Genomic DNA, 72089 nt, shown 5'->3' on the forward strand with positions numbered 1-72089 from the left:
CATTGAGCCACCGACTATTGCTCGGACATTCAAAGAGTGGTGGATGAAACAGAGGGAGAAGTTCTTGGGGAAGATCTTGCGTGGGTTCAACTCCTTCATTATCAAAACTGCGAGGTCACTTTGGAAGCAAAGGAATGCCAGAGGATTTCAACAAACCACAGCAACAAAGAACGCTCCTGCAACTGATGGACTTGGTGCTGGATGAGATTAAAGAGTGAAAGCTTGCAGGGTTCGGAGTAGGTGGTTTAGATCCTTTTGTGATTGAGTAAGCTGGGTGCGTGTGTCGGTGTTGGTGTGCCGTCTTGGATGTTTGCCATTAACGACTTCTTGTAACCATAACTCTCTATCTTTTATAAAAATATGATATGCGTTTTGCGTACTCTTGAAAAGAAAACAACAAATATTTTGAACCTTACAGAAACTGAAATTAGGAGCAAACGAAAGCAAGAGAATATAAAAATGTCTGAATTTTGAGAAAACATATGCGCAAAACAGAGGAGCAAATGAAACATGAACAAAAAGGTTCTATGAAATGGTATCTCCTGAATTTCCATTAGGCGAAGGTCAAAGTTCACTATAAAGTAGCCGCCACAGCGCCACATAAAACATCATCCAAGTTCCATCAGAGCAGTGTTAGTCATTCAGATAGAACAAAGAGCAATGCACCAAACTCACCTTGTAAACGATATTTCAATTATCTGAGGAATAAGGCCGTAGCGCTTTCCAAAAACAGAAGATGAATGCGCCCAACTCAACTAGATAGGAAAGTTGAAGAAATGGCGTGCGACACACGCGGGCAAGTCGATTATGTCTCCGACTTGTAGGCGGCGAGCCTCCTCGCGTTCTGGCCGGGCTTCCTTCTCCGGCGAGGATCCACGCGTAGGTCGGCGCTGCTCAACTATGAGGAGCGGATCGTTGACAGCCAGGGATGTTGCGTGGAGGACCGCTTCGAGGAGGGAGCTGGTCCGTTTTCTATGTTACCTGGTGCATACACGCGAGAGTGTGTGCTGGGGTGTATAGGAGCCGAAGCGGCTCCATGAGAGACATGTGGGTGCCTGGGTGGTGTTGAAAATATGCCCTAAAGAAAATAATAAAGTTATTAATTTATTTCAAAGAACATTATTTTATATATGCCCTAGAGACCGAGGTGTTGGAAATATCTCTTACAGGCAAGAATAAAATTATTATTTCATTTTCATATTTGTAATTAAATTTATATTTATGTGGTATATTACAATGATTCTTGAATATAAGATTTGAAGGAAAACTCAGTTGTATGCCTGAAAACATAAACATCAAAAAGATCTCCATTCTAAGCTAGAGGACTCACAACGAGGAAAGCACATCTTGCCGAGTGTCGGAATGTTTGCCGAGTGTTTTTTTACGGGGTACTTGGCAAACAAGGCATTTGTCGAATACCTAGACACGAAACACTCATCACAAAATGGGTAATCTGGAAACAGAAAACTCTCGGCAAAAGCAGGGTCTTTGCCGAGTGTCATTCATAAGACCCATGGCAAACATGTATTTGCCAAGTGTTTTCATAAGACCCTCGGCAAACAATTAAAAATCACTAAAATGCATGTGTTCATTTGTATTTTCAAGACCAAACTTCATTCAAATGTTCTTTAAAACATTGTGTACACTTAAAATACACCACTAGGTGATCTATGTCAAAATTTGGCGGCTTTCGTAGACGGTATGCTATATTTAAGTCATTAAATGCATTTCTAGGTATTTAGTTATTGAAATAACATTTTGAGTTGTTAGTGCATGAATTTTTTTGACAAAATTGTGTTGAAAATTCATATTTTTGTTCTGGAGTCCATGTTTAGGGCTTATCCAAGAAATCGAAATGAATTTCAATCATGAGGGTACACGACCCCGAATATTAAGTTTGTTGGTTTTTTAATTGCAAAAAATGCAAACAAAGTGCAAAAATCATGAAGCTTGGCATGGTGCCCACATATGATGCCTAGGAAGTTGTGTTAAAATTTTGGGACGGTTTTGCAAAATTTGTGGCGTACACTACTTAGAAACCGGATCATCTCCAAGGAAGAATCATGTTTTCGAGAGGGAACGGGTAAGGTTTGAAGGTGATGTGATCGTTGCTTCATTCATTGGCCTTGATTTTTTTTTCTGCACTTGAGATACATCGTAAAATGATCCATGTCAAAAAAATTCATCTTTCAATGTCAGTTTGCCATATTTAAGCCATTAAGTGCATTTATAAGCATTTGGTGAATATAATTCTAATACTACAAGTGCATGAAAAAGTTGAGAAAAATATGTGGGAAAATCATATTTATGTTCTTGAGTCCATGTTTAGAAATTTCCAATAAAACGGAAAGAATTTCAAACATGAGGATTCAAGACACAACCCCAAACATTGAGTTTGTTGGTTTTTAATTTAAAAATGCAAACAAAGTTCAAAAATCGTAAAGTTTATGGTAAAATTTTGAGAAAGTTTCACAAAAAATTATGATTTACAGTTCTTGCAAACTCGACCATCTTCGAGGAAGAATCATGGTTTCGAGAGCGGTTGGGTCAGGTTTAAAGGCGATGCGACCTCTATTTCATTAATTGGCCTTGAAATCTTTCATACACTCAATTCATCATTACATGATCCTCGTCAAAAATTGGCATCTTTCAGGCACGGTTTGCTATATTTATTAATTAGGTGCATTTATAAGCATTAATGAATATTATTCAAATTTGTACGCCAAGTGCATAAAAAAGTTTGCAACTTTATGTTGAGAAGTCATATCTGTTTAGGCATTATCCAAGAAGTCCAAAAAGCATGAAACTTGACAATGGTTCCTTCAAATGACATTAGAGGTTGTGGTCAAAATTTGAGAAAGTTTTACAAAAATTGGGACACGCACACCTTAGAAACGAGAAAATCTATCGGGAAGAATCATGGTTTTCATAGAGAATGGGTCATCTTTAAAGATGATGCGACTGCTGCTGCATCGGTTTGCCTCTTCTACACGTATGATACACCATTACATGATCCATGTAAGAAATTGGCATCTTTCTGTGTCTGTTTGCTATAATTAAGTCATTGAATGCATTTAGCGGATATAATTAAGATATAAACTGCAAGTGCATTAAAAAGTTGGCAAAATTGTGTTGAAAAATCTTATTTGTGTTCTTGAGTCCATTTATAGGCCTTATCCAAGAAAAAATAAAGAATTTCAAATGTGAGAATGCCAAGACACGACCCCGAACATGAAGTTTGGTGGAGTTTTTTTTAATTCTAAAGCATGCAAATGAAAAGCATGAAACTTGGCATGGTGTCCTCATATGGCATGTATAGGTTGTGGTAAAAATTTAAGAATGTTTCACAAAAGTTTTGACATACACTGCTTAGAAACCAGGTCATCGCCGTTGTAAATTGATAATGTTTCACAAAAGTTTTGACGTACACTGCGTAAAAACCAGGCCATCGCCGTTGTAAATTGAAATGTTTCACAAAAGTTTTGACGTACACTGCTTAAAAACCAGGCCATCGCCGAGGAAGAATCATGGTTTCGAGAGGGAATGGGTATTATTTTCTGCATATTGTTCATCAAGCTATAGTTTCACTTAACACGGGATTTGAACAATACGATGTGTATAAAAAATGAATTTTGTTTTTGCTTACTTCACGTATGCTATGATTCTTTGGATGTCAATAGTTTGTTGGCGGCTTGTGTTAATCTTGAAGATGCACTTAAGAGTGGAGAACATAAACTATTGATGCAGTTGAATTGTGTTGCGAGCTACTTTCTTCGTTTCATAATATAACATATTTTTTCGTACTAAACAACCTTGCAAAACGTCTTATAGTATTTCTTTTCCTCCATGACTCACTACAGACTATTTTAGTACTTAGACATGGGATCGATGTAGGCCGCATGATCGTTTTATTTAATACTACGGGTAGAGTCTTGAACTCAAGACCTCACTCTGATGCTATACTGAATTGATGCTCCAGCTAAATCATTCAAAAGTCTGAACTAATGGAAGGAGGCGGCAGGGACCACTTGACATTCTGACTTTTTTGAAGAAATGCCATTTTATCCACCCTGATGTTGTTATCGTATACAGAATTTTGCTAACCATTCCTATCACGGTTGCATGTGCGGAACCGAGCTTTTCTAAACTCAAAGTTTTGGACAGGACAGGACCGACCTCCCGAGGTGGCGCACCGCATTGACTGCACCGCACCGCTTGGCATAGAACAGAGGAGCACAGCAGAACAGAGGAGCAGACCGCCCGCAGCACCGATCCATCCATCGGCATCACGCACCAACCCCAACGCCTCCCCTTCTCCTCCTCCCTCCCTCCCTCCACTCTCTCTCCCTCTCTCTATCTCTTCGTACACACGAACGGAACGGTGCTGATATCCGCGCCGCCGCGCTTTGCAGACGCAAGAAAAGGAGGCAAGGAAAAGGCGCTTTCCGAGCAGCAAAAAGATCTGGCCGCTTTACGCTTCTCCTCCCCGGGATTTTGATTCCCCCCACGCCATCATCCACCAATCATCGTCCTTGCCAGGTACGTGCCGCCGTTCCTCGTCCCGAGGTTCCGTCGGTCGTCTTCTCCTTCGTCGGCGGGCCTCGTCGAGATTTGCTTTCGGTTTTTTACTCTGGCCAGCGAGACGCGGCGTGCATGTCGCCAGCGGACGACGCGGCTATAACCGAGTCGTCGCTGATCCGTTGTTTCAGGCGGGCGGCGTGCTAGGACCACGAGCAGGCGCGGGCTAAAGGGCGCCGGTCACAGAAGTCAACGCCGGCGGCGGGCCGCGCGCCGGGTGATTCCGCGCGCAGATCCGAGCAAGTTTGAACAGCGGCGGTGATGGGGTCGTTCAAGGGGCACGTGCTGCCGGGGACGCTGTTCCTGGCGGTGGGCGCGTGGCACGTCTGGGCGGCCGTGGCGCGCTTCGCCATGGACCCGGCCGGGTTCCGCCTCCGCGTCTGGAACCCGGTGGGCGCGGGCGGCGGGGCGCTGCGGCACCTGGAGCTCTACGTCATCGCCGGGGGCGCCTTCCTGGACATGTGCGTGGAGGTGCTCTACTCCACCCACCTCCACATATTCGCGCCCGGCGGCGGGGTCAACCCGGCGCACCTCAACGACCTCGAGCACGGCGGCATGCTGCTCATGTTCTTCCTCGTCGGCGCCCTCGCCCTCCTCTCCGAAAACACCAGGTCAGCTCACCATCCACCCATCCATCCATTATCCCGTTCACATGATCCCAGATTCATCCATCCAGTTTTCCTCGGAATTTTATTCATCTCCTTCTCTTTTCACTCGACCGTCTGAAGCAAGAGGATCACAATTTAAAAAAAAAAAAAATCATTCTCGAATGTGGTTTTCGGAAAGAAGATCAATCGATCGATCGGTTTCTTATTAATTTGCGGATCTGGAAAAGGATAAGAGGTGAGATGGTTGTTGGGTTAGTTGGTTGATGTTTTGACTTCCTTGGTGTCGCATCTTGAATGTTCCAAGGACAGGACAGGACGGACCAGAGGGAGAAGGATTGGCTACTCTGGTCCAGGCTAGGCCATGTGGTCACGAGCTAGTGTCCAAGTTGGCTAGCGCAGCTGGTATGTTAGTAGATTCATTTGGCAAAATTTTGCTTGCAAAATTCAGGGGTGTTCATAGGCTTTGTTTACTTCTGTATAATCTAGGCTCACCTGTTCTAGAAAGCATGACCCCGGTGGAGGAGTCAGCAGAAGCTTACCACGAATATTCAAATGGAGGTTCTTCTTGTGAGCTGTGAGTGCTCTTTTTTTATTTGAAACGGAAGATTCTTCTTCCCGTGAGTGGCCATTGCTTTCAGGACAAAGTCCAAATCAGCATACGTAGCTAAAGCTTATCAACTCAATTAGCTCATCATGCTTTAGCTTGACAGAAAGAAAGATGAATCATATTCCATGGAGAAGTTTCGTGTCTGTACTTCTACTAATTTCCTAGGAGTCGGGGGTGGGGGCCAGAGGCCATCTCTGTCATTTTGTGATCATTCTCAGTGGAGTTTCTGTGCAAACCTTTTGCCTTGCAATCATATTGCCGTTGTGTTTCACCTTGCCCATGCAGCCATCTCTTGCTATAACAAAAATAGATGTACTATATCTCATTGGAAAAGTACACAGCACAGTGAGCTAACTTGGGCTTTCAATGGCACGCAGGTACCTGCCCCTGACGGAGGGTGCGCTGTGCCTGCTGGCGGCGACGGCCTACACGGCAGAGCTGCTGCTCTTCTACTTCCACTCGACCACGCACCAGGGGCTGGAGGGGTACTACCACTACCTCCTGGTGGTGCTCGTCGGGCTCTGCGTCGCCTCCGCCGTCCTCGGCGCGCTCCTCCCGGCGAGCTTCCCCGCCGACCTCGCCAGCGGCCTGCTCATCACCCTGCAGGGCCTGTGGTTCTACCAGACGGCGTTCACGCTCTACGGGCCGATGCTCCCCGAGGGGTGCCACCGCGACGCCGGCGGGGACATCGATTGCCACGGGCACGCCGCCGGGGAGCGCGCGGAGCAGCTCGCCGACTTCCAGCTCTTCGCCTACGTCTTCCTCGTGTTCGCCTACGCCCTCGGCTGCTACGCCGTCGCCGCCGCCAGGTACGGCCACCCGGACCTGAGGGCCGTCGAGATGGAGGAGCACCGGGAAAATGGTGGATTCGTTGGCAGCTCGGCGCTGGCTAGTGGCATATGATCATGATGATATGACATCTGCTCTGTTTTTGCCATTGTCGTCTTGTTCGATTTGGTAGAGTACACGCGACAGGCACATCATTGAGGGGCGGACCTGAACCTGAGGTCATTCGGTACAAGAATAGAGAGGGGCTGTACATTGTGGTTAGTTAATTACACAGCAAAATCACGGATCAACGTTCCTTTAGTTTTACTGTGAACATTTTTACATGAGAGGATTAGCATAAGACTGTAAGAGAGTCCATCACAGAGGGTTTTTTACAAGCAGAAATTTGGTTTTGTACACCAGGTGTGGATTACCTGAGCAATCTGTTTCTGTCTGCCTTCAAGTATATCAGCTGTTCATGCGAACCTTGAGAGTTCTCCAACGAACTTGTCACACATAATGGGTGTGCTTAGCCTATGGTGTATGGTGCTGGTATACGGCAACCGAGCTGATTGGCTGGGACCTCGGAGGTTTTCCAGCTAATATAAGCCGTTAGATTGTTAAGATCCAGTGGCTAATATTCCTATTACTACCTCATATACGAGTACCAAGAGAAGCATCGCCGTAGATTTTATCAGCATGTTCGAGTATAAGCCATGGCGCTCCCAGTACTGTTCTAAAAACAGAGACTACAAAACTGCTTACATAAAGGTCAAAATGCTTACTTGCTCTGCGTGAATAATGTCACGCAAACTGTGATGTCTATTTTGCGGCTATGATTTTTTTCTAACCTTGCATTACTACATCTATATATATATACCTACCTACTAATAAAGTAAGGTGTGTTCCTTTGAGTAATATAAATCACCTCTCAGCCACCCGCCGCCTCCAAGATCTAGGGTTCTCTGCCTCCCGCCGGCGCTGGCGCCGGTCCGTCCCGTCTCCGGTGGCCTTAGGCCATGGAGACGGAGTGGATCTCGGCCCTTGCCGGTGGGAGGGCTCCGTTTTTAGATCTTTTTTGAGATTTGTTAGGGTTTGTGTCCTACTCAGAATGGCGAGACGGCGGCGGCTCTCTGAAGATGGAATAAAGGTCTCTCCGCCTAGCCCCCGTTCCGGTGATGCGTCTATCATCATCGGTGGACGTGTGGAGGTGTGTCTCCGGCGGATCTGTCTTTGGTGGATTTGCTCGGATCTGTTGGTTGTTCGTCTTCGTTCTTGTGTCTTTAAGTTGGATCCTTTTTATCTACACTCTTCATCTGCGGCGGTTGTTGTTCTGGTGCTTTGATTCTATGGGACCTTAGCACGACGACTTTCCGACTGTCTACTACAATAACATTTGCCCGGCTCCGACGAGGGAGGGGGCGATGACAGCAGAGCGCCTTCGGCTCACTTCAGTGCTTGTAGTCGTCGCTAGGTGGTCTACGGATCTGGATGTAATTTTTATTATTTCTAATGTTCGTTGTACTACCATGGTTGAAGATGAATAGATTGAAAGTTTTTCTTGCAAAAAAAAAAGGTGAGTTCCTTTGATTTTTTAAATCCGCTCACCGTAGAATTTCTTTTATCAACGTGGTATTAATTTTTTATTCGTCTGTTTGCTAGAAAAGAAAAATTACGAAATCACTAATTGAGAAGTACTCCTTCCAAAGATCACCTCACCCTCCCCAAGTTGCGACAAGTGGTGCGCTGCATGTGCGCCACTTATCGCAACCTGCGAGTTTTCCCTTAATTTATAGATTCGTTCATTCAAAACGGTTTATCTCTTAAACCGTGCGTCCAAATCTCAAACCGTTTTCACCCTTGAAATACTCACGTCGAGATCTTCAAAACTAGAATCCATGTTGATAGGTTTTGACGAACTTTTTTTCATGAAAAAAACAGAATAAAAATCAGACCAAAAAATCATGTCTGTCGCGAAAGAAAAAAACGTTTTTTTTTCGTTTTCGAGAGGCACGAGAATCAAAACCGTGCCTCTTGTCTTGTGGAAGCAAAACTGCGCATCTCACTGAAGGAAAAAAATAAAAGAAAACGCGTATTTTTCGTCAGAGAATCACGATCGTGCCTCTAGCGGAAGCAAAATCATGCCTCTCGCGGAAGGAAAAGCGTGCCTCTCGCGGAAGCAAAAAAGAACGTGTTTTTTCCTTTCCGAGAGGCACAGTCGTGCCTCGCGCGAAAGCAAAACCATGCCTCTCATGGAAAAGAAAGGAAAACACATTTTTTTCCATTTCGGAGAGGCGCCTCTCGCGAAAGCAAAACCGTGCTTCTTGCGCAAGCAAAAGAAAGACAAGAGTTTTTTCTCGCAAAATAATGAAAAAAAATTGTCCAAAAGCTAAAAAAGACAAGTGGAAAACCAAAAAGCAGAAAAAATCCAAAAAAATCGTCTAAAAAACCGAAAACGCGTGAGAAAAAAAAAACACAAAATCCGAAGGAAAGCCCAAAAGGCGACACGTGGCGGGGGCTGGGAATGCGCCAAGTGGCGCGCTCTTAGCCCATCCCAAGTGGGACGTTCCCCCAAGTGATCATTGGGAGGCTCCCGAAGGAGTGATTGTTAACTAGTTGCTTCAGGAAAATTACTTTGTCCAGAATTTCAACGTGAGCTGCGCACGATGTGACCCAACGAAGCCAGTCCCCCTAATTTCCAGCCCGCGCACTAGGAACACCCTATTTTCCGCATGAAGCGGCAAATAGTCGGAGCTTCACACAGGGCGCCCAGAATGTCCCGGCCCATTTTAGTTTCTTCGTGTGTTCTGTTTCTATTTTTCTTTCTCTATCCACTTCTCTTAATATTTCTCGTTTGTTTTTAATTTTTTGAATTTCAATACTATTTTTCTTTTATATTTTTATTAAATTAAAAAATGTTCATACTTTCATTTTTTTATAATTTTGGCAAAATCTTAAGAATTCCAAAATTGTTGGTGTTTTGAAAAAAATATTCGGAAGTTCAAAAAATTACCATTTTTTCAAAAAAATTGCGTTTTCCAAAATTGTTCAAGATTTTTAGATAGATAATTACATTTTAAAAGTGCTCAAAATTTGTGAAATATTCTTGTTTTAGTGAAATGTCCACAATTCAAATAATGTGCGTGTTTAAAAAAATGTCAACAGTCTTTTCAAAATTCCGTGCATTTTTTTGAAAAACACAAACACAATTTTAAACGGAACATTTGTAAAAATTCACTAACATCACTTGAAAACATGACCATTTTAACAAAATTTGAACAATTTTTGAAATTTTAAAAGTGCTCAAAATTTGTGAAATATTCTTGTTTTAGTGAAATGTCCACAATTCAAATAATGTGCGTGTTTAAAAAATACACATTTCTGAAATTGTGCTGAATCATGAAAACATGTTCTCATTTCAAAAATTGTTCAAATTTTTTTAAAATGGTCATGTTTTCAAGTGATGTTTGTGAATTTTTACAAATGTTCCGTTTCAAATTGTGTTTGTGTTTTTCAAAAAAATGCACGGAATTTTGAAAAGACTGTTGACATTTTTTTAAACTGTTTGGGTTTTCAAAAATTGTTCATGTTTCCAAGAATATTTGGCAATTCGTTTTTTTTTTGAAAAGATAAAAAAAGGTCTCGAATATGATGCTGCAATATGTACTTAAATATTTGTGATGGCCATTGGTTAAGACATGTTTGTCCAAGTGGGCAGCAACACTTCTTTTTTAGGAAGTCGATCGGGGTCTTTGAGGTCATGAGTTCAATCATTTAACCTGGTTTTTTTCTTGGAATTTTACTCGCGCCTTACAAACACATGTCGTTTCGGTACCTGGGCCTTTCACAGCCCACACAACTTAGCTGGCCCAACTGCCTAGGAAATAAGAAAAAAATATTTAAAATAGTCTCACATTGCTCCTGCACATACAGTCATACCAATTTACATACGTGTGCAAAACTAAACGTAGTAAGCTGAATGAAGGAAGGATGAATTAAGCTGGATGAAGAATGGATGGATTGGTACGTGTGTCAGCTAGAAAAAGACCATGAATTTCTTTAAAGAAAAAGAATTAACTCCATTACATGAGCTAGATGGATGAATTGCTACGTGAACTAGCTACAAAACGATCCTAAATTTCTCTAGGATTGCTACCCGGGGAAAAGAGAAGAGAAGACCTGACTATGTGAGCTAGATGCATGCAAAAGAGCAGACCCATCTTACTCCCATTTTATGAAACTTCGCACCTTAAATCCCCTCGGTCAATGAACAAAAAAATAGCAGAGTAGAATTAACTCAGTTGTACTATAGTGGCTTGTACATGGAAAAAAAGAAGACCCGCCTCACTTCCATATTATGGAGCTCCATACCTTAAAATCCCCTCGAATGAATGAAAAATAGATTGAATAATTAGTGGACCTTCTCTGGCGTGCGATGACCTAACAAAACCATTTAGTCCCCTTGATCAATGAACAGAGAAATAACGGGTTGATTACTTCACACGCAGCAAAACCCAAAACCTAAATGTTCCTTCTCGGTGTGCATACCGGGTCTTGCTTGCACATCTAATTCACACTATTTTTTTCTGCTGCAACGCACGGACATATATGTTGTAAGTGAAAAACCAGCTATCAGTAGATAGCAAGCAACACCGACACTAGGATGGCCAACAGTTAGAATCTATCTAGGGCACTGGACATAAAAATGATTATATACCCTATGAATTACATGATTAAAGTTGGAGCAATTTCTCTAATGCGACGATACGCATACTTATGTGTATTCTGAAAAAAGAAAATTGAGCAAACAGTTCAAATCTACTCCTATCTAGCAACTTAGGATGAATTTGGTATCAAACCAACATTAGTTCATACTACGATTAAATCAGTGCGCATGTATCGTCCAGCAAAAAACATGTAAATGTAAAACATCTGAGTCTACAGAAGCAGAAATTGTAAACTGTCAGAAATTTGGACATACACAGCAAACCATTCTGCAGTAGCGCCCAGTATCAGGTTATCAGGATATGAGAAGGCCAACAAGGAACAAAGCCTACATTTGGTAGTAAAATGCTCGACCATTCAACTGCACAACCAAATTCAGAAAGGTGGAAAAATCTGAGACTACAGTAATACAGTTGCAACTAGAAACTAAACTAATCTTACAGAGAACCGCATATATTCAATGAATCATTTGGTAGCACCATACTACATTAGTATATAAGTAATACTGCATAAGGGAAGAACAAGTGCACACATACACATGATAGCATCAGGCAAAACAGATGGAGCATTGGGTTCATGTCAGGTCTAAGTTAAGCCCACGAACTGTAGTGCCACCACAGGTAATCTAACCAAGAGTCAAACCGGTTTCTTAGCAAGAATAGAGAGAATGTACGAATAGTGTCAAAACATCAACTACTAGGATAGCAACCTATCTATCTAGGATGAATGGTACTCCCTCCGTACCTCCGTACAGAAATATAAGAGCATTTAGATCACTAATATAGTGATTTAAACGCTCTTATATTTTCTTTACGGAGGGAGTACTAGTTAGCCATGACTAACCTGGCCCATTGCCATCCCTATTCGATCGGAACCAACATTATTCATAGTGTGATCCAATCAGTACACGCTTATCCTCCGAAACAGTACACAATATATATGTGAAACTGCACTACATGCATGGCAGAAGCATGTACTGAATCTACAAAACCCCTCTAGAAGCAGCAATCACAAGGAATTTGCATATCCACTGCACATCTTAACATAATGTTGAGCTGCAATCAGATATGAGAAATCCAACAAGAAACAAAACATTCGGAGAACAACCTGGTACGACAAGTGTTCAACGGTTCAACTACAAAACCAGATTCAGAAAGGAGCGAAAAACAGAGCCTGCATTCACTATCAAAAATCGTCTTACATTATGGGACGGAGGGATTACTAAAAAATGAACAAATCCTGCAGAGAACCACATATATTCAACGATTCAGTTGCAGGCTAAATTCAGAAACAGGAAACAGGTCTGAACCGACTTTTGCTTAGCACCAGACTGCATTGCAAAGTGAAACAATGGAAGAACAAGTGCACACAAACAGTGATAGCACCAGGCAAAACAGATGGAGAATTGGGTTCATCTCAGGTCCTAATTAATTAAGCCCACATATTCCATCCACCACAGGTGATCTAATGTTACTAAGAACCGCATATATTCAATGACTCATTTGCTAGCACCATGCTACATTAGTAAGTGATATAAGGGAAGAACAAGTGCACATATACACATGATAGCATCAGGCAAAACAGATGGAGCATTGGGTTCATATCATGTCTTAATTAAGTCCACGAACAGTTGTGCCACCACAGGTAATCTAACCAAGAGTCAAACGGGTTTCTTAGCAAGACCAGAGAATGTACGAATAGTGTCGAAACGCCAAATACTAGGATAGCAACATCTCTATCTAGGATGAATGATAGTATTAGTTAGCCATGAATATCCAGGCCCGTTGCCATCCCTATTACGAACCAACATTATTCATACTATGATACAATCAGTACACATGCCTGGCAAAAACATGTAAAACATCTGAATCTACAATACCCCTCTAGAAGCAGCAATCACAAGAAATTTGCATGTGGAATGCACATCTTAACATCATGTTGAGTTGCAATCAGATATGAGAAATCCAACAAGAAACAAAACCTTGGGAGAACAACCAGCTAGGCGACAAATGTTCAACTGCTCATCTCAGGAACCAGATTCAGAAAGGAGCATAAAAACAGAGCCTACATTTGCTACTGAAAAATAAACAAATCCTGCAGAGAACTGCATATATTCAACGGTTCAGTTGCAAGGCTAAATTCAGAAACAGGAAAAATGTCGAACCGACTTTTGCTATTACCAGACTGCATTGCGAAGCCAAACAATGGAAGAACAAGTGCACAAAAACAGAGACAGCATCAGGCAAAGTAGATGGAGCATTGGGTTCATATCAGGTCCTAGTTAAGCCCACAAAATAGTACTCCCTCCGATCCACACTAAATCAGCGACAATTAATATGAATCTGAGGGAGTAGTTCCTTCCTTCCACCACAGGTAATCTAACCTAGAGTGAGCCAAAATTAACAGAAAGAAGACTAGAGAGAAAATTAAAACCCTTTTTTGTCAAAGTTGTCGGCGTCTTCTTTCAACGGCAGCTGAGAATCCCGGGCGTTGATGGTGTAGTTGCAGAGAAGCTGGATGACAGTGAAAGGGCGGTCGGCGACGAGGACGAACAGCTTGTGCGGCTTCACGAAATCGACGGCACCACCCGAAACCCTCTCCTCTTTCTCGTCCCTGAGGCTGTACATGCAGATGTGGGCTGACAAACCCCGTCGATCAATGTAGTAGATGCAGTCTGCCTCGACGGACGGGAACCTGTCGGCGTCCACGGCGAGGCACCTATGGTGACCGACGAAGATGGCATGCCTGCCGACGCTCTCCACGGGCACGGGCTCGGCGTCGTCGTACTTGAAAACCTTGACGCGCCCCCGCAGCCTGACGACGATCAGCACCTGTCCACCAAGCTCAACCAGGAAACGCCAGACATCTTCTTGATGAGGATTGACATGAATCAGATCGCAGATCTTGGGGAACCAGCCCTCTGATTTTGCAACGAATCCAGTTGTGCCGTCGTTGGTGTAGAGACCACCTGCGACCGCCATCCGTGCGGAATTGTAGTTAGGGTACTCCTTGGCCTTGTACCCCCCGTAGAAGAAACTTTCATCGTCGGGACCAGCCACGCACGGCCTGCGAGATGAGGCGCAGAGCAAGCCGAGCAGGGGCCAGAAGCCGGAGCTGTCACTTTTGACGAAGGCGGACAGCTCCTTCTCGGCGGGCACAGGCGCCGCGAACCGGACCAGCACGCCGGTGAGCGGGTTGAAGACGCGGGCGGCGTGGGAAGGGTTCCTGTCCGCCAGGACGAAGAGGCCGCCCAGGGTGGTGGCCACGACGTAGTAGCGGCGGAGCAGCGGGAGCCTCTTGCGGATGAAGCGCCCCGTGGCGGCATTCAGCAGGAGCAGCAGCTCGCCGCCGCCGTCAACGCCGTCGGCGTCGCTCTGGAGCTGGAAGCCCTCGTCGAGCAGGATGACCCAACGCCGCGGGCGGAAGCGGGGGTCGGACGGGTCGCTCCTGGGGTCGTCGGTGGCGTCGCGCCAGCCGGAGCAGACGGCGCGGAAGTCCATGTAGCAGTCGAGGTCGTTGGTGGCGAGAAGGCAGTCGGCGACGCGGCGGACGAGGTCCGGCGGGAGGGCGGACCAGCCCGCGGCCGGAAGGACCGGCAACGCTCGGAGACGACTTGGCGGGCCCTTCTTCTTCCTCTTGGCGGGCGGAGCGACAGTGGCAGCCGACGGCGCACGAGGTCTAGCGGGCGCAGCCGCCATTGCCGCGCGCTTCGGTTCTTGGGACATGAACACGCTCCTTCGCTCGACCCTGCAAAGGAAAAGGGATGCGGCTTGTGAGCGAGGAGCAGCGGCGTGGATGGATGGAACAGAGTGGATCAAGAAATGGCTGCCGAGAAATGGAGAAAGAGGGGGAGGATTTGCACACCAGAGGAGCAAACGAGCAAAAACGAGAGTGGCAGGCAGCACAAGGTACCGCAGGAAGGGGATGACGGAAGAGGAAAAGGAAATGGAGGGAGAGGGTCAAATATCTTTGAAGCACTGACACACGGCAAGCCGGTCCGGGATTCGCTCGTCCCGTGAAGATGAACTCGTGCTGCCATCATGCACACCGAGCAGCCTGCCTAGGACTGGGTGCTACCAAAACCTCACAAAATTGAAATTTTGAAGTTTCAAAAATAATAATTTCGAAAGGCATTGTGGTTGTTCACAAGATAATTGTGTACAACCCCTAAAACTTTTAGCGTAAACATAAATCCCGAACGTTTGGATTTTACCCATGGCAAATGGAACGTTTTTATGGTAAATTCAGTTGACCCGGGCCCCCTCCCCTCCCCTCGCGTCGTCCTCCCCGGGGCGACCCGAGGGCCCCTAGGGTTTCCCTAGGCGCCGCTCCCTCCACCCCTCCTCCCCTGCCGTCACCCGAGGGAGTCGTCGGGCTTCGCCTGGGCGACTGCTGATGACGGTGGCGGCGGGGCTTCGGCGCTTCGCTCGCTTGCGTTGGACCCCGGAAGCCGGGCGGCGGCCCGGTTGGTGAGGCGGCGTCGTCCTTCGGCTGGCGGCGCGCGCGGGAGGTGCGGGCCGGATCCCTCGGCTGCTCGGGCAGCGAGGTCCTGGTGGGCAGTGGTCGCGGCGCGGCGAGGTTCTCCCTCCTCTGCTCCAGATCTGAAGGACATGTTCTCCCTCTCTCTGCTCTCCCTTGCTGGATTCGCCTGATTCTGGGCCTCTGATCCCCGGATCCGGTGCCGGCGGGGTGCTCCCTGAGCTGGTGGTGCTGGACGAGCCCGGGGAAACCCCTGTTGGTATTCCCAACACGGCGGCGGCGGCGCCCCTTTTGCGTCGGTCTGCTCGTTGGAGTCGCAGCCGTGGGCTCCCATCCACACCCCCGCCATGCCTCCCGGGCGAAAGCTCAAATCCCGACGTGGGATGGGCGGCGGCGACGCTTGGTGCGTCGTGTCCTCCTTGGAGGCGCCGTCTGGGGAAGGTTGGTGCTTTGGGGGCGTGTAGCAGCTGCAGGTGGGCGTCTGGCGTCTGTAGAGTCGATGGCGTATATATTCGGTGCAGGTTTCAGATCCAGCCACAAGTTGCTCAGCGGCGGTGTTTTGCAATGCCCCGGCGGGTCGGCGCCCTCGAGTCAGGGCGGAAGGGGATCGGGTTCCCCTTCCTGGCAGCAGCAGCGCCGTTGGTGCCGATTTGGCTGGTTCTTGAGTTCCTCGGACCTAATCTTCGCCATGTGGCTTGGCAGCTTCTTCCTTTCGGCGACTCTCCCGGCGGCTTACCCTCTTCCATCGGTTCCCTACGGCGTTTGCGTCGCAGCCTCCATGTGTGTGCTCCGGCGTGATGTTGGTTGTGATCCATGGCTGGCCCGGACTTGAGGCCAACCTTGCTTTAGCTCTCGGGTGAGCGTCTCTACACTTTGACGGTTCGGCGCCTTCGAGCCTAGGCAAGGGGAAGGGTTCCCCTTCGGTGTTAGAGAAAGCATGTGTTATGTCATCTCCAGTTCCTGGTTTCAGTCATGTGCCCGACCTATTCTAGCGGCTGCAGATCCTCGTGGCTTCTTCCGTAGTCGTTTCAGGGCCTTTGTGTAGTGGGCTTATCCTCAATTAGCTGCACTTCAATGTAATTTTCCGTTTGCTGGTTGTAGGTGTAGCGTTGTAAGTTGTTCTGCTTTCTCCCTTGTATCCTTTAGCCGTTGCTTTGTTCGTGGTCTGCTCTTGTACTCCTGGCCGCTTGATGGCTTTGTTAATTCAAAGTCGGGCTCCTCTGGAGCCTCCGTTCCAAAAAAAATTCAGTTGACCCGAGGATGAGAAAATTAGTAGACACGCATGACAATTTTCTGGATAATTGGACTTGTCATCATCGCGTCGACCAAAGTTGCCATAAAAAACATTTGATTTGCTATGGGCAAAATCCGTTATCAGGGTCTAACTTTTAACTCCAGACTCAAGATTCACATGGAGATAATAAAAGACAATTCCAACATGAATGTTGTCACAAGAAGACAAAAAACTAAAATGGTATTATTCATGTCTGGGTTTGTCTTCTTTTTTTTTCTTCGTCTTTATGCATATCTGAAATTTGGAGTTGAAAGTTTTCCGGGCTGCACACATTTATCTTGTGAACATCCACACACAAAAAAAGAATTTTTTGAAATTTTATAGTATGGCTTTTGTGAGATTGAAGTCTCATACTAACATCTAAGCCATGGGAGCACTAGATATTCACCCGTGTGTTTGGTTATGTTGTGTTAGGCCACAACTGCTACAACTCTACCAGAGTTGCCATTTCTTTGGTCTTCATATGGGATATAGAGCACTTCATACATATGGAGGCCACATCCACTATGATCAAATACGGATTGGTCAAAAAGGCAGCCTTCATATTTTTCTTACATGTGTGTGTCATTTATCATTGACTACAATAGTTTTTCCCAAAAATATTCCAAATTTTAGAACAATTTGATTCGGATTTCAATTCAATTTCATTCCCACCCACAACAATGTGAGTTATTTAGTACATGATTAAACATTGATTTCAACTAGGATTTCAACATGGATTTGCAAAAGTGAATTTCAAGAATGATTACAAAGGTTCTCCGCTAAACTATGGGCTCTTCCTCCTCTTGGGAGTGACCTCACATGCAGGGGGGGGGGGGGGGCTTCGACTGCTGCTACTTCCGCGACTATGCGGTCGATGAACACATGTGCGTCCTAGATGCGGGATAAGGCCACAGTCTTGATTCTTGAAGATCGGCGTGAGCTCGACGACCATTTCTGTGGCGGTGGCCATCAAAATGCGGTCAAAGTACTCCCGGGTGGCAAGGAGGTGGATGCGGCCGATGGTTGATTTAGCCTTAAGGTATGCATCGTGCTTGACCCACTCCGAGTACTCACATGGCCTCTTCGATAATTCCCTCTCGGCGCGGTCCACTTTGGTCTTGCTGTGGAAAGGTCCGCAAGGAGGGCACAACAACGACATGGTCAATGGGGGTGGTAGTTGTTGGGAAGGGAGGGATAGGGAGCGGGGTGGCGACTGGCCATGGCGGCACATAGGTTGGGTGTGGTGGCACCGTTGATGGGTGCCATGGGTGCGAACTCATGTGTGTCTTGGATGCGGGATAATGCAACAATATTGAAGGCGAGTGTGAGATCAACTGCCATTCTATGGCGGCAACCATCGAAATGCAGTCAAACTACTCTAGGGCGGAGGGGAGGCGAACACGGCCGATGGTTGATTCAGCCTTAAGGCATCGTCCTCGCGCTCACTTCGAGTACTCCTATGCCCTCTTCAAGAAGTCTCTCGATGTGGTCCTCTTTGGTCTCGTCGGGGAAAGATTACGCGAGGAGGGCGCAACCACGACATGGTCGATGGGGGTGGCGGCGCTGGGGAAAGGGAAAGATAGTGGGTGGGGTAGTGGTCTAGATGGGGGTAGATAGGCCAAGTGTGGTGGCGTCGGCGATGGGGAAGATGTGGGTTATATATACCCGCGAATGGGTGTGCTCCGACGGGAAAGGGGGATTTCACGCGTGTGGGTGGAAAGCAGGTGCAAAACACTATGGCGGCCAATAATTGGTGCTCTTCCCGATGAATAATCACTTGCGGCATTGACAGGGGAGGTAGTGGGAGCCATATAGATGGTTGCACCATTGACAGGTTGCGCACGGAAGGAAGAGGCTAGGCTGAGACTTACCTCCCACGCGAGCAGTTGCAGATAGAGGCCACGCCATATCAATGCCTCAAGCCTTCAAATATGGAGGCTCATAGGTTGGATATGGAGTGCACTCCATAAATTATGTAGGTTGAGGGACGGGTGGCAACTTTGGTAGAGTGGCCTTTTCGGTCAAAATCACCATTCTAGGGGTTCTTATGTCGGCTAGGTTGTTATGATAATTCTGCTAGATTTGCTCTTACATGCAAATAGGAATCCATAAAGAAATATGTTTACCTTACCTATATAACTTAAACAAATAGGTTTTAATGTATCTTTACCAAATTGTCGTTGCTTCTTTTCTTTTGTCAGGACACAACATGGTAAAAAAAGTTAAAAGGTGAAGCTCTTCTCATCTACTTTGTTAGGGCATGGTAATATCTATTTCATCGTATTTCTCAAGAATACCAGAGTAATCGGTGCCCTATAAACATCTGAACAACTCAGCATCTTCTACTTGTTTTGCAGACGGAGAATATGATGAATGTAGCATGACAACGAAGGATAGGCTAAAAACATTCAGTTCATAAGCCTAATTGGCAGCTGCATTGTAATTGTTGGATGTAAAGCACGTCCATATAATTTTCAAGTGATATGTTTAAGTGACTTGTAGTAATAGAATTTTTGGAAGGCAGGCTTAAACCTGTTAAAACCTCCATTATAGAATTATATAAAAAGGGTGTCCCATAAATTATATCAAACACATATGGATTATTTCTTACCGTAGTTGAAAATAATACAACTACTAAAATGCCATAAACTCCCTTCAACGATGTCAGGTAGCCTCACTCGTGTATAACTAAACAAGTGTCACCGCAACTATGTCCACGACGGGGAGTTATTGTGTCATATTGTTTCTTTTTTTACTATGTCAAATCACCAAGTCACCATGCATGGGCAAAGACACACCTTAACATAATAACATGTAGCATGCATGGTACTCATATTCAATATATATTCTACAAGTATACACGAATAAAATTGAATGAATTTATATTATTTTAGTTTTACCCATATTGTTAATCCAAATACTACTGTTTTGTACAACCAAATCCTATTGAAATAATTGCAACCAATCCCCACAACAAACGTCTGGGGTATCATCTCTAGTACCATATAATATGTAAGCTTTAAGAAGATAATGAGTAGTGATCTGAAGGTCCCACAAGCTAGCATTACTATCACAAAATTGTTACAATACCAAATGAATAACCTCAAAGAGAGTAAGGTTACAAACAGAGCCTTCTGAATAGACCCCCTATAAAGGTAGATGAAATGCAATCTAGTCCCTGCGCAAGTTGCGCCATCGTCAGAGAGGCTTTGGCCACAGTTTTAGATCACAACCTTACCGTCGATGGGGTAGGGGAAGATGGTCTGTTCGTGGAGGTTCAAATGGTCTTATAGCATCCGTGATTACCACACTGCCGATCCTACAATTTATGTAGGATTGCAAAGGAATGCAAATGGATGGGTGGTGCTCGGAGTGATCTCGTCGGCGACGAAGGTGACACGGTGGTCTAAGCAGGTTCCAGCCCCTGGTGGGTAAAAACCTTGCGTCCTGCCTGTTGAGCTTTATTTATCCATATAAGAAGTGATTACAATTGAATTGATCTCTTTAAGCTAGGTTAAAGGCATGGTGCTCTCACTATCCTCTATTCCTTATTGGAGAGGTCGCCTGCCCCTTATATAGGTAGACGATTTAGTTAGTTTGGTAGCTTTTTTAGGCATATACGATACGAACAGGTGATTCGATGATTATGGGTAATGTATCTTTCGTAACTACCAGATCCCTGATATACCCTCTAGCTTGCTTACCCTGTAGCCACCTGACGCTGCTCGCAATCATCAGAGTGAAGCTCCATGCAAGGTGGCAAGGTAGTAGTGTTGGAAATATGCCCTAGAGGCAATAATAAATGGTTATTATTATATTTCTGTGTTCATGATAATAGTCTATTATTCGTGCTATAATTGTATTGTCCGGAAATCATAATACATGTGTGAATACATAGACCACAACCTGTCCCTAGTAAGCCTCTAGTTGACTAGCTCGTTGATCAACAGATAGTCATGGTTTCCTGACTATGGACATTGGATGTCATTGATAACGGGATCACATCATTAGGAGAATGATGTGATGGACAAGACCCAACTTAAGCATAGCATAAAAGATCGTGTAGTTTCGTTTGCTAGAGCTTTTCCAATGTCAAGTATCTTTTCCTTAGACAATGAGATCGTGCAACTCCCGGATACCGTATGAGTGCTTTGGGTGTGCCAAACGTCACAATGTAACTGGGTGACTATAAAGGTGCATTACGGGTATCTCCGAAAGTGTCTGTTGGGTTGGCACGGATCGAGACTGGGATTTGTCACTCCGTGTAAACGGAGAGGTATCTCTGGGCCCACTCGGTAATGCATCATCATAATGAGCTCAATGTGACTAAGGCGTTAGTCACGGGATCATGCATTGCGGTACGAGTAAAGAGACTTGCCGGTAACGAGATTGAACTAGGTATTGGGATACCGACGATCGAATCTCGGGCAAGTAACATACCGATTGACAAAGGGAATTGCATACGGATTGATTGAATCCTCGACACCGTGGTTCACCCGATGATATCATCGTGGAACATGTGGGAGCCAACATGGGTATCCAGATCCCGCTGTTGGTTATTGACCGGAGAGGCGTCTCGGTCATGTCTGCATGTCTCCCGAACCCGTAGGGTCTACACACTTAAGGTCCGGTGACGCTAGGGTTGTAGAGATATATGTATGCGGAAACCCGAAAGTTGTTCGGAGTCCCGGATGAGATCCCGGACATCACGAGAGGTTCCGGAATGGTCCGGAGGTAAAGATTTATATATGGGAAGTCTTATTTTGGTCGCCGGAAAAGTTTCGCGCTTTATCGGTATTGTACCGGGAGTGCCGAAAGGGGTCCGGGGGTCCACCAAGGGGGTCCACCAGCCCCGGGGGGCCACATGGGCTGTAAGGGGTGCGCCTTGGCCTATATGGGCCAAGGGCACCAGCCCCAAGAGGCCCATGCGCAAGAGATAAGAAAGAAGGGAGAGTCCTAAAGGGGGAAGGCACCTCCGAGGTGCCTTGGGGGGGAAGGACTCCCCCCTGGCCGCACCCTTCCTTGAAGGAAGGGGCAAGGCTGCGCCCCCCCCTCTCCCTTGGCCCTATATATAGTGGGGGGAAGGGAGGGCAGCAAGATCCAAGCCTTGGGCGCCTCCCTCCTCCCCTGCAACACCTCTCTCTCTCTCTCTCTCGCAGAAGCTCGGCGAAGCCCTGCCGGAGACCCGCTACATCCACCACCACGCCGTCGTGCTGTTGGATCTCCATCAACCTCTCCTTCCCCCTTGCTGGATCAAGAAGGAGGAGACGTTGCTGCACCGTACGTGTGTTGAACGCGGAGGTGCCGTCCGTTCGGCACTCGGTCATCGGTGATTTGGATCACGGCGAGTACGACTCCGTCATCCACGTTCATTGGAACGCTTACGCTCGCGATCTACAAGGGTATGTAGATCCACTCCTTTCCCCTCGTTGCTAGTAGACTCCATAGATGCATCTTGGTGAGCGTAGGAAAATTTTAAATTATGCTACGATTCCCAACAGTGGCATCATGAGCCAGGCCTATGCGTAGTTACTATGCACGAGTAGAACACAAAGAAGTTGTGGGCGTTGATGTTGCCAATTCTTCTTGCCGCTACTAGTCGTTTCTTGTTTCGGCGGCATTGTAGGATGAAGCGGCCCGGACCGACCTTACACGTACGCTTACGTGAGACAGGTTCCACCGATTGACATGCACTAGTTGCATAAGGTGGCTAGCTGGTGTCTGTCTCTCCTACTTTAGTCGGAACGGATTCGATGAAAAGGGTCCTTATGAAGGGTAAATAGAAATTGGCAAATCACGTTGTGGTCATACGTAGGTAAGAAAACGTTCTTGTTAGAAACCTACAAACCACGTAAAACTTGCAACAACAATTAGAGGACGTCTAACTTGTTTTTGCAGCAAGTGATATATGTGATATGATATGGCCAGAAGATGTGATGAATGATATATGTGATGTATGAGATTGATCATATTCTTGTAATAGGAATCACGACTTGCATGTCGATGAGTATGACAACCGGCAGGAGCCATAGGAGTTGTCTTTATTATTTTGCATGACCTGCGTGTCATTGAATAACGCCATGTAATTTACTTTACTTTGTTGCTAAACGGTTAGCCATAGAAGTAGAAGTAATCGTTGGCGTGACAACTTCATGAAGACACAATGATGGAGATCATGATGATGGAGATCATGGTGTCATGCCGGTGACGAAGATGATCATGGTGCCCCGAAGATGGAGATCAAAGGAGCATGATGATATTGGCCATATCATGTCACTATTTGATTGCATGTGATGTTTATCATGTTTTTGCATCTTATTTGCTTAGAACGACGGTAGCAAATAGGATGATCCCTTATAATAATTTCAAGAAAGTGTTCACCCTAACTGTGCACCGTTGCGAAGGTTCGTCGTTTCGAAGCACCACGTGATGATCGGGTGTGATAGATTCTTACGTTCGAATACAACGGGTGTTGACGAGCCTAGCATGTACAGACATGGCCTCGGAACACACGCAATACACTTAGGTTGACTTGACGAGCCTAGCATGTACAGACATGGCCTCGGAACACGGAGGACCGAAAGGTCGAGCATGAGTCGTATAGAAGATACGATCAACATGGAGATGTTCACCGATCTTGACTAGTCCGTCTCACGTGATGATCGGACACGGCCTAGTTGAGTTCGGATCATGTTTCACTTAGATAACTAGAGGGATGTCTATCTGAGTGGGAGTTCATTAAATAATTTGATTATATGAACTTAATTATCATGAACTTAGTCTAAAAAATCTTTACACTATGTATTGTAGATCAAATGGCCCACGTTGTCCTCAATTTCAACGCGTTCCTAGAGAAAACCAAGCTGAAAGATGATGGCAGCAACTATACGGACTGGGTCCGGAACCTGAGGATCATCCTCATAGCAGCCAAGAAAGATTATGTCTTAGAAGCACCGCTAGGTGAAGCACCAATCCCTGAGAACCAAGACGTTATGAACGCTTGGCAGCAGCGTGCTGATGATTACTCCCTCGTTCAGTGCGGCATGCTTTACAGCTTAGAACCGGGTCTCCAAAAGCGTTTTGAGAAACATGGAGCATATGAGATGTTCGAGGAGCTGAAACTGGTTTTTCAAGCTCATGCCCGGGTCGAGAGATATGATGTCTCCGACAAGTTCTTCAGCTGTAAAATGGAGGAGAACAGTTCTGTTAGTGAGCACATACTCAGAATGTCTGGGTTGCACAACCGCTTGTCTCAGCTGGGAGTTAATCTCCCGGATGACACGGTCATTGACAGAATCCTCCAGTCGCTTCCACCAAGCTACAAGAGCTTTGTGATGAACTACAATATGCAGGGGATGGAAAAGACCATTCCCGAGGTGTATTCAATGCTGAAATCAGCTGAGGTAGAGATCAGAAAAGAACATCAAGTGTTGATGGTGAATAAAACCACTAAGTTCAAGAAGGGCAAGGGTAAGAAGAACTTCAAGAAGGACGGCAAGGCGGTTGCCACGCCCGGTAAGCCAGTTACCGGGAAGAAGTCAAAGAATGGACCCAAGCCCGAGACTGAGTGCTTTTATTGCAAGGGAAGTGGTCACTGGAAGCGGAACTGCCCCAAATATTTAGCGGACAAGAAGAAGGCCGGCAACACCCAAGGTATATGTGATATACAAGTAATTGATGTGTACCTTACCAGTACTCGTAGTAGCTCCTGGGTATTTGATACCGGTGCGGTTGCTCATATTTGTAACTCAAATCAGGAACTACGGAATAAACGGAGACTGGCAAAAGACGAGGTGACGATGCGCGTCGGGAATGGTTCCAAGGTCGATGTGATCGCCGTCGGCACGCTACCTCTACATCTACCCACGGGATTAGTTATAAACCTCAATAATTGTTATTTAGTGCCAGCTTTGAGCATGAACATTGTATCTGGATCTCGTTTAATTCGAGATGGCTACTCATTTAAATCTGAGAATAATGGTTGTTCTATTTATTTGAGAGATATGTTTTATGGTCATGCCCCGCTGGTCAATGGTTTATTTTTGATGAATCTCGAACGTGATGCTACACATGTTCATAGTGTGAATACCAAAAGATGTAAAGTTGATAACGATAGTCCCACATACTTGTGGCACTGCCGCCTTGGTCACATTGGTGTCAAGCGCATGAAGAAGCTCCATGCAGATGGACTTTTGGAGTCTCTTGATTACGAATCATTTGACACGTGCGAACCATGCCTCATGGGTAAGATGACCAAGACTCCGTTCTCCGGAACAATGGAGCGAGCAACCAACTTATTGGAAATCATACATACCGATGTGTGCGGTCCAATGAGTGTTGAGGCTCGCGGAGGATATCGTTATGTTCTCACTCTCACTGATGATTTAAGTAGATATGGGTATGTCTACCTAATGAAACACAAGTCTGAAACCTTTGAAAAGTTCAAGGAATTTCAGAGTGAGGTTGAGAATCAACATGACAGGAAAATAAAATTCTTACGATCAGATCGTGGTGGAGAATATTTAAGTCACGAATTTGGTACACACTTAAGGAAATGTGGAATAGTTTCACAACTCACGCCGCCTGGAACACCTCAGAGAAATGGTGTGTCCGAACGTCGTAATCGCACTTTATTGGATATGGTGCGATCTATGATGTCTCTTACCGATTTACCGCTCTCATTTTGGGGTTATGCTTTAGAGACTGCCGCATTCACTTTAAATAGGGCACCGTCTAAATCCGTTGAGACGACACCGTATGAATTATGGTTTGGGAAGAAACCTAAGCTGTCGTTTCTAAAAGTTTGGGGATGCGATGCTTATGTCAAGAAACTTCAACCTGAAAAGCTCGAACCCAAATCGAAAAAATGCGTCTTCATAGGATACCCTAAGGAAACTATTGGGTACACCTTCTACCTCAGATCCGAAGGCAAGATCTTCGTTGCCAAGAACGGGTCCTTTCTAGAGAAGGAGTTTCTCTCGAAAGAATTGAGTGGGAGGAAAGTGGAACTTGATGAGGTGATAGTCACCCCTTCCGAGTCGGAAAATAGCGCAGCGCGGGAAAATGTACCTGTGGTGCCTACACCGACGGGGGAGGAAGTTAATGATGATGATCATGAAGCTTCGGATCAAGTTGCCACTGAACTTCGTAGGTCCACAAGGACACGTTCCGCACCAGAGTGGTACGGCAACCCTGTCCTTGAAATCATGTTGTTAGACAACGGTGAACCTTCGAACTATGAAGAAGCGATGGCGGGCCCGGATTCCGACAAATGGCTAGAAGCCATGAAATCCGAGATAGAATCCATGTATGAAAACAAAGTATGGACTTTGACTGACTTGCCCGATGAGCGGCGAGCCATAGAAAACAAATGGATCTTTAAGAAGAAGACGGACGCAGATGGTAATGTGACCATCTACAAAGCTCGACTTGTCGCTAAGGGTTATCGACAAGTTCAAGGGGTTGACTACGATGAGACTTTCTCACCCGTAGCGAAGCTGAAGTCCGTCCGAATCATGTTAGCAATTGCCGCATACTATGATTATGAGATATGGCAGATGGACGTCAAAACGGCATTCCTTAACGACTTCCTTAAGGAAGAGTTGTATATGATGCAGCCGGAAGGTTTTGTCGATCCTAAGAATGCTAACAAAGTATGCAAGCTCCAACGCTCAATCTATGGGCTGGTGCAAGCATCTCGGAGTTGGAACATTCGCTTTGATGAGATGATCAAAGCGTTTGGGTTTACACAGACTTATGGAGAAGCCTGTGTTTACAAGAAAGTGAGTGGGAGCTCTGTAGCATTTCTCATATTATATGTGGATGACATACTATTGATGGGAAATGATATAGAATTCTTGGAAAGTATAAAGGCCTATTTGAATAAGTGTTTTTCAATGAAGGACCTTGGAGAAGCTGCTTATATATTAGGCATCAAGATCTATAGAGATAGATCAAGACGCCTCATTGGTCTTTCACAGAGTACATACCTTGACAAGATATTGAAGAAGTTCAGTATGGATCAGTCCAAGAAGGGGTTCTTGCCTGTATTGCAAGGTGTGCAATTGAGCACGGCTCAATGCCCGACCACGGCAGAAGATATAGAAGAGATGAGTGTCATCCCCTATGCCTCGGCCATAGGGTCTATTATGTATGCCATGCTGTGTACCAGACCTGATGTAAACCTTGCCGTAAGTTTGGTAGGAAGGTACCAAAGTAATCCCGGCAAGGAACACTGGACAGCGGTCAAGAATATCCTGAAGTACCTGAAAAGGACTAAGGATATGTTTCTCGTTTATGGAGGTGACGAAGAGCTCGTCGTAAAGGGTTACGTCGACGCTAGCTTCGACACAGATCTGGATGACTCGAAGTCACAGACCGGATACGTGTATATATTGAATAGAGGAGCAGTAAGCTGGTGCAGTTGCAAGCAAAGCGTCGTGGCGGGATCTACATGTGAAGCGGAGTACATGGCAGCCTCGGAGGCAGCACAGGAAGCAGTCTGGATGAAGGAGTTCATTACCGACCTAGGGGTGATTCCCAATGCGTCGGGCCCAATGACTCTCTTTTGTGACAACACTGGAGCTATTGCCCTTGCGAAGGAGCCCAGGTTTCACAGGAAGACCAGACATATCAAGCGTCGCTTCAACTCCATTCGTGAAAGTGTTCAAAATGGAGACATAGATATTTGTAAAGTGCACACGGACCTGAATGTAGCAGATCCGTTGACTAAACCTCTCCCTAGGGCAAAACATGATCAACACCAGGACGCAATGGGTGTTCGATTCATCACAATGTAACTAGATTATTGACTCTAGTGCAAGTGGGAGACTGTTGGAAATATGCCCTAGAGGCAATAATAAATGGTTATTATTATATTTCTGTGTTCATGATAATAGTCTATTATTCGTGCTATAATTGTATTGTCCGGAAATCATAATACATGTGTGAATACATAGACCACAACCTGTCCCTAGTAAGCCTCTAGTTGACTAGCTCGTTGATCAACAGATAGTCATGGTTTCCTGACTATGGACATTGGATGTCATTGATAACGGGATCACATCATTAGGAGAATGATGTGATGGACAAGACCCAACTTAAGCATAGCATAAAAGATCGTGTAGTTTCGTTTGCTAGAGCTTTTCCAATGTCAAGTATCTTTTCCTTAGACCATGAGATCGTGCAACTCCCGGATACCGTATGAGTGCTTTGGGTGTGCCAAACGTCACAACGTAACTGGGTGACTATAAAGGTGCATTACGGGTATCTCCGAAAGTGTCTGTTGGGTTGGCACGGATCGAGACTGGGATTTGTCACTCCGTGTAAACGGAGAGGTATCTCTGGGCCCACTCGGTAATGCATCATCATAATGAGCTCAATGTGACTAAGGCGTTAGTCACGGGATCATGCATTGCGGTACGAGTAAAGAGACTTGCCGGTAACGAGATTGAACTAGGTATTGGGATACCGACGATCGAATCTCGGGCAAGTAACATACCGATTGACAAAGGGAATTGCATACGGATTGATTGAATCCTCGACACCGTGGTTCACCCGATGATATCATCGTGGAACATGTGGGAGCCAACATGGGTATCCAGATCCCGCTGTTGGTTATTGACCGGAGAGGCGTCTCGGTCATGTCTGCATGTCTCCCGAACCCGTAGGGTCTACACACTTAAGGTCCGGTGACGCTAGGGTTGTAGAGATATATGTATGCGGAAACCCGAAAGTTGTTCGGAGTCCCGGATGAGATCCCGGACGTCACGAGAGGTTCCGGAATGGTCCGGAGGTAAAGATTTATATATGGGAAGTCTTATTTTGGTCGCCGGAAAAGTTTCGCGCTTTATCGGTATTGTACCGGGAGTGCCGAAAGGGGTCCGGGGGTCCACCAAGGGGGTCCACCAGCCCCGGGGGCCACATGGGCTGTAAGGGGTGCGCCTTGGCCTATATGGGCCAAGGGCACCAGCCCCAAGAGGCCCATGCGCAAGAGATAAGAAAGAAGGGAGAGTCCTAAAGGGGGAAGGCACCTCCGAGGTGCCTTGGGGGGGAAGGACTCCCCCCTGGCCGCACCCTTCCTTGAAGGAAGGGGCAAGGCTGCGCCCCCCCCTCTCCCTTGGCCCTATATATAGTGGGGGGAAGGGAGGGCAGCAAGATCCAAGCCTTGGGCGCCTCCCTCCTCCCCTGCAACACCTCTCTCTCTCTCGCAGAAGCTCGGCGAAGCCCTGCCGGAGACCCGCTACATCCACCACCACGCCGTCGTGCTGTTGGATCTCCATCAACCTCTCCTTCCCCCTTGCTGGATCAAGAAGGAGGAGACGTTGCTGCACCGTACGTGTGTTGAACGCGGAGGTGCCGTCCGTTCGGCACTCGGTCATCGGTGATTTGGATCACGGCGAGTACGACTCCGTCATCCACGTTCATTGGAACGCTTACGCTCGCGATCTACAAGGGTATGTAGATCCACTCCTTTCCCCTCGTTGCTAGTAGACTCCATAGATGCATCTTGGTGAGCGTAGGAAAATTTTAAATTATGCTACGATTCCCAACAAGTAGATGCCATGCAGGCACACTTGGCCTAAACCTAGCCCCAAACCTACTATTTACAGCGGCGGCTTGGCGTCCTTTCCCATCCCCAATCTGGCCGGTGAGGCCAACTTGGGAGAAGAGGAGAGAAACTGGGGATCTACTATCAACTCACAAGAGAGGGTTGGACGGGGGATGGGAGCGTTCATATATGTAAGCTCTTTAATTTAGTACTATATGCTCAAGGTATCCAATTGATAAACCTAGAGCACAAGAATGGTGAGAGCGAAAAGCTATATGGTGCCTATAGAAGGAGCTATAGAAATGGCCATGCCAATGTTGTTTAGAGTATTAAGCAATTCCTCGTTGGATTGTGTACTTGGCTGGCATGCAAAAGGTAAACGAGCGGCATCGACATCAAAGCATGGCACAACGGCTATCAAAAGTAGTGTCTGGATTCCTCAGCAGGCGTACAAGATGGGTAGTTGGGATGAAAGGTGATGAGAGATGGGTAGTTGTTTTTCTTAAGGAGGCTGTTGTGTTCTTGTTTGTTATGTTTCTGAGTCATATGTTAGACTTTTGTTTGTTATGTGCAGCGGATGGTAGTTTGTTTTGGTTTATATGGTAGAGCTTTATTTGTGGGGCTGAGCTGCTTGGTGGCGCCCGTGATGTGACACTGGGTCGTGTGAATGTTTTATCAGTTTAATTATCTTTTTTGCAGAAATTGCCAGTTTAATTATCAATGAAATAATGAGCAAGAGCTTCATAATTTGAAAAATATACGGAAAAATACAATAATGGCCCTAAACAAAATGGTTCACGTGTGAATGGCAAATTCATCTAATTATCCACTTTAAAGAAAAGGACCAGCAGAAGCATTATTTGTAGATTTGTACTAGTTTGTATCTGATGCAAGAGAAGTATAATTTGAGTATAAGACATGATGCTCCCCGGGCTATTGTACAAACAAAGACTTCAAAGTTCCTTATGTAATGCTCAAATGCGTAAGCAGTTTTGTAGTCTCCCAGAGCAGTCGTTCAGTCAGTCCTTGAGCTGTAAAAATAACTAAAACCTTGGAAAGGCAAATTCTTAGCCAAGCCTGGAAGATTGGTGCTCATCAACTCTATGCTGACGGCCACTGCTACTTATTACCTCACCACCTTTACCAAGAAAGCGGACAAAATGAGAAAGAAAATTGCACAAACCACCTACTTTTGGTGCTAGTTTTGCACAGAACACTCATTTTACAGGTTTGTTGCACAAAACACAATTTTTTGGGGTAATTCGTTGCAGCTAGGTTTAATCCATCATTTGAGTGTGTTGACATGATTCTTGACAAGTGGATCCAGTTTGTAAGTGCATCAGTGACAAAAAAACAGCCAACTATCTCACAATTCTTTGCTCCAATTGAGTTGATTTTTTTCTAGAATATTAGTGAGTGCACACATGATTTATTGTTTTTTTTTTGCATTTTTTGAAAATGTTAAATTTGAATGAAAATATTGAACGAGCCAACTAATATTGCAAAACCGCCCAATATTTGGATGCTAAAACCTAATGGCGGTAATCTTTTGGTGTGTGCGACTTGATGATGTCTGTAATGGTCACATAACAACTACTCGGATGCTAAAACCTCATGGCGGTAATATTTTGGTGCGTCGGACTTGATGATGTCAATAATGGCTTTATGGCAATCACTTGGATGCTAAAGCCTGACAGCGACAATATCTGCCATATCTTGGTGCTACTGATTTTATTTTATGAATATTGTGCCTATTTATTAATCGTTTTAGATTTGTATATCAATCTTATGCTTTTTACATGAAAGTTTGTGGTGTGCTAAACTAGATGTAACCAGTAATGAATCTGGAAAGTTTCAGCTGGTTTGGATCACATTATAGTGAGATATTCGTAGTTTACATTGGCTCGTACAATTTTTTTTACTCAAAATTCAAAATTCTCAAAAACATACTATGCAGAACAATCATGTAAATCACACATGTATCCAATACTATTTTGGGAAAAGGCAGCTCATTCGGACCAACAATTTGTATGATATTTGCAATGTTAGTTGACTCGTTCAATTTTTTTTGTTAAAAATTAACGTTTCCAAAAAATGTAAAAAATCAAATAAATCGTGCATGCACTCACTAATATTATGGGGAAAATTCAGCTCAATTCAAGCAAAGAATTGTGAGAATATTGACAGTTCTAATTGGGTGCTGATGTGGAATCTTTTTTTTTTTTGCCGCGGTGCCCTTACAAACTGGACCATCTTGTTAGAAATCATGTCAACACACCCAAATGGCGGATTAGACCTAGTTGCAATGAATTACCCCAATTTGTGGTGTTTTGTGCAACAAACCCGTAAAGTAGGTGTTCTGTGCAAAACTAGCACCAAAAGTAGGTGGTTTGTGTAATTTATGAGGAGAAACTTTTTGTGCCATGTTAACTGGAAGCAAAACTGTGCTCCAAACATATACTTATTGGGGGCTGAGGATTAAAGACATCCAGTGCTGTTCCTTTTGGCAACAAGGGAAAATGTACTGTATCTGTCAAAGAGGCCTTGTAGGATTGCAATTCCGAACTCAGTATCTGCTTACTCAGCTCAGTCTCTGTACAACTTTCAAATCCTAACTCAGTGCCGCAGTCCTTGCTTGAGAAGGTTTGCAAGATCAAAGCCTCAGGCCAAAATTAAATTCTACTCCCTCCATAAATAAATATAATAGCGTTTAGATCACTACTTTAGTTCTACAAACGCTCTTATATTTCTTTACAGAGGGAGTACTTCTGGCTGCTGCTTCAAAGCAGGAACCCTGAACCGGGCAACTAACAGATTGAGGAACAGAGGGTGGCCACACGAGGCTTCTTGCAGCTTGTGTCATCAGTGGTTAGAAAATGCTGGCCACCTCACCATCTCGTGCTCGTTTGCCAAAGAGGTGTGGCACCGATTCAGTTCTAAGTGTGACAACAGGGCAGGGATTGCCCTTGATGCAATTGACACTCAGCACAAGTGACAGATTACTGCTGCGATGTATGTGGCCCGGCACCTTTGGAAGGAGAGGAATGCCAGGATCTTTGAAATAACAAGAGCTCGATCGCCGGACAGAGTTACCGAGTTTGTGTTGGAAGAGGCCATTGGTACAGAGCTAGTGTATAGTGAGCTTCTTGTGTGTTGTAAATGTGTTCCTTGAAGAAAGTCACCCAGCTGCTTTTGCGGCCAGGTTTTTTTCTACCCTTGCATTATTGCATAAGCGCAGACAAGCCATCAATTCATATCAAGCAACACAAGCACTAGGATAGCTGACATTTACAATCTATCTATGGCACTAAACATAATTATATATAACCTATAAATGACACTGAGCAAGAGTGAAGTTGCAACAGCACACTGCCAATGTTCAAATTGCATGATTGAAGTCGGCCCAATTTGGCCAATGCATATATATAAGCTGATTTCTGAATCCCGGTTCGAATCTAAATATAATAAGTGAAAAACAGCAAGCAGGAAAAACAGAATCTACGCCAATCTATCTAATTAGGATGAGTTTGATATTACTCCAACCCGGCATAACCCGGCAATATCCCTATACTGAACCAACATTATTAAATTCCGTCCCAAATTATTTGTCTTAGATTTGTCTAGATACGGATGCCGTATCTAGACACGGACGGAGGTAATACTATATATTATGATTCAATCTGTACGCCTTTATCCGCCGATCAGGATACTTACAATATATGTGGACATAGAGTACCTGCCCAGAGAAAATATGTAAAACATCTGAATCTACAGAACCCCTTTAGAATCAGCAATCACAAACTGTCAGAAATTAGGACATAAACAGCAAATCTTAACGGCAATGTTGAGCTGCAACTAGACCATTCTGCAGTAGCGCCTGGAATTAGGATATGAAAAAGAAACAAGGAACAAAGCCTACATTTGGTACTGAAATGTTCAAAGATTCAGTTGCAGAAGCAATATTCAGAAAGGCGGAAAAAAACTGAGACTGCATTTGCTACTGAAAAAAATAACAAAACCTACAGATAACCGCATATATTCAACGATTTAGTTGCAGGGCTAAATTCAGAGAAGTGGAATAAACTGAACCAGATATTTGCTAGCACCACACTGCATTGTTAAGTGATATAAGGGAAGAACAAGTGCACACAGACAAAAGGTAGCATCAGGTAAAACAGATAGAGCACTGGGTTCATATGAGGTCCTAATTTGGGCCACAAACAGTAGTTCCACCACAGTTAAAATAACTTAGAGTCAAGTCTGTTTCATAGCAAGACTAAGAGAGAAAATAAAACCATTTCATAGCCAAACGTTAGTTGGCGTCCTGTTGTAGCGGCAGTTGAGAATCCCGGACATTGATGGTGTAGCTGGAGAGAAGGTGGATGATGGTGAAAGGGCGGTGTGGGGCAATGACGAACAGCTTGTCTGTCTTCATGAAATCTACGGCCCCAGCTGAGATCATCTCGTCTTCCTCGTCCTTGAGATTGTACATGCAGATGTAGGCAGATGAGGCCAGACGCTCAACGTAGTAGATGCAGTTGGCCTCCACAGACGGGAACTTATGGGTGTCAACAGCCAGGCACCTGTGATGACCAATGAAGATGGCATGGCTACCGATGCTCTCAACAGGCACGATGCTATCGACTTCCATCTTGAAAACCTTGACACATCGGTGCAGCTTGATGACAACCAGCACTTGGCCACCCAATTCGACAAGGAAACACCAGCCGTGGTCGTTGGTGTGCCCGGCCACAGGAAGATCCTGAGAGAAGAACTTGATCGGATCGACATGAAGCGACTCGATCAGATCGAAGATCTTGCACATAACAAAATACCTCCATGGATAACATAATCCCCACCCGCCTCTGACCGCCTTCCGTAAGAAATAATAAGTGGAAACATTATGTTTGTTGAAACTTTCACTGACAGGAGCAGCCACGTAAAAGTTCAGAGAAGAGTCGCAGAACAAGTTGAGCGTGGGCGAAGAGCCGCGACCGAAGACGACAGTGGCGACGGCGACCTCCTCGGTGGGCACGGGTGCCGCGAACCGGATCAGGACGCCGGTGAGAGGATTGAAGACGCAGGCGGCTCGAGAATGGTTCCGGTCGGCCAGGACGAAGAGGCCGCCAGGAGTGGTGGCGACGACGGAGTAGCGGCGGCGCAGCGGGGTCCTCTTGCGGAGGAAGCGCCCCGTGGCGGCGTTCAGCAGGAGCAGGTCGGCGCCGTCGTTCAGGAAGACCAACCGGTACGGGAGGAAGCGGGGGTCGGCGCCGTCGTCGAGGATGACCCACCGCTGCGGGCGGAAGCGGGGATCGGAGGGGTCGCTCCTGGGGTCGTCGGTGGCGGCGCGCCAGCCGGAGCAGACGGCGCGGAAGTCCATGTAGCAGTCGAGGTCGTTGGTGGCGAGCAGGGAGTCAGCGACGCGACGGACGAGATCGGGCAGGAGGGCGGACCAGTCTGCGGCCGGAAGGGCCGCTGAGGTATGCAGAAGACTCGTATCCGCCTTGTTCCTTTTGGCGGGGGGAAGAACAGGGGCTTCAGTAGCGGGGGCCGCCATTACCGCGCGCTTGAGCTCCTGAACTGAACCCTAACTAATCATCGATAGTACAAATTTGTGGGTGACCAGCGTGAATGCGTAATGGAAACAACGGAATCGATCGAGTGGGGGGGATTTGCTCACCGGATCAGCAGACGAGCACAGCAGGAGCCCAAGAAGAGGAGCACCGCCAGAGGGAAAGGGGAACAAAGGATCGCCAGTGCCCGGTGGGTGGTAGAGTAGTGGACTGGACTCCGAACCATGACCAATCTTCTTAAAAAGAAAGACATTACCTACTTTATTTTTAATTCTAATGCCAATGCATGTTTATTTATTATTTTAAACACAGTACAAAACGCAGATGATAACATTGCTATACGACCATTAACATTGTTTGTTCCCTCCCCCACAAAAGAAACATTGTTTGTTCCCAATAACATCTATCTATCTATCTATCTATCTATCTATCTATACCTCTATATACCTACCTATACTTTCATAAAAAATCCCATGTTAATTAGAAATTGTGAGCTGTTAATCTGGTAGGCCGAATTATAATGGCTCAGATTATTCCCATTAATCGATAAAAAACTGAAAAATAGAAACCGTTCATCCGGTGGGACCAATTTATAATGGCTCGGATTATTCCAAAGTAAAAATAATTATAAATAAAAGAAATTTAGCATGAAAAGATTATTCCCACGCCAGAAATAGAGCGAATCACGTCATTAAAAGAAAAGTTCATCACAAAAATGTCTTTCCATGCTAAAAATATAGCCAATCACGTCATTAAAAGATATGATCTTCTTTCCCTCAAAAAAAAGTTCCTCACAAAATTGTCTCACGCGCTCATAATTATAGTCAATCACGTTATTAACAAGAAAAGATCCTCCGCAAGCGCCACAACCACCGCTCCTTCAAGAATCGCCATTCCGTCTAGAGTGGGAGTTTGTCCCAAAAAGATCCAAGGATATATGTCAGTCCATGTGCGCAACATGTACTGTTCGTGCTGCCTCTGTCGCCCTCCTCCATGGCCCTTAAATCCCCTACTCCCATGTGTCTGATCGCAACTAGCGTCCGGATAGCTACATGTGTTGAAGACCGGAGAGATTGCCCACTAATTGATGTTTGACTGCACGCCTTGCATGTATGTGTTGTAAGATGAAAAAAGAAAGAGCTTCCAGCAAAACAAACTGTAACAGTGGAAGAGAGGATGTTGTCACACTGCTTATTCCCATTATATATGTCGTTATGAGCAAGCTCTATATTTCGAATCTAATTTTCTAATACAGCAAGGTAGATTATTGCATTCAGAGGTTTCATATATATCTTCAATGTTGTTCTCCTCAAATTTTCAATTGGACCTTTTCTCAAAACTTTTCATGGTGACCACCACTCATGACAAGCACCAAGTATCTTACATGTGTTTTAGCCTAGAAGCTAATATTTCTGTGAGAAATATCCTATTGCTCTGAATATGGTAATCGATTTCCATGCACTTAGACAATTTTTCATATTTTCTGTTTGTACGTTCATTAATTCCTGGGGAAGCTAATATGGTATTTTATTGGTGTAAAGAATTGCATGTTTTATGGACTCACAACCCTATTTGACTGTGTGCCTTGCATGTATGTACAGTTTTCCTCTCTATGTCATCTATATCTATATCTATACCAATATAAAAAGACCCAAAGGGGCAGATCCAATTAATCTCGGCCATCAAATCATGTTAATCCAACGACCTAGACTGCTTCAATGTCGAGCGCTCAACACGTTTAGCGTGCAGTTAATTTCATGCCAAATATAGTGCTAATCACATAATAACACGCAAAGAATATCCTACTTAATATCCGCATGCACTTAATATACTTCTAAATTAATATGCATTGCATGTACACATTGACTAGTAGGATTGAACATCAAAAAGCTCCCAAAAAGATGGATTGTTGAAGAGTAGATTTTGTCATCATAATTCACCATCATATATGTGGGTTGTAAGTAAACTATGTTTGATCTAATATTTCAATTGAACGAATTAATTAAGTTGTTGCACTTTGAGGTTCCCATGTTTCTTTCAGTAGTTTCACTCCTCAAACTTTTCAGTTGGACAATAACCTAGCCAAGATTTTCTGCAAATTTGTCATGGCAAGCACCACCCAGGAAGACACCCAGTATATTACACGCATTTTATTCTAGAAACTAATAATTTTGTAATAATTGTCATACTGCTTTCAATCTAATAATCCATTTCGATGCACTTAGATTTGTTTTTGTTATTTGTTGTTTTGATTTTTGTTCCAAGGGAAGCTAATATTATTTGTTCTCTTGATCACTAGTAGAAAAATGCCCATTTGTCCCGGTTCCAGAGGCCCATGTCCCGGTTCTGGAACCGGGACTAAAGGGTCGGGATTAAAGCCCAACACCTTTAGTCCCGGTTCGCTTACGAACCGGGACAGATGGTGCTCCACGTGGCCGCAGCGGCGAGCCCAGACAGGAGGGCCTTTGGTCCCGGTTGGTAACACCAACGACCGGGACCAAAAAGCGTCCACGCGTCAGCAGCTCAGGAGCTGGGGTTTTTGTTTTTTTGAAGGGGGGGGGGGGGGTTGGAGGGTTAATTTAGGGGTTTCATATATTGTGTTAGCTAGCTAATAGAGAGAAGTGGCCTCTCTTATCTCCGTGCTCGGTCGACGCTACGTACTAGAGAGAACTCGACACGCTAGCTAGTAAGCAAATGAAGAAAACCATTAAGTACACAAGATCATCATGAACATATACAGAGAGAAGTGATCGACCTCTCCTTCTCCGACAGATTGGTCGAACAACAAGTTTTCGTATATTTATCCGACGCTACTAGCTACATATATATAATATAAGATCTCTTACAATCCCTAACATCTGAAGTCAAGTTCCACATGGTATTCTCCGGCTGGATTGATGACGTGGTCAAGAAAGAATCCCGCCAATTTCTCTTGAGTTGCTCGGATGCGATCTTTTGGTAGGAGTTCATCCCGCATCTCCCAGATCTAAATTGAAGAAGAGGGTCAATAAATGTGTATGAATGAAACTCAACATAAATGATGGCAATAAAATAAAATTGTGAATATTTTTGCTAATGCACTTCATATTGTTTTTCAGAGTAGCCCCGCTTATTAGAGGCGGTCGCGTTGTAGATGAACTCGCAACGTAGTATCCACAGAAATCATTCCGGGCTTCCTGCCACAAGCACTTTACGAGAAATAGAGGTCAATCAAACTAATAAGCAAGCATGCTCAATGGTATTGATGAAACTAGCTAGAATCAATGGGAGCTGCGCGGAACTAGGTAGTAGTACTTACTTTCGGGTGTTTAAATCGCAACTCGGTCGGCAGTCCCGGAGAAATTGCGATGAACTCTTTCCAAACCCTGCCAGACAAAGAAAATAATTACTTGATATCAGAAAATGAACAAAGTTGCCGATGTGGTGCGATAATGATCGACTGAACTTACTTCTGGAGCATTCGAGTCATGTCCGCATAGTCCTCGGGATCTCTTCGTCTCGAGTCTAAGATGGTTACTTCTCCCTGCTAAAGCTTAATCTCTAGAAGAATAAAGTGGAAGCTACGCACGCATGCATAACTCATCAGTTACATTACTATAACCTCGAGTAATAAGGGAAATCGAATATGCACAAGACAGTAACACTCACTTGAAGTTGTAAGGAAAGAGTATTTTATCTTTGCTTTGATTTTTGAGCAACGATTGTAGAAAGTTTTCCTCGGTTTCTGAGAAATTGTGTTTAACCATCCATTCATGTATGGAATTTGGGTTAATGAACCCAATGTCATAGATTTGTGCTTTTTTCCATTCGACGATCTTCAATCTGCATAATATAGTGAGGATAATTATATATACATGCAATGAAAGAGCTGAGCTATATATAGAGACTTAATTACAGAAGTAGTACTTACAGACAGTAGCAAGCCACGAGTGATTTGTTGAGGGCGTTTTGATTGTAGAACTGAAAAAACTCGTCAAAATCAACAGTAATCAAATCTTGTCCAACGAAGTCGTGCTCCTCTTTAATTCTCATCGTCAAAGCATCCTTCCCAGACTTGTTGCAGGTTTCCATGTACCATTCATGGAATCTTCGCATCATCGTTGTTAGAGGAGGACTTCCATCTTTGACGAGAGGCTTCCCGTACTGGTGTTTGAATTGGTCCACCTCCATTATATCAAACACTACATCATCACCCAGGTAATCAACAGGATTGGTACCCGGCACCATCCCTGACAGATTTGCGATGATATCGCTAGACACCTTGAGCGGGGGCATGATTGGTTCGCCTGTTCTGCTAACCTTTTATCACTTGAAGAAGTTCCTGACCGGCGCGCATCTTCCAATGTCTTTTTAAGAGCACGGACATGGTTGTCATCTGGCGAAGGCGGTGTTGGTCGCTTCAGGGCATCGATAGTGCGCTTCGCTTTCACCAGATCTATCGTCTCCTTCGGAGGTGGAGGTTTCTTTGCAAAAAAGTCCCTCACTTCAGCTTGACTGATCTCCGCGTTTTCCTCCTCGGTCCTCTCGTATGGTAACTTTTTAGGAGTCTTGAGAGATGGACCGTATCTGTATTGTCTCCCGCCTCTGGCTGTACTGCTAGCCGCCGGAGCGGCGGCGTCTCTCTTCCGTTGTTGCTTACGAGGCGGAGAAGGAGGCGGAGTGCTCCGACGCGCCGGAGCAGCCGGAGCGGCGGCGTCTGTCTTCCACCGTTGCTGACGAGGCCGAGGAGGAGGCGGACTGCTCGGACGCGCCGGAGGAGGTGGAGTGCTGGCCTCACGCGCCGGAGGAGCCGTAGAAGGAGGCGGACTGCTCGGACGCGCCGGAGGAGGTGGAGTGCTGGCCTCACGCGCCGGAGGAGCCGTAGAAGGAGGCGGACTGCCTTGATCACTCGCCGGAGGAGGAGGCGGAGTGCCCTGACTCGCCGGAGGAGGAGAAGGAGGCGGAGGCATCCAGTTCGGAAGCTTGATGTACTCCTTCCGCCATAGACATGTAGTCCTTAGAGCATAACTCAGCCGAGTCTCCCCTTCACCTGTAGGGTGGTCAAGCTCGAGCTCCTCAAATCCCTCCATTACTTCATCCACCGTCACAACAACATAGCCATGTGGAATCGGACGACAGTGAAAAGTTTCGTCAGGTTGAGGAGGCGCAACAGAGTCGACAGCCGCCTTCAAGGTGAGGTTCTGCCATTTCGTCATAAGCTGGCGATGTTGAGCCTCCGTGATAGCATCCACGGGGTAGCTAGGAGCCGTGAAGTCAGGCTACTGAACGAGCTCCGTGGAAGCCATGCTGCTTCTCCGCTGAGATGGCGGGGTAGCTTTTGGGGTAGCTCCGGCAGCTCGCTGGTTCTCAACTTTTTCCTCTAGCGTTTGTACTCTTGCATTGAGCTTGTGCATTTCGCTCTGCTCAAGTTTCCTCTTCCTCTTCAGGGTTTTGTAACCGCCTGCGCCGGGAAACCCAACCTTCCATGCAACAGAGCCTGGTATGCCTTGTGATCATCGATGACATCCGCAACATGCAACTCCAATATCATCTTCTCCTCCTCAATTTTTTTTTCAAATTTTCCTTCAAGTAATTGTTTTCTTCTTCAACTAAATTTAATCTCTCGACAATAGGGTCAGTTGGAATTTCCGGTTCACATACCTCCTAGATAAAAAAAATTCTATATCACGTTGGTCGGCATAATTGTCATAAACACTAAATGAATCAAATAGTTGTAAAAGATAATATATACCACATCCGAATCATATACAGGACGAGGGCCGACGGAGGCGGATACCAAAACCATCGCACTATATAATAACAAACAATAATAAAAGTAAGAAAATTATACAAGTATCTATCTAGATCATACAATGAAGAACTTTTTTCTTTTAGAAAGAAGATAAGATCAAGAGGCTCACCACGGTGGTGCCGGCAACGAGATCGGCGTGGGCGATCGACGGCGGTGAGGACGGGGACGGGACATGATGGACCGCCAAACCTAGACAAATCTTGAGGAAAATGGAGTTTGGACAAGGAGCTTCGAGAGAAGAAAGCTTAAGTGTGGCTCGGGCATTTCATCGAACACCTCATGTGCATAGTAGGTGAGCTAGAGCACCACAAAGCTCTCCCACAACCGGTCAGAAAAACAGAGCACTCCAATGCTCTGCTCGCGGGCGAGGGGGTATATATAGGCATCTCATTGGTCCGGGTTCGTGGCTGAAACCGGGACTAAAGGACCCCATTTGGTCCTGGTTCCAGCCATGAACCGGGACCAATGGTTGTGCGCCAGGAGCGAGGCCCATTGGTCCCAGTTCGTGTCTGGAACCGGGACCGAAGGGGCCAGACGAACCGGGAGCAATGCCCCACGAGGCCCGGCTGGCCTCCTGGACTCACGAACCGGGACCTATGTCCCCATGGGTCCCAGTTCATGATTGAACCGGGACTAATGGGCTGGCCCGGCCTGGACCAAAGCCCTATTTTCTACTAGTGGATGCAAAAAGCGTTAAGTTTCTAAGACCCGCAATTATGTTTGACTAGACATGTTGCATTTTTCACATATGGAATATCAAAGAGTTGCTAATAAAAAAATACGAGAAACCTAACTTCCCAGACGACTGGAAGTTAGCAATAGGTGCGAACGATATGAAACAGCTGCGCGCACTCCTTCGGCTGAAATCGCTCCACGCGCGCTCCCTAGGCTCGGCCAATCAGCGAAAAAGAAACTAGAAAAAGTGTGTGAGCAGGATTCAAACCTGCGTCTCTCCCATGCCTGTATTAAAGAAATCACGCCATAGCCATCTGGTCCAACAATCATTTGTGTACACTTGCTGGAAGTAAGCCATTTTTACCTTAACTAGTATATAAACATGAGATACTTCGTAGATTTTTTCATGCGTTTGTATAGTGATCATCACCGCAATGCATCATCAATCTTGCACGTCATGTGATGGGTATAAGGGCATCTACAACGCCCTCCCGCATCCGTCCGGACCGCGTAAGACACCCAATGCGGTCCTGAATCGGTCCCCGACGTAGTCCGGGCGTACTTTCTCATGTAAACCAGAGACAAATGTGGGGCTTTGCAGGAGTCCGGATCGCTCCCACGCCCACTGCTGACAACCCTGGCCCAACCAAAACCCCCACACGCCCCTCCCGCGCTTTCCTTCCGATGCACGCATAGCTTACCACGCCGCACTCATGCCGTCCCAAAGCACGGAGCGGCCGGCATTGATGCCACTCGACGTGACCGGACGAAGGGCGGTGCTAACCGGCACCACCTCTCGCCAGCCGCCGCTTCAATGCGAACATGCCTTCCCGAGGAACCAACTCTGGCCGCTGCGCCGCATTGAAGCAGGATAACCGCCCCTTCGCTTGAGCCTCGCCGCGACTATTTAAGTTGTCTGTCGGCGATGCACAGAGCTGCACTCCCCAGCCTCGAGCACCGGCCCCCTTCCCTCCCCTGTCTCTGTGCCCGAGCCCCTTCTCTTCTTTGACCCCATCTGAGGCGATGCCGAAGTCATGGTGCTCCGCGCCAGCAGGCGAAGTAGGCGAAAACTCATGCTCCGGCAGTTCTTGGCGCCCTAGCCCATGCTATCCCGCCCCGTCGATGTGCACGACGGCCATCTCCTCTGCCAAGGAGGCGATCGTCATCAACTCCAGTGATGAGGAGGACCAGGTGCTGGCACATTAGCCACCACAATAGCCTCCCCGTCTCCTCAAGGAGGCCGCTCTGACAAACAAAGATTTCATCTGTCAGATCTAGACAATGACGGAGCAGTCGCTCCGTTACATGGGCCTGTTGCCGCCATCGCCTGCGCGCGTGAAGGAGGGGCCACTGTCCCCGTCGCGCCACCGCATGAAGCACGAGCCGGCGTCCCCGCTCCGGCCTGTGAAGGAGGAGCCGACCTCGCCCCAGCACAACCGCGACGTCCAGATCGGACGCCACATGGAGGAGCCAGCCTCGCCCCCGTACCACCGTGGCGTCTAGATTGGACGGCAGGTCAAGGAGGAGCCAGTACGGCCGCATGCACACGCCACCGTCATCGTCGCACCGCCACCGTCTCACCATCAAAGAGGAGTTGCCGCCCGCGATCAAGAAGGCGCGGGGCCGCTCCCTCCACTACCTCGGAGGAGGGGGGTTGATGAAATATACTCCCGGTAACTTTCTTGTGAATAGCATGGTAACTTACACATCACAGACCTGATAACTTATGTACCCTGGTCCTGATTACTTTAGTTGGGGGGGGGGGGTGGTTGACGAAATATTCCCCAGGTAACTTTTATGTGAATAGCATGGTAACTCACATATTTCAGACCTGATGACTTATGTACCTCGGTCTTGATAACTTTGGCATGGGGAGGAGGGGTTGATGCAATACCCCCAGGTAACTTTTGTGTGAATAGCATGGTAAATCACACATCACAGACCTGATAACCTATGTGCCTCGATGCTGATAACGTTGGCGAGGGGGTGATAAAAATGTACCCACAGTAACTTTAATGTTAATAGCACGGTAACTCACTCATCGCAAACCTGATAACTTATGTACCCTGGTCCTGGTAACTTTGCCGCCGGCGGGGGACATGGGTGGTTAATGAAATATCCCCTCATAACTTTTATGCGAATAGCATGGTAACTCACACATCGCAGGCCTGATAACTTATGTGCCATAGTCCTGATAACTTTGGCGGGGGGGGGGGGGGGGGGGGTGATGAAATATCCCCTCGATAGCTTTTGTGTGAATAGCATGGTAACTCACACACTATAGACCTGATAAACTTATGTGCCTCAATCTTGATAACTTTGGTGAGGAGGTTATTTAAAAACATACCCCGATAACATTTGTGTAAATAGTTTGGTACTATAGGCATTGTGTACGTGATAACTCACGCACAAACACCGCGGTAACTTTAACTTGAGCTGATAAGGAGGTTAGAGAAACCAGGTTTATGCCCTGGTAATATCTATGTAAGCAACATGGTAACATATGTAGCACATGCGTGATAAATTACTTAGCCCATTAATGATAACTTTTGATCCGAAAAAAGTCGTCATAACATACCAACATGAGATCTAGTTTCGAGGCTCTCATCATGATGAATTTTTTATGTCAAAACGGTTTTTCAATCAGAGCGACGGTTTGAGCTACAAAACATTTTGAATTTTCGCATCGGTAAGAATCTTTGATGACATCATCATTTCGGTTTTCTACCCATGCATGCATGAGGGAGAGGGAACTTCACGTGGGTATGTTTTGTAGCTCAACCCTAAACCCTAAACTTTTCGGATATGTTACTACTATCCGATCAGTCGGAAGTTCGGCCTCTCCTAAAATATTTTACAGTTTCGAAATAGCGAGAATCTATAATGACATTTGCTTTCCTGTTCTCTAGTGCATTTGCATATGGAGAGAATGTTGGAGGAGCCATTTTTATGGCCTCGGTAATTTCTATGTAAACAGGATGGTAACTGACGTACCACAGAGGTGATAACTTATTTAGCCTAGGGCTGGTAACTTTTGACCCAAAAAAAAGTCGTCGAAACATACCAACATGGGATCTTATTTCGAAGGTCTCATTGCGACGAATAATTTATGTGAAAACAGTTTTTTAATCGGAGCGACGGTTTGAGCTACAAAACATTTGAATTTGAAGATTGAAGAGAATATTTGATGATGTCATCAATTTTCTTATATATGCATGGTTGCATGGTTGCATAGGATTGACTACTGCAAATAGACGTGAGCAACTCAATGTGATTATAGAGAGCTGGGCGTTGCATGCATGCATAGTATTGAAGTGAAGTCGTCCGGATCTATTTGCTAAATTCCGTACGTCCGGAAGTTAGCCCAGTCCAAAAAAATATGGGTTGTTGAAAGTTGTATAAGGACACTATTATCCGCCTTCTTATATGTGGGTTCCTGTTCATATATCTTCAATGGTGGTTCTCCTCATCCATTCAATTGGACTCTAACCTATCCAACATTTCCTGGAAAAATTTCGCGGCGACCACGAACCATGGTGACACGCTTTCATGCGTTTTAGTCTACAAGCTAATTAGTCTGAAAAATATCCTATTGCTTCCTATCTAATAACTAATTTCCATACAATTAGATTTTTGTTGTTGTTATTTATTGTTTGGATCTGGACTCCAAGGGAAATAAACATAGTATTTTCTTGATACACGAAGGGATAGGTTATACAGACTTGCAGTCCTATTTGACTTCATCTTTTGCACGCCCATTTTATTCTTTATGTCATATGATGGAATATCAAAGAGTTGCCAACAAAAAAATAGAGTCATTTTACAGTGCATCCGGTCAATATGGACCGTCCGTCGGAGCGAATTCGACGGTCCAGATCCGATGCAATACGTTGATGTCATGTGTATTATATCAGACCCCGAGGGGCATTTTCGGGAGAAAAAATATTTCGAACTGATCAGATTTTCCCTCCCAAATATTTCGAGGGTATTCTCGGTATGAATTTCAGGGCTATTTTATATTCGTTTTTTATCCCGTTTGCTAGGGTTTATTCCTCGCCGCCGCTAGGGTTTTAATCCTCGCCGGCAGGATCTAGCCGCGCGTCGCGGCTCCTCGCGGTCTCGCACAACCTTTTCAACGAAGAACATGAGAGGAGGCGCACTGCCCTCCCCACGGCGGCCGCCGGCGAAGATTCGGCGCCATCCCACCTCCCAGTCCTCCATGCGGGTGCCTATAGCCACAAAGTTATAGGCAACCTCTTTCCCACACCCCAATTGGTTGTTTGCGTCGTCTACATCACCTCTCCGCCATGGCTGCAACTTTGATCTGGCCATGCATCTCGTCCGAAGGCAAGGTGGTCGGGTATGGATCATGTTCTGCGGGACTAGATCAAGCCGGCCGCCAGCCTCGACGGCCAGCCCCGACTGCAAGATCTACGAACGTTGCATTCATACACTTATACATTTCATTCAACATGTATTTTTTCAATTTGGCTGATAGGTGAGATTTGGAGATCAATAGAGATGATAAGCTATTAATTTTGGAATGTACTATAAACAATTCATAGCTTATGTTGCTCAATATTTATGATGCTCGCTTCTTCTTGTGCAATTGCTGGACTGGGATCAACGGACTTGGCATGTGCTTTATAAGAAAAATTAGATTCACATGGGATATCCACCGTTTGAAGATTGGTGTTAATTCTTATTATGATGTTTTAGCCTTGTTAAAGGGAGAGTAATGATCCTCGCAAAAAGCAGAGAGAAAGGAATGAGCATTCGATTCTTCCATATGTTGCATTTCATTCTTCCGTGTTTAGTTATGTCATTTGTTACATGCACATAGTTGACAAGGTTAGTACAAGTAGTAATTTATCCTCTGTTTTGCAGGGCTATGGCAGAACATGCTATGTGATTCCCTGAGATAGGATGGATGTACCATGGCCACCCCACTGTGCTCCTGAAGGTGATCCCTTCAATTCAGCGCACATCCTACCATGCCACACCATGGTCATTGGCAGAGGCCCCCTATGGTACGTGCTTTACTCTTGTTATCCTATGCTCTCTTTTATTGGCTTTGCGGCCTGCCTATGAGACATTGACTGTGCCGTTTTCTGGGATAGCTGGGATTGCGTGTTGATTCATGCAGTATTTTTTCTTCTGTTGTGAGGCTATGGTCATGCTCGTACCTTTCTCTCTCGTATGAAAATAGACATATCATAATCCATTATTCTTCTAGGGTTGCCCATGCATTGTAATTGGTCCAAACCTTGCCCAGGCACTGTTACTGTCACATGGTTGTAAAAAGAAAATATAGATTTCTACGAGATCCCGTAGAGACCAAATTTATTTCAAGCAAAGTATTGTAACCAATATTATTGAAGTTTTACAACTTGACTCATCCGCAATGGACTAAGAACACGGCTAGGAAACCTTCTTCGGGACTAAAACCCAACCACACCCTACTCTATCGCTTTATGGCGAAGTGTACACTCCACATGTAAGAATGAACCACACTGCGGGACTAACTGCTTGCATCTTCGTCGTCTTCAACTGCAGCTGCATCCAATAGTCTAGCATGGTACTGCTTGAACCTATTCATGTATTTCATTTTGTTGTAGGGTGAATCGACAAGCACAACAGGTAGCTCTCTTCTGAATTTGTCGATGTAGGCCTGCATGCGAGGATATGTTAGTATCATTCCATAAGTTTCAGAAAATGACATAATTTTAGGTGTTACTCTACGTACTTGGTCATATTGCATCCTCAGTTTTACTCCCGTAAATAATTCGATGTACTTCAGCATGTACAGTGCACAACAAGAACTACAACATTTTATGTTGTTAGATCAGCATTTTAGATATTAACAATCTAAAACAAAAACAAAAGCTAATATTGTTGACTGACGTCTCATCGGCTTTTTGCACATTAATATTCCGTACTGGCCATTGCGTCACGTTAATGTCTTCCCATGCATTGCTTTCTATCCCATTGACTCGCATCACTGCTCTTAGATGTGCTTCCATCCCACGTACCTGCAAGCCCAATGGGATGAGAAGTTGCCTACGACTAATACTTACATACGATGTTAAATCCTTTGTTATAATTAAATATGTTGAAATTCTCACCACGTTATTTACTTCTCTGGGTACCATACAGTGGAAAAGTGAATCAAGAACCTGAATCTCCTTCCTTCTGGGGTTTACGACCACAAAGAACCAGTGGACGTTTAAACTGTTCGTAGGTAGGAAAACCTGGAGTGCACAGATAATTAGATCAACGTGTATAGTAATAAAAGAACTGTTCTACGTCAGGTTAAAATACCATATCATGTTTTAGGTAGCTGGTGCCTTGTGTTGTTCCAGGAATGCCTGCCAAAGCGTCCTCATAGCACTCCTCTATCCTACCATCTCTTTCGAGCTTAGTGATGCCGGCCACCCTCTCAATGTATACCAGTTGGCCGTCCCTTGTGTCAATTGGTTCATCATGACGCATGAGCTGGATCATAACATCAACCACCTACAACAATAATCAAGTTAATTGTATTGTACAAAAATGAAACTTCATAAACTAATTTGTGAAATATCATACTTCGTCACCCAACCATACGCCATCTTCAGATTCATTTTTTTGGGTGAGGCATTGCAAATGCTTCGATAGCACGACAATGTCATCAACTAAGACCATTTGTTTTTCACGATTTGTACTGTTGATCAGTGATGCCACGAAATCTTGTCGAACCACGTCTAGCTGGTCCCTCTGGGTTTCAGAAACTTCTGACCTCTTTTTTAAGTTGCTAGAGCCGATTTTCCTCTTTTTATTGTTCGTGTCCTCGGAATCATTTGTAGACTCTGATGGAGTCTTGTTTTTCCTTTTTTTTCTTCTCAATATCATACGAAGCATACTCGTCATTCTTAAATAATTGCAATACCACCCTTTTCTTTTCGCCCCCATGATTTGGTGGTGTCGATTCAACCACACTTACTTCTTGCTGCTTTCTAAAGGATTCATCATGGCTGTCATCATCTGTGAAGGCACAGGGCTCTTCAGGCTCTCGCGATCCCGTAGCCATTACAGAGTACATCTTACTCCGCCTGTTGAACGGATTCTGTCATATGAAATAAACCGCGTGTTAGCCTTTAGCAGATTCTTGATCAATTATAGGTAAAATGTGCATCACCTGGAAATCTTTAAAGCTTGTGGTGGCTTTGGAATGCATTTGCTTATCCAAACTAGGAGCACCCTGGATATCATCCACCTCTTTCAAAAGCTTATGGACACCACTGAGATCCTGTTTGATTTTTACAGCAGCTCTTTCGAATGCTTCATCCTGTACGTGGGAAATCACACGTTATTTCTGAAATGACAATGATTGTTTCATAATTAAGTTAACATGCATGCGTACATCAAAATCTTCATCAAGGTTCTTCATGGGGGGCTCCATGTCATCATGTTTTATTCCCTGCTTACAATGGTGCTTAGCAGTGACCTCCGTGACATCCTTTTGTTTCCCCTGGTCAGAAGCCTGCTCATCATTCTCAACAGGGGCCTTCATTGGGTGTGAAGGTGCCCCGAGGTCAAAAAGATGTATGTCCTCCACTCCTGGAAATATTCCGTCGCGTTTTTTCTTTAAAAAATACATGTTAGTCTGGGGTGTTTTCATAGTAAACTAATTTAGAAAAAAACCTTGTATACGTAAATTTCCAATTATATATACTAATATCATAATTCTAGGCTTACATTCAATTCATTGATGAGGTCCTCCATGAGCTTGCCATTTGTACGGGTACGCCTAAGGCACTCATCCATTTTCTTTTCAAGGGTGCACATCCTATCGACTTGTTCTGCACCGGCCTCCCGCACGAGGGAGGCAACTTCTTTCAAATCAGTCAATACACGTCCGACGAGTACCTTAATCTGAGACTTTGAAACAATTAGAATCATATAACTTCATACTAGTTGGAATGTTACAATATATATTTGTGCCTGATGTAACTCATTTACCTGAGCACTAGTCTTCGGTTTGTCCAGCGTACCATCTCGTGTTGGAATGAAAGGCCTCATCAGGTCCTCAACATACTGCAGTTTAGTGTAGTTAGTATGATTTAGAATATATATATGTTACATAATCCAGGCAATGTGCTGACATTATTTACCTCTCCAACTCCCAGATAATTATTCTGGATTATATTGTCAACCTTTTTTGCCTTCTCCTCACTCCAGTTCTGGATCAGCGGCCTTAACCTTGATTCATACGAGATGCTAGAGTCCAATTGGTGCACTCTGAACTTCTCGTAGTACCATGTCTGCATGACAACAGAAGCAGTTTACAAACATTCTCGTACATTATGTAATGTATGTTAGGTAACTAATAATTGTACTACTATGAATTACCTGCAGCAGTGGTAGATTCCCCTCCAGAATTGCCTCACCATTTACAAAAATTTTCACGCTATCTATAAGATAGTCAAGCGTTAGCTGTCCAAGATTTGTGCCCTTTATCGTCTCAACGTTTCTAACAATCCCAATATATTTGTTATCCACATACTCCTCTTTTGTTCGGCATACATATTTGCCTATGGTGTACAAGACAAATGGCCTGACAAAATTTTGTTTGCTGTCGCCTTTCATCTTGGCTAGCAATTCTTTGAAAGTTATTTTGGTGTCATTACGGTCTTTTAGTGTCTTCCACAACTCCATATTATCATCAAGATTTGAAGGGACGTGCTTCTTCCCATGGCAGGGCATGCCTGTTATACGCGCTACATCTTCTAGTGTGATCCTACATGGTCTCCCATTGATGATAAAGGCATCCTGCTCTGTATCATATGAATTAGCGATGGCCAGGCACAATACACGTCTAATTTTGATGCTAGGTGTCTTGAGAAGTCCGCCCAGTCCTATCAACTGGATGTACATCCTTTGCTGCGTGTTTAATCCGTTTATGAACTCCTCATATGGCAGCAAAGAAGCATCCTGGGTTCAATGGATGTGCAAATGTGATTAGATTCAGCATGGTATACAATTTAAACACTCATACAGACGAATACAACTTATATATACCAACATAAAAATTGTGCTCTACACTGCTGCATGAGGTAATTTGTTTACAAGCATGCTGAGTTCCATGAATGTGCAAATACTATCATTACATTCAGCTTGGTTACGTTTGAACGGTCATATAAGGTAATCTCCATTGCAAGGCGCTTATCTGAAATAAAATAAAGATTGGAAAATAAAAAACTATCCAACCGTGGTCTCCTCAACCCTAGGCGCTAATCATGGTCAGTAGTATGGAATTAAAACATGGGCCATCGATGCCTTCCATAACTCGTGCGGAAGGAGAAAAGAAGGCAAGCGCCCGCTGCACTAATTGCATCGACAAGACCAGACGCTAAGATTTAGCCTGGAATTAATCAATGAACTGCCAATCTGGTAGGAAACAAATCCTAGCGCCCTCCCCTAACGCCCCAACTTAATTTGTTTAAAAACATGCTGAGTTACATGAATATGCAAAAAACAAGTGGGGTTGCAGCAAGAGATCATGGGAGGAAGATCGTGGCACAAAAAATAGCAGTGCGTGCAGCAGGAGATCGTGGGGAGTTACCAGAGGATTCATGTTTGGCTCCGTCGTTCGGTCTTGCTGGATTCCTGGGTTGCTCCGTCCTTCGGTCTTGCTGGTTTGGGCGGTGCAGAAGGACAAACTATGATCTATGAGGTTTCAGAGGATCCCTATTTATAGGGATTGTAACAACCCGGGCATATATCTACGTATAGATTTCTTCGGTTGGAGAAAATCAAGGGAGGGGACCCACCTGGTTGAATATTTGGGGGGGGGGCGTGGAGAGTTTAGCAAAGGTAAGTTATGGTGTAAAAAAACTAAGGTAAGTTGCGTAACAACACGTAGGTCTCCTGCGAATCACGATCATCAAAAAGATATAGTTCCCGTTTCTTTGAAAATCAGCCAAAAGAACTGGACCGCTTTTATTATTGGTTATAAGTAAATCACTGGACTTTTTTAGGATGAAAACTGGTTCTAAAGTCAAATAGGATTGAGTGTTCACACCTGAAGTATTATGCTCTCTCTTGTGAAGCTATTTTATTGCCCATCCGATCTTGCATGCTCATGCTCATACCTTTTTTCCTTGTATATGTGAGACCAAATTTTGTTAATAATACTGAATCATGTCTGGTGCTGCTCAAGATGGCACGACACCATGGTTTTCACTTCGGCGAGATTTCGATGAAATAACTGAATTTCATTCATTTCAGCACTCACTGCAATAGTTGCCTTTCGGCCAAAATATTTCAGCCTCACTGAATTTCGGCCAAAATATTTCAGCACTCGCTGAAATTTTTCTGAAACTTCTAACTAGCGATGTTATTTTTTTTAAACTTCTAACTAGCGATGTAATTGTTCTGAATCTTGTCCAGACTCCGACGAAACTTTAATATAAATTTAAGAATTCAGTTAACCTTCCTAAGCTTCAAAAGTTCTGGTTGTAAAAAAAAATGTTTCAGCGTCTCCCATGCAGACCAAATTTATTTCAAGAACAGTATTTGGAACCAGTACTGTGAAGTATTACAACTTGATTAATCCGCACTGGACTAAGAACATGGCTAGGAAACCTTCTTCAGGACTAAAACCTAACCACACCCTACTCTACCGCTTCATAACCAAGTGTACACTCCATATCTAAGAATCAACCACTGCTGGACTAACTACTTGCATCTTCATGATCTTCAATCGCAGCTGCATCCGATAGGCTAGCATTGTATGTCTTCAGCCTTTTCATGGACTTCCATTTGTTGTAGGGCGAATTAAGAAGGACAACATGCAGCTCTCTTCTATAATTGGCGATGTATGCCTGCATGGGAGGATATGTTAGTATCGTTCCATATGTTTACAAAATTGACAGAATTTTAGGTGTTACTCTACGTACTTGGTCATAATGCAGCGTAAGATCTTCTCCCGTAAAGAATTCTATGTTCTTCAGCATGTAGAGTGCACAAGAAGAACTACAACAATTAATTCTGTTAGCAGCATTTCACGTATTAACAATCAAAAACACAATTAGAAGCTAATACTATTAACTGACTTGTCATCTTGTCTTGGCACACGAAGATGCTTTACTGTCCATTGGGTCACGTTAATGTCTTGCCATGCATGGCTTTGTGGTACATTGATTCGCAGCAATGCTCTCAGATGTGCTTCCACCCCACGTATCTGCCAAAGTCCATGGTATGAGAAGTTGCTCACGGTTCATGGTTAGGTATGATGCTAAATCCTGTGTTATATTGAAAGACGTTTAAAATCTAACCACGTGAACCACTTGTGTGCGTACTAGGTAGCAGAAAAGTGAATCAAGAATCTGAATCTCCCTCCTTCTGGGGTTTACGACCATAAGGAACAAGTGGGTGTTCGCCATGTTCGTAGGTAGAAAAACCTGGACAACAAAGATGATGACATCAACATGCATAATAATTAGAAAAATAAATGTGTTTATGTCATGGTTAGATGGTACCGGATCATGTCTGAGGTAGTTGTCCCCTTTTGTTGTTCCATGACTGCCCACCAAAGCGGCCGAGGGAGTCCTGGACTAAGGGGTCATCGGGCGTCCGGCCTGTTATCCATGGGCCGGACTAATGGGCTGCGAAGACATGAAGGCCGAAGACTGTACCCGTGTCCAGATTGGACTCTACATTGCGTGGAAGGCAAGCTTGGCGACCGAAGATTCCTTCTTATGTAACCTACTCTATGTAAACCCTAGATCCCCCCGGTGTCTATATAAACCGGAGGGCTTAGTCCGGAAAGGACACATTCCATAGTCATATAGGCTAGACTTCTAGGGTTTAGCCATTGCGATCTCGTGGTAGATCAACTCTTGTAATACTCATATTCATCAAGATCAATCAAGCAGGAAGTAGGGTATTACCTCCATAGAGAGGGCCCGAACCTGGGTAAACTTCGTGTTCCCCGTCTCCTGTTACCATCGATCCTAGACGCACAGTTCGGGACCCCCTACCCGAGATCCGCCCGTTTTGACACCGACATTGGTGCTTTCATTGAGAGTTCCACTGTGCCGTCGACAAAAGGCTTGATGGCCCCTTCAATCGTCAATAATGACACTGTCCAAGGAGGAACCTTCCTCCCCGGACAGATTGTTGTATGCGGCGGCTTCGTACTGCGGGCCAACTCGCTTGGCCATCTGGAGCAGGTCGATATCTACGCCCCTGGCCATCAGGTCAGATTTGGAAGCTTGAACTACATCGCGGATATCCATGGAGACTTGATCTTCAAGGGATTCGAGCCCGTGGCGATCGCTCCCCCTCGCCCCGATGAACGTGACATAAAACTGTCATCGGATCACACCCAGGAGATGGTTCTTGCTGCTACAACGGCCTTAGAGCCAAAGCAGATCGTGCCATCTGAGGCCACAGATTCTGCGGCATTGGAGCCGCACACGGACTCGACATCCCGCAATATTCGCGTCAATAAAACTCCGGACTCGTCTCCGGCTATAAGTTCCGGACCAGGTACGCCTGCGGACACCGAGCTGGATTGGTTATCGATTTTCGAATTTAGCGCCGCAGACATCTTCCAGCATTCACCTTTGGGTGACGTGCTAAACTCTTTAAAGAATTTGTCCTTGGAGAAGGACTCACAGCCGAACTATGTCCAGTTCGAGCTAGAGACAGATGACGAGGAATTTTTCTTCCCACCCACCACCCACTTCATAGCCACTGTCGATGACTTAACCGACGTGCTTGACTATGGCTCTGATGACATCGACGGTATGGACGACGATGCCGACAAGGAGCAAGGCCAAGACCCGCCATTCACTGGACGTTGGACGGCTACCTCTTCATACGATGTATACATGGTTGATACACCTAAAGGATCTGGCGACGACAAAGAAGAGCCAGATGCGAATAAAACCTCTGAGACGCAGTTGTCACATCCCTAGTTCTGGTATGACCTAGGCTAGCCTTCTTGTGAGCATCATGTTTAAATTCAATTTTAAATTGAAATGGGAATTTGTGAAACCCTCAGAAATCATTTCTGGAAATGACCCAGATAAAAATTGCTCCAAAAAGGTCCAAGAAAATGTTCATGTTACTCTCTGAAAATATTGGACAGAGATAAAAATCAAACCAATATTTTCAGGAGCTCATAAGTATTTATTTTGGCCATTTGGAATTAATGCATAATTATTTCCTTTGGATATATATTTGCTTTATATATATATATGTCCAAAAATTCTGTTAATTGGTGAGGAGTTTTGGAGCAATCCAACTAGTTCCTACAAAAATTGACAGAAGTAAATAAAATGATTTAGTGTATAAAACTAAATCAAAACAAATTACAGAAAACAAAAATAGAAAGAAAGGAAGAAAACCCACCTGCACTTACCTCCCTGTGCAGCCCGTCACTGTGCAGCCTGGCCTGGCCCAGCGGCCCAGCCAGCTGGCCGTGCCAGTCGTCCCCTTCCTCGCGCCAGGAGGACAGGGGCACGTGCTCGGTGCGCGCGGCCACGGTGGCTGTGGACGGCGGCGACGGGCGCGTTCGGCCGCGAGAGAGAGAGCGACGGGGAAGAGGGAATGGGCACGGGGGAGAGCGAGAGAGGTGCGGGGCGGCGCGTGGCGTCGCGCGGGTGTTCCAGGCAACGAGGGGGAGAAGCAGGAGGTGGCCGGACGCGTGGCCGCGCGCACCGAGTGCGTGCCCCTGTCCTCCTGGCGCGAGGAAGGGGACGACTGGCACGGCCAGCTGGCTGGGCCGGCCGGCTGGGCCGCTGGGCCAGGCCAGGCTGCACAGTGACGGGCTGCACAGGGAGGTAAGTGCAGGTGGGTTTTCTTCCTTTCTTTCTGTTTTTGTTTTCTGTAATTTGTTTTGATTTAGTTTTAAACACTAAATCATTTTATTTACTTCTGTCAATTTTTGTAGGAACTAGTTGGATTGCTCCAAAACTCCTCACCAATTAACAGAATTTTTGGACATATATATATATATATATATATATATATATATATATATATATATATATATATAAAGCAAATATATATCCAAAGCAAATAATTATGCATTAATTCCAAATGGCCAAAATAAATACTTATGAGCTCCTGAAAATATTGGTTTGATTTTTATCTCTGTCCAATATTTTCAGAGAGTAACATGAACATTTTCTTGGACCTTTTTGAAGCAATTTTTATCTGGGTCATTTCCAGAAATGATTTATGAGGGTTTCACAAATCCCCATTTCAATTTAAAATTGAATTTAAACATGATGCTCACAAGAAGGCTAGCCTAGTTTGGGCCGCTGGGCCAGGCCAGGCTGCACAGTGACAGGCTGCACAGGGAGGTAAGTGCAGGTGGGTTTTCTTCCTTTCTTTCTATTTTTGTTTTCTGTAATTTGTTTTGATTTAGTTTTAAACACTAAATCATTTTATTTACTTCTGTCAATTTTTGTAGGAACTAGTTGGATTGCTCCAAAACTCCTCACCAATTAACAGAATTTTTGGACATATATATATAAAGCAAATATATATCCAAAGCAAATAATTATGCATTAATTCCAAATGGCCAAAATAAATACTTATGAGCTCCTGAAAATATTAGTTTGATTTCTATCTTTGTCCAATATTTTCAGAGAGTAACATGAACATTTTCTTGGACCTTTTTGGAGCAATTTTTATCTGGGTCATTTCCAGAAATGATTTCTGAGGGTTTCACAAATCCCCATTTCAATTTAAAATTGAATTTAAGCATGATGCTCACAAGAAGACTAGCCTAGTTTGGGCCGCTGGGCCAGGCCAGGCTGCACAGTGACGGGCTGCACAGGGAGGTAAGTGCAGGTGGGTTTTCTTCCTTTCTTTCTATTTTTGTTTTCTGTAATTTGTTTTGATTTAGTTTTAAACACTAAATCATTTTATTTACTTTTGTCAATTTTTGTAGGAACTAGTTGGATTGCTCCAAAACTCCTCACCAATTAACAGAATTTTTGGACATATATATATATATATATATATATATATATATATATAAAGCAAATATATATCCAAAGCAAATAATTATGCATTAATTCCAAATGGCCAAAATAAATACTTATGAGCTCCTGAAAATATTGGTTTGATTTTTATCTCTGTCCAATATTTTCAAAGAGTAACATGAACATTTTCTTGGACCTTTTTGGAGCAATTTTTATCTGGGTCATTTCCAGAAATGATTTCTGAGGGTTTCAGAAATCCCCATTTCAATTTAAAATTGAATTTAAACATGATGCTCACAAGAAGGCTAGCCTAGGTCATACCAGAACTAGGGATGTGACAACTCGCCCCCACTTGAAAGAATCTCGTCCCGAGATTCAGGGGTCGATGGAAAGAAGGTGGGGTACTCCAGTCGAAGACGATCTTCTCGCTCCCAAGTAGCTTCTCTCTCGGAATGATGAGACCACTGAACCTTGAGAAACCTGATGTTCTGACGTCGGGTGACATGCTCTGCTTGATCAAGAATGCGAATAGGGTACTCTCGATATGTGAGGTTATCTTGGAGATCAAGCATTTCGTGGTCCACTCCGCGGATGGGATCCGAGAAGCAACGCCTGAGTTGGGAGACGTGGAAGACATCATGGACTCGAGAAAGATGTGGGGGTAGTTCCAACTGGTAGGCAACCTCTCCTCGTTTAGCGAGAATGCGAAAAGGACCAATGTAACGAGGAGCCAACTTGCCGTTGATACCGAAACGATGGGTACCCTTTAGAGGAGTAACCCGAAGGTAAGCCTTGTCGCCAACTTCATAAGCCACTTCCTTATGACGACGGTCATACTGGCTCTTTTGACGAGACTGGGCTGTTTTCAAATTCTCACGAATGATGCGAACTTGCTCTTCTGCGTCCTGGATCATGTCCGGTCCAAAGAATTGTCTTTCACCGGTTTCTGACCAGTTCAAAGGTGTTCGACATCTTCGTCCATACAAAATCTCGAAAGGAGCTTTCTTAAGACTGGATTGATAGCTATTGTTATAAGCAAACTCGGCGAAAGGTAGGCATTTCTCCCAATCCATACCGAATGAGATAACGCAAGCTCTAAGCATGTCTTCGAGAATTTGGTTGACCCTTTCCACCTGACCACTTGATTGAGGGTGGAAAGCGGTACTGAAGGAAAGATGGGTGCCCATGGCAGTTTGGAAACTCTCCCAGAAATGAGAAGTGAAGAGACTACCACGGTCTGAATTGATCTCTAGTGGAACACCATGAAGTGACACTATTCAAGAAATATATAAGTCAGCGAGCTGACTAGCAGTGATACTCTCTCGAACAGGTAGGAAGTGAGCCACTTTGGAAAGACGATCAATGACTACGAAGATAGCGTTATTCCCTTTCTTGGTCCTGGGAAAGCCGGTGATGAAGTCCATACCAACTTTATCCCATTTCCACTCAGGAATGGCTAAAGGTTGAAGGGTGCCAGCAGGCCTTTGATGCTCTGCCTTAACGCGACGACAAACATCACAGTTAGCTATGAACTCAGCAATTTCTCTCTTCATCCTAGTCCACCAGAACCTCTGGCGTAGGTCCTGATACATCTTAGTACTACCGGGATGAATCGTGAGAGGGGATTCATGTGCCTCCTTAAGGATCAATTGTCGCAGATGTTGATTCTTGGGAACCACCAAGCGATTCTCAAAGAAAACAGCACCTCGATCATCCATGGAGAAACATCCACCAACTCCCTTCTTAATGTTTCTCTTGATGCGGGTAACACCCCTATCAAACTTGTGGTCAGAAATGATCTAATCCTCAAGGGTAGGTTTCGCCACCAAGGTAGAAAGGAATCCATGAGGAGCAATGTGAAGATTAAGCGTACAGAATTCCTCATGGAGAAGTGGTTGGCCCTGCTGCAACATGTAGCACAAGGAAATTTGTATCTCTCGAACTCCTAGGACAATTCCGGCAGCATAACGGCAGTAAAATGCTCAAAGTGAGACATTCTGCAAAGGACGGGGTAGCACCATACTCAACATCATCACTCAAGGTTCTGAGATATTACTAAACAGGCTACACCGGAGGTACTCAAACTGGGATATGACTCTGATCAACCAATCCTAAGAGACTACGGAGTAGTAACACGTGATCCTGATAGACAGAAGAGGAAGCCTAGTTCCTTAACCCTGTAGGAAAGATAGGATGACTCAGATCAGAAGGGCATGAGGTAAAAGAAGTAAAAAGAGCCTTACATTGCCTTCCACAATCAATTCCCTTACATAACTAAAGAATTTCTAGGCTCAACTTCGACCAGGTTGGCTTGGAAATCCTACAGGCAGTCAGGCTCTGATACCAAAGCTGTCGGGACCCCGATTCTAAGTCACACCGATCTAGCACGTAACACCTCATATCACTTTGTGGCCTCATGCACGGTATTCCCACGGGTGTCGCCTTACCATGGCCCGGGACCGTTTGCGCCTTTTGGCTCACGTATATGATAATGTCGCTAGCATCCATATGACAAAGAACCCGGGCCGACATGACTAGTCGTGAACCCAAAGTGGCACTAACTTACGGGGACATGCATACATGAAACAACATCGAGCATGTCGGTCGGTAGCGTGTGAATCCGGGCTGTAGCAACTGGGCTAACAGGACTCCGGGAATCCGGGCTGTAGTAGGCTAGGCAGGACTCCGGATGTCACCGCGTGACATTTCCCCGAAGGGACAGACACAGGAACGAAGTGAATCACATGCCGACCAGTCTAAGTGTTCCGGAGCAGTAGTGCTGGGCTAGCAGGATTCCGGTAAACCGGGCTGTAGCGGACTACCATGGATCGGTGGAAGCACTAGACTACATTTCCCCATAAGAGAGGCTACCAAGGATAGACAACTAGGTTGTCGGATCCAACACATAGCAATACACGTTACACGTACGCATAACATGCAAGTATGTGCTGTACAACATGGCATCACAACATAACGCAAACTCATATAGATAAAAGGCCCAGAAGAGCCACATAGCATTAAGTACAAACAGGGGTCACATGACCCATCATTCAGAGCATACAAGCAACGGAAGCATTACATGTCTGAGTACAGACAACTACAAAAGAAAAGGGCGAGAAGCCTGACTATCTACAAGCCCCTCCCAAGGGTACAAGATCGTAGCTGAGGTACAAGCTACTCGTCGAAGTCCAAGCGGAACTACTAGTAAGACTGAAGTCTCCGCTGCAAAAACATAAATAAAGCAACATGAGTACAAAGGTACTCAGCAAGACTTACATCAGATCCTATCATACATGCATTTGTATCAAGAAGGTAGTGTGGGGTTTAGTTGCAGCAAGCCAGCTTTGACTCAATGGCTATCCTGTTCTACGACTACGAGAAACTTCTTTGAGGTAAGAAGGCGCACACGAGTCCACTAATCACCACCTCAATACACCACTATGGATTCATTCCCGTCTCACTACGAGAAGCCATCCATAGCACTCACACTTATCTTGAGCATTTTAGAGTATCCACTTGATGTTGTCTATGTACCACGTAAGCATCCAAGAAGTCCATAACCTAGGACACGGCTATTCGAATAGATCATGATAACCCTGCAGGGGTGTACTGCTTCACACACGCTCTCGCCACTTACCGCCATGTACACGTCATGTATCTCGGCAACCTTCAAGCGGAAGCCTGGCGAGGGTGTCGGCCACGACCTGACTAACCACACAAGACTCTAGTCCAGGTTTATCGCCTATTCGGGTTTCATCCGCAAGGAGATCCGGCCGGGGTGTCGCTCACGGCCCCAAACGATGTGTGCAGGGTTCCCGAGCCCACCATTCGGGTGCCACTCGGTACACCGGGCCACATGTGCCTAGTCTGTCCCAAGCCCACCCTGCCGGGTGCCACTCGGTAGAAAAATAGCACTACCTACAAACACCAGAAACTAGTTGCAACTCCTGGACAGAGATCAAGTTGGTTAATAAGTCGAGAGGGGCACTTAAGCATTCCAATGTGTGGTAGTAGCTAGTCATTGGACAACATACACAGAACTCAGTGCTTAAGGACGGTTCCAGTGAGACAACCCACCATGTACTCCTACATGGCCTCTCACCGCTACCTTTACCAAATCGTGTTCACTCACTTAACTCTCAGCACCAGAACATATCGTAACACTCCAATTCATTCCCTATGAATCAGACCTGACACAACTCTAAGCAATAGCAGGCAAGGCATGGTAGGAACACAACATGGCTCAAACAACTCCTACACATGCTAGTGGGTTTCAACTATTTACTGTGGCAATGACAGGTCATGCAGAGGAATGGGTTCAACTACCACAGCATAAAGCAGCAGTTGAATCGTTGTTGTCCTAATGCAGTAAAAGAGAGCAGGAGCGAGAGATTAGGATTGTATCGGAATGAACAAAGGGGGTTTGCTTGCCTGGTAGATCAACAGGGTGGCACTGCTCCTCAGACAGGTACTCTGGAACACTCTCCGGAGCAGGACCTATCGAGAAGGAACGGTGTCGACAATCAAAACACAATCATATGCAACAATATGATGCATGAATATGTGATGTGTTTTGAGCCAATGCATTTAGCATTCAACTTGGAAGAGATCCATTTGAACCAAAGGTTCAAATGCAACTCTAATATAAGTCCCTTTAAATGCCATAAGTGTGTTTTCATATATACAGCATGTATAGGTTGGTTTGTCATGCATGAAAATGGCACAGATGGATAGATTGAATTTTTCTGATCATTTTTCATATATAAATTATTTAAATCTGAGCTACGGTTGAATTTCTATGAATTTTTGAAGTTTATATCATTTTCTGGAATTTCCTGATTTAATTTAAATCCAGAAAATGAATAACTGTGTCAGCACTGCGTCATGCTTGTGTCACCAAGTCAACGGCGCTGACTGGGGTCAAACCTGACGTGTGGGGTCCACACGTCAGTGTCACAGGTTAAACATGGGGTTTAACTTATCCTAAATACAGGATTAGTGGCGCCGGGGCCCACTGGTCAGTGTCAGGGGCTTAGGTTAGGTGGTGATTAGCACTGAGCTAATCACCTGACCGACGGGGCCCACTGTCAGACCGGCGAGGTCGTCGTCGGCGACCTCAGGACGCGGCGGCGTCCGCGTTACAGGCCACGGGGGCGGCGGCTAAGGGCACCGGGGCGTAGCCCGGGCTCTCGCGCATCTGGTGGGGCAAGAAGAAGGAGGAGAGGGGAGAGGTGGCCGGAGCTCGGGCTTGAGCGGCTGCGGGGGGGGGGGGGCTACAGAGCACGGGGAAGCAGAAGAGAAGGGGGAACCGATGCAGGGGCTCACGGCGGATTCGGGGGCGTCGTCGGAGAGCTCGGCGAAGGGCTGGTGCGGCCGGAGGGTCGCCGTCGATCTCGGGCGGCCGGAGACGAAGACGACGCCGCCGAGGACTAAAGGTCCCATTTGAACCGGGACTAATGCCTGTACGGTGCCCTAGCCGCTCGAACCGGGACTAATGCTCACATTAGTCCTGGTTCGTAATGCAGCCGGGATTAATGCTCTTTTCTGGCCGAACCAAAGCCTTGTTTTCTACTAGTGGTCCCAACTGGTGGCGGATTGAAAGGGCACAGCAGGTCATCGACATACTGCATGTTAGTGTCGTTACTATCATTCAAAACATATGGTAGATAATCCAGACACACAGTACTAACACTTTACCTCTCCAACCCCTATATAATTTTTGTTGATTATGTTGTCAACCTTCTGTGCCTTCTCGTCACTCCAGTTTTGGATCAGCAGCCTTAACCTTGATGCATACGAGATGGTAGAGTCCAATTGGTGCACCCTCCACTTCTCGTAGTACCACGTCTGCATTACAACAAAAACAACTTAGAAAATTTTCCATAAAATTAAATGTATGGTATGTTAATAATGATTGTATTACCGTATGGTATGTTAATAATGATTGTATTACCGTATGGTATGTTAATAATAGTGGTAGGTTGCCCTCCAGATTTGCTCCACCAATTACAAATTTCCTGACGCTAGCCATAAGATGGTCAAGCGTAAGCTGTCCAAAATTGGTGCTCGTTATTGTCTCAACGTTTCTAACAATCCCAAGGTATCTGTTGTCGGACATACATATTTGCCTATGGTGTACAAGACAAATGTCCTAACAAAATTAGGTGTGTTGTCGCCTTTCATCTTGGCTAGCAATCCTTTCAAAGTTACTTTTGTGTCATTGGGGTCTTTCAGTTCCTTCCACAACTCCAAAGTATCGTTGTGATTTGAAGAGACATGATTCTTCCCCATGCAGGGCATGCCTGTTATATGCTCCACATCATTTAGTGTGATCCTACATGGTCTCCCATTAATTATAAAGGCACCCTACTCTGCATCATATGAATAAGCAATGGCCTGGCATAGTAGACGTCTCATTCTCATGCCAGGGTCTTGAGAAGTTCACCCAGTCCAATCAACTTGATGTACGTCAGTTGCTATGCATTTAATTCTTTTATGAACTTCTCGTATTCCAGCAAAGAAGCAACCTGAGTTCCCTGAATGTACAAATAGTGTGATTAGATTCTGTATGGTATTCATTTAAACACGCATAGAACCGAGTAGTTCTAAGCTATGCCAATATCAAAATTGTGCTCTACAGTACTGCATGAAATCATAGAGCTTCTAGGCCATATAATGAACACCGGACCTAGAAAAAAAAAGCTATCTCGGTCGGCAAATTGAGTGATAATAGTAAAGATTTTTAGTAGAAAGAGCAGACTTTGGTCTATGTACAATACTAAAGTTTCAGGCGTCATGCTTACGAAAATAATTGCATACATGATCAGAAGATCAATAGTTTATAGATGATCTCAAAAAAGGAATGTAGCAGTACCATTGCAAGCATTCAAGAGCACATACTCCTTACTTCCCATCAGATTCAAAAAGATCAATTAGTAAAGACCATGCAAAATTAAGGGCAATCACCAACAGTTTCAATGACTAGAGACTAAGAACTCATTTAGAATGCCTATGCCAAAAAATAGCAATTTCCAAAATTTAAGGCATATAAACAGAGACGATAACCTTGATGTCCAGTAAACATGACCATAGTAGTGACTCGAGCAACCTAAAACACAACTAGGCATCATCAAGTAGCCTAAAAATGTTGACATGGACCGAAACATGTGAGCCTAAAATTTAATATAGTACATACACATTTGATGTTCTCAATGCCAAATAAGTGAGGCGTGCTCATATTTCTGCATGTTTTTACTAAATCATGTACATTGTGCCCGTTGAAACGCGTAGAACTGACAAGTTGTACCAGTTAGCACAGATTCATAGTGAACAAATTAACTAAAAACACTAGTCTTGAATTTCTAGAAGTTTAGTGTCAAACAGGCCAATCAACAAAAAGAGAAAACAACTTACGTACAAAACTACTTTGTATTTTGTCTACTGCGTATTTGATCAGTCATTTAGGAGTACTACGATTATTTTGTTGATTCGGTTGCTGGTTTTAAACAAAGTTAAATTACTAGCCCTTCCTTTCCATATTGTTACACGTAGAACTTTCCACCACGAAAATTAGCGCAAGTTTCAGTACAGAGAGAGGTATTCACGACTAGAAACTAAGAGAGGAAGGCATCCACGATCTCCCTTAAGTTTTGCTAAAGCACATCTAGATGTGCTCTAAGTATTGCACATCTAAGTCCTATGTCGTTGATTTTATGCTAAGATTCATGCAAGCCTTTTTTTGTCCTTTTTTCTTTTCTTTCTAGACACACCCATCTCCCTTCAGTAAAATAGGGATAGTTCGTTATGGCTGTAACTAAACGAGATCAAAAGGAAGTGTGCCGTAAATTATGGGATTGCATGCAGACTTGGGAAGGAGGGAGTATACAGAATACAAGGATCTTGATCGTTACCGGACGATTCTCTCGATGGCGACCAGCTTTATTGCTGTTCGTTTTCATCTTTTGCTTTGCCGGCTTCTCCGACGTGCCCTTCTCTTTCGCCGGCTTCTCTGACTTGCCCTTCTATTTCATCTCAGGATTTGCCGACGCAGGCTTCGAAGATGACGGCTCCGTCGGCTTCACCGACCTGGGAGCTACTTTGGGCGGCGTGGGGTGGTAATTCAGTGTAGTCATGGAAGGCTAGGTATGGGAGGTGTGGGGTGGGAGGCATGGGGTGGAGTATACGATCTATGCCGTGAAAAGCTTTGTATTTATAGGGGATTCTCTAACAACTGACCACAAGGAAATATTGGGAATTTGGGATCTCACGAAGAGGTAGTTTTAGATCACGTAATGTTTTCTTAGCAAGTTTTTTTGAGAATTGTTTTAGCAAGTTTAGATCAGTAATCTCAACTGTGAAGCGTTTGGGCATCTTGTGCTTTCTTATACAGGCCTATTAAAACGGGATGAGCCCAGTTTAAATGAGAACATGAGAAAGGAAAGCAAGGACTCCAACAGGCAGGACGAGCCCCGTCCCAATTATTGAGGACGGGCATGCGCGAGGGTGCTTCGTCCTCACTGCCACGACTCTCCAAAAATGGTTCCTCTACCTCTGCGTCCTCTCCATTCCCTCTTCCTCTGCGTCGCCCACTCTCCCAACAATCTAGCTTCTCGAACGGTGAGTTCTTCTTCCTGTCAATTTTGTTAGTAGTTCTCCAATAGCGGCACATACGATGGCCTTCTTCTTGTCAATTTCTTGTTCTCCTGCTTTTTTATTTTGTGCGCACAGATTCATCTGCCCGCAACATGTAGTCTATTGCCTTATGAGAATTTTGCACACAGATTCATCTCCATGCAACATCTAGTCCGTTGTCTTGTCAATTTCTTGTTTTTCTCCTGCTTCTTTAGTTTGTACACACAGATTCATCTGCATGGGCGATGAACAATTCATAGATACATGTTTATTCTTGATTGTTGATGCAGTTGTTTAGAAAAATATTTCAAGAGCGTAAATTTTGATTGTTAATTCGCATATACTCCCTCTGCAAGGAAATATAACAACTTTTGGTTCACTACTTTAGTGATTTCTTTATAGAGGGAGTACATGTTTAGTTTAAATTGTTCATGCAATTGTTTACATAAACTTTCAATAGCGCCAGAATTACTATACTATATGCCGTCATATTCATCTCGGCTTATTGTTATCATGTTATTGTCATGCTTCATGTCTCATACTGGTTTCATCAATTACAGTCCTTCGGCACGGCGTTCGTTAAAGATTATGCTGTCAGGGAAGATGGAAATACCGAAATTTTTGTGAAGTACACGAACAAGGCTAGCTGTGTTGAGTACTGCATTCGCAGATTCAAATACTTGCTGCAGAACAACGACCAGAAGATAGTTGCACTGGATGTGGAGTTCACCTGGCCTCGTGGTCCGACACAGATGGCTGCCGTGGTCCAGTTATGCATTGACATCTACATCCTCGTGTACCACATAAGCGTTGCTGATGAGCACTGCGGCCTACTTGCTGCCTTCTTGCGATGTAGCGACCCGACCCGAATGGATCAAGTCTCTGTGCTTAAGTGTCATCCCTGGATCGGTATGCTGACACACACAGTACTCGAGGATTTATAATAGAGGTAAATCACATGTATAAAGTAACGTAAATACTATTACCTCAATCCAAAATAGCGGAAGTAACAAGGTTGTGGATTCCCATCAACACCAACGGCAAAGTTGAGTGTAGAAAATCGTAACCCTAACGTATCACTTACTCGTCGTAAGAATCCTGCAACATGAAACGTTGCAGCCCGAAAACGGGTCAGCACATGGAATATGCTGGCAAATTCACACCATAGAGAAATGATGAACAAAGGCTATCCCTACATGCATATATGGCTGGTGGAAAAGCTCTATGGTTATAATGTTTTTGCGAAAAGCCAATTTTTCCCTACTTCAAAGGAATAAATTTTATTTAACTATCATGGTGGTTGTGAAACATTGAGATGGTTGACAGCATCTCAATCCCAATTAAGTAACATCATTAACCCAACAAGATTAATTAAAGTAACATGATGAGATCAACGGGATAATCCAAGAACTAGAGACTCAAGATGTCCATAACCGGGGACACGGCTAATCATGATTAGTTTATACACTCTGCAGAGGTTTGTGCACTTTTCCCCACAAGACTCGATCTCCTCCGTTGGATTTCTCGCACTACAAGGTGTTTGAGAAACGGATGACCGAGACACAGTCTTTCAGAAGCGTTAGCACCTTACGATGGGTAGACCGGTACACCTACATCCCCTACATCTTCTAGTCTACCACTGTAAGAGTTCACACGACTTAACCAACTATGCTAGAGCCCATAATAGCTTGTGGCTGCACACGGAAGTTTCTAGCATGAATAATCTCATGATCCCTTTGAACCTGGGTGGCGGTCCAAAAGAAAAACAGGCAATCCTGGAATACCCAGGTACCTCAATCCACCCAGATGTGTGTTTAAGTTGCCACCTTAAGTAAACCATTAAATTAACAATCTCACATCTGTCATGGAAAATTCACTCAAACCCAATCCACGTCTACGAGCATAGCATGGCAATATAATAACAACGTAGAAGTAACTCCCAAGGGTTTGATAAACAAAACAGGTAATAGGTACTACCTCAACTACTTCCCAAAACCCACAATTTAATTAGATCCTAACCATGCAATGTTTGAGGATTGATCTAATGCAATAAAACTGGGTATGGAAGGGTATGATCAATGTGTTACTTGCCTGCAATGTTGATGAAGATGATTCGCACTCAAAACTCTTGATAGATCTACTCGTCACACTCCGGTCAATCTATCATAAGCAAGCAATGGTAACCACACATAAGCAATCACTCAATAGATCAAAAAGAACGAGGAAAACAATTCGGAAAACTTCAAAACCAAGCAAATAACTCTTGCAACATAAAACAATTTCTAACAGTACCAAAATTATGTGAATTTGGCCTTATCAGAAAGTTTAGGTCAAGAGCTTCGCTTTGCAAAAAGAATCAACTCAAACGGAGTTACGGAACTTAAGTTATGAACAAAAGAAGTTTGAATACAAATCTGTTTGAATTCAAATTTTAAAACTTTCAAAAACATGTTTAAGTTGTTTTACTGGATAGAGGAGATCATAACAAAGAAGTGGGCGTTGGTTTCGTTGGATTTGGACAAACGGGTGAAAAGTAGTGATCGTTTGAAAATCAGGGACTAATCTGTAAATAAAATAACTACAACTAAGTCCCTGGCGTAAATAAACAGAAAACGAAAAGACTAATTAACGAACGCTCGTTTATAAGACCTAAACAGCGGACGTTCGTTGTTTAATAAAACCCTAAAAAAAATAGATCTAGTCTAGTTTTTTTTTTAGAAAATCGAACAAAAGAAAAACCGAGAAAACCGGGCGGCGGTTTACCGGTTCACGGCGGTTCGGGCTGATCGGCCGGCGGGTCGGGTCCGGCGAGGTCGGGGCAGTGCCGTGCTCCGGCGACGGCGGTCGGCGACGGCGGCGCGCGGGCAAGGCGAGGGCGGCGAGCTCCGGCGCGGCGGCTCGGGCGCGGGGCAAGGCACGGGCGGCGGCGCAGGCGAGCGGTGGTGGCGCGGCGGCGATGAGATGCGGGAGAGGCGGCGGCGGGGCAGAGAGAGAGAGAGGGGGCCCGGGGCGGCGCTATTTAAGGGGGGGGAGGGGCGGCGCGGTGGCGTGCGGGAGGGGGCAGAGGAGAGGCGGCGGAGGGAGTCCGGCCGGCCTACGGCGGCGGCGATGCTGTGCGGGTGCGGGAGACCGAGCGGAGCTCGGGGGTGAGCTACGCGGGCTGGCTGGGTGCTGGGCCGGCCCAGTTCGGCAGAGGGTTTTTTTTAAACATTTCTCAGACAAAGAAAAAATAACAAAACAAAATAAATAAAAATATTATATAGGCATATAATATATCAAAATTTTCAGAAAAAGATTTCCTACAACGTGGACATTTTTACAACGCCAAATAAAATTCACAACAATATAAATAAAGTAAAGAGTGCTACTGTTCTAATAAAATCCAGTAAAAATCATTTTAAAAATACCAAAATGATTTCAAATTTATTTCTCTCCAATTTTCTGATGTAGGGAATCATGTTACCCTATTTTCTGTATATTTTATTTTTGGAGAAAAATAATTTTAATAAGACTCAAATACGTCCAATATTGGAAAATAATTTCAATGGGACATTGAATTTAATCCTTTGAAACTCCCAACTCCTATTTCATATGTTTTGAAGAAGTCATTTTATCTTCGCTCGTGAAAATCATTGAGTTGCATAAAGTTTCAGGATTGGAAAATATTTTCAAATGAAATTCAAATATTTTCAACACCCCTTGTCATTTGAATAAATGGAAGAAGTCATGTCATCTTCTCTCCAGGGTTTTGTGGTGAAAAGAATTTGAATTCATGGAGATCATAACAGCAAAAATGAAAGTTTGGGAAAGTCCTTTTATTCCCTCTCATTTAACTTTCAAAAAGTTTTGAATTCCACTCAATTTCACTCAATCAATCAAACAATCAATCCAATCTATCTGTTTATTATAACATTCCAAAATTTAGAATTTTGGGATGTTACATGCGAGGAGTACACCTTTGTTGGGGGTGGACATCAACAATGACTAGAAAAAACTCAAGCGTGTTGGTCTGGTGGTGCGAAACTTTGTGGATATCCAGAATATGTGGAGAGTGCCTGATCCAGTGACGGTTAAGCCAAAGTATGGCTTGGCTGACTATGTTGGTTCCATCATCCACCACAACTACAACAAGATGAAGGATGCTATCACAGAAGATGACCATCATGTATGGGCAGAAGCGCCCTTGCCCTTGAAGAACATCTATTATGCTTCCAGGGACGCGTATGCCACCTATGATGTATACAGGCGCCTGGTGAACTTCCAGAAGGGGTTCGAGAGTCAGTGCCAGCATCTCGCCAAACCATCTAGGCGGTTGAGGAAGTCCGGAAGGAAGAATGAATCAACCTAAAATGTTTCTACTATTTATCTAGCTGATAGTCTGTAAACTTTATTATACTGCTAGTAAGTCGTAAGTTCAAATTTCCTGCAAGTTGAATCATCCTTCATTCTAGCTGTCTTGCCTAATTTGATCCACGTTCACGAGATATTATACTTAAGACGTTTATTTTGTTTCGGTTTCGCTAGCTATGATACAGAATGTGATAGCCATTTTTACCAAAAGATTATTTCAGATTTATAATGAATATTGTTCTCAACTGGGTTTGAATAGAGAAAAATTATTTTTTAATTGCATAGAGAAAGTTCATTTTTTTAATCAAAAGAAGGGCCGCCCCTCTGATTTTCCATTAACAGAAACCACATGGTCTTTCAAGCCCCTGATACAAACTACAGCTAGAAACTAAAGTAATAAACTAGCAGCACAAATCATACATGGTAGCAAGCCCAGCCAGACTTAACATGAAGGTCTAAAAAATAAAACTACGACAGAGGACAGAAAATATAGCTGAGAGATGCGCAGGCAACACCGCAGTACCCTGTGACTCCACACTTGCGATGAACTGTATGTTGGAAATATGCCCTAGAGGCAATAATAAAATGGTTATTATTGTATTTCCTTGTTCATGATAATTGTCTATTGTTCATGCTATAATTGTATTAACTGGAAACCGTAATACACGTGTGAATACATAGACCACAACATGTCCCTAGTAAGCCTTTAGTTGACTAGCTCGTTGATCAATAGATGGTTATGGTTTCCCGACCATGGACATTGGATGTCATTGATAACGGGATCACATCATTAGGAGAATGATGTGATGGACAAGACCCAATCCTAAGCATAGCACAAGATCGTGTAGTTCGTTTGCTAGAGCTTTTCTAATGTCAAGTATCATTTCCTTAGACCATGAGATTGTGCAACTCCCGGATACCGTAGGAGTGCTTTGGGTGTATCAAACGTCACAACGTAACTGGGTGACTATAAAGGTGCACTACAGGTATCTCCGAAAGTGTCTGTTGGGTTGGCACGAATCGAGACTGGGATTTGTCACTCCGTATGACGGAGAGGTATCTCTGGGCCCACTCGGTAATGCATCATCATAATGAGCTCAACGTGACTATGGAGTTAGCCACGGGATCATGCGTTATGGAATGAGTAAAGAGACTTGCCGGTAACAAGATTGAACGAGGTATGGGGATACTGATGATCGAATCTCGGGCAAGTAACATACCGATAGACAAAGGGAATTGAATACGGGATTGATTGAATCCCCGACATCGTGGTTCATCCGATGAGATCATCGTGGAACATGTGGGAGCCAACATGGGTATCCAGATCCCGCTGTTGGTTATTGGCCGGAGAACGTCTCGGTCATGTCTGCATGGTTCCCGAACCCGTAGGGTCTACGCACTTAAGGTTCGGTGACGCTAGAGTTGTTATGGGAAATAGTATGTGGTTACTGAAGGTTGTTCGGAGTCCCGGATGAGATCCCGGACATGACGAGGAACTCTGGAATGGTCCGGAGGTGAAGATCGATATATTGGACGAAGGGTATTGGAGTCCGGAATTGTTCTGGGAGTACCGGGTGACGACCAGCGTGACCGAAAGGTGTTTCGAACGCCTCGGCAAGCATTGGGGGGCCTTATGGGCCAAGGGGAGGGGGCACATCAGCCCACTAAGGGGCTGTGCGCCCCTCCACCCCATCTCATGTAACGTGGAGAGGTGGGGGCGCCTCCCCTAGGGCAGCCACCCCTCCCGGCTTGGGGGCAAGTTTCATAGGGGTGGGGGCGCCCAAACCCATCTAGGGTTTCCCCTGTGGCCGCCACCCCTCCCCTAGGGAACCCTAGGGCGCCTCCTCCACCCCCCTTCCCCCTATATATAGTGAGGGAGAGAGAGGGCAGCCGCACCCCTTGCCTGGCGCAGCCCTCTCCTCCTCCAACTCCTCCTCCTCCTCCGTAGTGCTTAGCGAAGCTCTGCTGGAGAACCACGAGCTCCATCGCCACCACGCCGTCGTGCTGCTGGAGTTCTCCCTCAACTTCTCCTCTCCCCTTGCTGGATCAAGAAGGAGGAGACGTCCCCAGGCTGTACGTGTGTTGAACGCGGAGGCGCCGTCCGTTCGGCGCTAGATCGGAACTTCCGCGATTTGAATCGCCGCGAGTACGACCCCATCAACCTCGTTCTTGTAACGCTTCCGCTTAGCGATCCTCAAGGGTATGAAGATGCACTCCCTCTCTCTCATTCCTAGCATCTCCTAGATTGGTCTTGGTGACACGTAGGAAAATTTTGAATTATTGCTACGTTCCCCAACAATGGCATCATGAGCTAGGTCTATGTGTAGATTCTATGCACGAGTAGAACACAAAGTAGTTGTGGGCGATGATTTGTTCAATTTGCTTACCATTACCAGTCTTATCTTGATTCGCCGGCATTGTGGGATGAAGCGGCCCGGACCGACCTTACACGTACACTTAGGTGAGACAGGTTCCACCGACTGACATGCACTTG

At 45.0% G+C, this 72089-nt stretch overlaps 3 protein-coding genes across 5 annotated transcripts; 1 reads left to right on the forward strand and 2 right to left on the reverse strand.

Moving 5' to 3' along the window:
• Positions 1 to 4178: 4178 nt before the first annotated feature.
• Positions 4179 to 6978, forward strand: LOC109738293 (uncharacterized). 3 transcript variants are annotated; one of them, XM_040404731.3, is made up of 5 exons: positions 4191 to 4539; positions 4710 to 5189; positions 5491 to 5588; positions 5688 to 5760; positions 6171 to 6978. In XM_040404731.3, exons 2-5 carry the CDS (start codon positions 4840 to 4842, stop codon positions 6694 to 6696), a joined length of 1047 nt encoding a protein of 348 aa, XP_040260665.1. In that variant the 5' UTR covers positions 4191 to 4539; positions 4710 to 4839; the 3' UTR covers positions 6697 to 6978. The 3 variants fall into 3 exon arrangements, with proteins under 3 accessions (XP_020152989.1, XP_040260665.1, XP_040260664.1); XM_040404730.2 differs by having other exon boundaries at positions 4192 to 4539; positions 5673 to 5760; XM_020297400.4 differs by lacking the exons at positions 5491 to 5588; positions 5688 to 5760 and having other exon boundaries at positions 4179 to 4539.
• Positions 6979 to 13515: 6537 nt separating this feature from the next.
• LOC109738294 (uncharacterized) lies at positions 13516 to 14984 on the reverse strand. Its single transcript, XM_020297401.3, has one exon. It carries the CDS (start codon positions 14982 to 14984, stop codon positions 13713 to 13715), a length of 1272 nt encoding a protein of 423 aa, XP_020152990.1. The 3' UTR covers positions 13516 to 13712.
• Positions 14985 to 33742: 18758 nt separating this feature from the next.
• On the reverse strand, positions 33743 to 35312 carry LOC109738295 (uncharacterized). The gene has a single exon (XM_045234459.2). It carries the CDS (start codon positions 35146 to 35148, stop codon positions 33904 to 33906), a length of 1245 nt encoding a protein of 414 aa, XP_045090394.1. The 5' UTR covers positions 35149 to 35312; the 3' UTR covers positions 33743 to 33903.
• Positions 35313 to 72089: the final 36777 nt, after the last annotated feature.

The sequence above is a fragment of the Aegilops tauschii genome, chromosome 3 (genome assembly GCF_002575655.3).
Source record: "Aegilops tauschii subsp. strangulata cultivar AL8/78 chromosome 3, Aet v6.0, whole genome shotgun sequence".
Taxonomy (NCBI): domain Eukaryota; kingdom Viridiplantae; phylum Streptophyta; class Magnoliopsida; order Poales; family Poaceae; genus Aegilops; species Aegilops tauschii.

What these genes read in the sequence shown, in the direction of transcription:
- LOC109738293 (XM_040404730.2), top strand. Translation starts at nt 4,840, where the DNA reads ATGGGGTCGTTCAAGGGGCACGTGCTGCCGGGGACGCTGTTCCTGGCG. An exon ending in CTCCTCTCCGAAAACACCAG is followed by an intron (nt 5,190 to 5,490) that starts GTCAGCTCACCA and finishes GAATGTTCCAAG; the next exon opens with GACAGGACAGGACGGACCAG. An exon ending in CAAGTTGGCTAGCGCAGCTG is followed by an intron (nt 5,589 to 5,672) that starts GTATGTTAGTAG and finishes TGTATAATCTAG; the next exon opens with GCTCACCTGTTCTAGAAAGC.
- LOC109738295 (XM_045234459.2), bottom strand. Translation starts at nt 35,148, where the DNA reads ATGGCGGCCCCCGCTACTGAAGCCCCTGTTCTTCCCCCCGCCAAAAGG.
- LOC109738294 (XM_020297401.3), bottom strand. Translation starts at nt 14,984, where the DNA reads ATGGCGGCTGCGCCCGCTAGACCTCGTGCGCCGTCGGCTGCCACTGTC.